The sequence below is a fragment of the Mus musculus genome, chromosome 1 (assembly GCF_000001635.26).
Source record: "Mus musculus strain C57BL/6J chromosome 1, GRCm38.p6 C57BL/6J".
Classification (NCBI taxonomy): domain Eukaryota; kingdom Metazoa; phylum Chordata; class Mammalia; order Rodentia; family Muridae; genus Mus; species Mus musculus.
In genome coordinates this window covers 76,410,134-76,482,222 of record NC_000067.6, presented here as the reverse complement: position 1 = coordinate 76,482,222, position 72,089 = coordinate 76,410,134, and positions in this window count along the sequence as shown.

Below are 72,089 nucleotides of genomic sequence, written 5' to 3'. Positions count from 1 at the left end.
AGTGTGCTTCTATTTTCTGTCTCTCCACAAACTGTGAAAAGCTGACAAAAATTCCCAGAGTGAAATCACCAAAGGAAAATGAGAGTGGAGTTAATGCATTTAATCCTTTTATTAATGTGAATATGATGGAGATGCTGGAGGTCTACAAATATACAGAAAAGAACGCTAACAATGTTTAAAATGTAGGACCTGAGGAGAAGACCTGAGTTATCATCCCCAGCAGGTATATAAAAGCATAATGTTGGTAAAGCCTCAGTGTTGTGGGGCAGCAGTAAGCAGATACCGGCAGATAATAGGCTAGCCTGCTTAGATGGATCAAGGAGCTCTGGGTTCAATGAGAGACCCTGTCTCAAAAGATAGAAAACAACAGAGGAAGACATCCAGTGTCAACCTTTAACCCCCCTCTCCCCACACACATTTCACATTTTTCAAAGTTAAAAATTAACTGAGGTGTTGGAAACATGACTCAGTGGTTAAGAGTACATGCTACTCTTGCAGGGACCCAAGTTCTGTTTCCATGTTAGGTGGGTCACAACTGTCTATAACTCCATCTCTGGAGAATTGATGCCTTATTCTGATGCCTAAACACAAGTGGCATGAAACACACATATACACACACATGAACACACACAGAGAGAGTCACAGAGAGAGGGAGAGAGAGAAATAAAAACAATGCTAAAGTAATTTTGAAACTTCAGGAACAAAATCAGAGGGGGGTTAAATAAGAAAATATGGCCTAGTCAAGGATAGTTAAGTCGGCAGTGAAAATCATGCAATGCATAAGAACTTTGACGTAGCAAAGGTCATGGACTTCACCCATGCACATAAGAACTGGGATGTAGCAGTGCAGCAGGAAGCACCAAACAGGAGGCAGACTGAGTGCTTGAGCTGAGGGAGACAGGAGACAGGAATTTGCAGTTTCCATTTGCCATGGTCAGAAATCAATATCTAAACAACTATCCACTTTTAGAACTAAACAGACCTTCTCTTCCCACACTCTTCAGAAACCAAGGCCACAGTTGCCCTCCACAATCCAAAACTGCTACCAGAAGTGTAGCATTTGTTCACTGGCCTCTTCCTCATAGGGTACCAATCTCCAGACTCTGTTGCACATTTCTTTCTTTCTTTCTTTCTTTCTTTCTTTCTTTCTTTCTTTCTTTCTTTCTTTCTTTCTTTCTTTCTTTCTTTCTTTCTCTCTCTCTCTCTTTCTTCTTTCTTTCTTTCTTTCTTTCTTTTTTTTTTTTAGATATTTTCTTTATTTACATTTCAAATGCTATCCTGAAAGTTTCCTGTACCCTCCCCTCACCCTGCTCCCCTACCCACCCACTCTCACTTCCTGGCCCTGGCGTTCTCCTGTACTGGGGCATATAAAGTTTGCAAGACCAAGGGGCCTCTCTTCCCAATGATGGCCTACTAGGCCATCTTCTGATACATATGCAGGTAGAGACATGAGCTCCGGGGGTACTGGTTAGTTCATATTGTTGTTCCACCTATAGGGTTGCAGACCCCTTCAGCTCCTTAGGTACTTTCTCTAGCTCCTCCATTGGGGGCCCTGTGATCCATCCAATAGCTGACTGTGAGCATCCACTTCTGTTTTTGCCAGGCACTGGCATAGCCTCACACGAGACAGCTATATCAGGGTCCTTTCAGCGAAATCTTGCTGGCATATGCAATAGAGTCTGGGTTTGGTGGCTAATTATGGGATGGATCCCCGGGTGGGGCAGTCTCTGCATAGTCCATCCTTCATCTTAGCTCCAAACTTTGTCTCTGTAAGTCCTTCCATGGGTGTTTTGTTCCCTATTCTAAGGAGAAATGAAGTATCCACAGGTTGGTCTTCCTTCTTCTTGATTTTCTTGTGTTTTGCAAATTGTACCTTGAGTATTTTAAGTTTCTGGGCTAATATCCACTTATCAGTAAGTGCATATCAAGTGACTTCTTTTGTGAGTGGGTTACCTCACTCAGGATGATATCCTCCAGATACATCCATTTGACCAAGAATTTCATAAATTCATTGTTTTTCATAGCTGAGTAGTACTCCATTGTGTAAATGTACCACATTTTCTGTATCCATTCCTCTGTTGAGGGACATCTGGGTTCTTTCCAACTTCTGGCTATTATGAACAAAGCTGCTATGAACGTAGTAGAACATGTGTTCCTAATACCAGTTGGAACTTCTTCTGGATATATGCCCAGGAGTGGTATTGCTGGATCTTCCAGTAGTACTATGTCCAGTTTTCTGAGAAAGCACCAGACTGACTTCCAGAGTGGTTGTACAAGCTTGCAATCTCACCAGCAATGGAGGAGTGTTCTTCTTTCTCCACATCCTCGCCAGCATCTGCTGTCTGCTGAATTTCTGGTCTTAGCCATTCTGACTAGTGTGAGGTGGAATCTCAGGGTTGTTTTGATTTGCATTTCCCTGATGATTAAGGCTGTTGAACATTTTTTCAGGTGCTTCTCAGCCCTTCGGTATTCCTCAGCTGAGAACTCTTGTTTAGCTTTGTACCCCATTTTAATGGGGTTATTTGAATTTCTGGAGTCCAGCTTCTTGAGCTCTTTGTATATATTGGATATTAGTTCCCTATCAGATTTAGGATTGGTAAAAATCCTTTCCCAGTCTGTTGGTGGCCTTTTTGTCTTATTGACAGTATCTTTTGCCTTACAGAAGCTTTGCAATTTTATGAGGTCCCATTTGTCAATTCTTGATCTTACAGCACAAGCCATTGCTGTTCTGTTAGGAATTTTTCCCCTGTGCCCATATCTTCAAGGTTTTTCCCAACTTTCTCCTCTATAAATTTCAGTGTCTCTGGTTTTTTGTGGAGTTCTTTGATCCACTTAGACTTAAACTATGTACAAGAAGATAAGAATGGATCAATTCAAATTCTTCTACATGATAACCACCAATTGTACCAGCACCATTTGTTGAAAATGCTGCCCCCCCCCCACACACACACTGGATGGTTTTTGCTCCCTTGTTAAAGATCAAGTGACCATAGGTGTATGGATTAATTTCTGGCACTCCTGCCTCAGCAAGTCCTGGATACCCTAACACACTTGAAAAGCAAGATTCAGATTTAAAGTCATATCTCTCTCATGATGCTGATAGAGGACTTTAAGAAGGGCATTAATAAATCACTTAAAGAAATACAGGAGAATACTGTTAAACAGATAGAAGTTCTTAAAGAGGAAACACAAAAATCCCTTAAAGAATTACAAGAAAACACAACCAAACAGGGGATGGAATTGAACAAAACCATCCAAGGCCTAAAAAGGGAAGTAGAAACAATAAAGAAAACCCAAAGTGAGACAACTCTGGAGATAGAAACCTTAGGAAAGAAATCAAGAACCATAGATGTGAGCATCAGCAATAGAATATAAAAGATGGAAGAGAGAATCTCAGATGCAGAAGATTCCATAGAGAACATGGGCACAACAATCAAAGAAAATGCAAAATACACATTTCTATTTGATGATTGTCCCTCACCCCAATTCCTTACATCGAGCACAACTTTTATCTGAACTCTACACTCTCCTCTGTCCTCAACCTACTTAGCCACACATCCAACAGGAACACAACAGCAATGTAGCATCCAAATAGGTTCACACAGAGAGCAGAAAAGGATGCTCTGACAATCGGTAAGACAAAATAATATCAAGATATTAAGACATGAGATCATGAAAAAAAGCATGACCATAAATGTCCTAGGCTGGTCAAGTGACGGTCACCTTACACATGAGGCATTTCAAAGTTCATTAGCCTCTACAACCTAAACAGTGGTTCTTCCCTCATGTGCTTGTTTTCCCTAAACTCTTTCTTACTTTTGTAGAAACCCACTCCTTTCAATTCCTCAGGCCCAAAAGCCTGGGGTCACCCCTAGTCCCTCTTTATAACCATACACTTTCAATCAGTCAGCTAAGCTTAGCAACTTTTACTTTCAAAACAAGTTTGTCCTCTATCCTGGCCTACATCACCTCTTGGTTGTCTGGAAGTGACATCCTTATCAGTGCTTTCAGCCTCCTGTTCTTACTCTAGGAGCCAAGCAGGCAGAAAGATCTTGTTCGGGGACCCTCTCACTTCCTTGCTTCTAACAGCACACAGGCTTTCCTATGGCAACAATTTTGGCATTTTGACTTCTTTAAAACATGCAGAAATATTATAAGGATATGTTTTTGTTTTATTCCCAGATATAGGACATAGGGCTGCATCAGATTGTCTACAGCAGCTGACTATGATTTGCCTCATGCAGGGGCATGATTTTGCCAGAGCCAGATAGTGTCTGCAACATTTGGAATTCTGGGGAGTTTTTAGAGTGTATAAATGCTACAGCCTCAATAGGCACAATTGCTGTTGTTGGATTGTTGTTTGTGAGTTGGTTGGTTAGTTGGTTGGTTGGTTGGTTGGTTGGTTGGTTGGTTGGTGGTTGTTTGTGGTTGTGGTTTGTTAAGTAGTCATGCACAAAAAGAAAGAAGAAATTAGCTATTCTGATGGTGAAGATCAAACTTGCCCCCAAGGATATAATGATAACATCACCTCCAGTCCCCTCTATCTTTTTATCTCTCTTATCTAGTGTTAAGGAGTTAAAAGGGTAGAAAAGAGGTAGAGAAGGGTGATAGAAAAAGGAACCCACAAAGTAGCCAATGTCCAGTTACATTCCCCTCTCACTCAAAGAGAAAGCTGGAGAACCTGACCTTGAAAAGTTCCTGCATGCTCTGGTAGCAAATTCCCAAATCCTCTCTGATGCTGTTGCCAGCCATTCATGTCTGCTCACTCCCCTCCAGCCTCTTTCTGAACTTCCTAGATGCTTTTGTTTCCAGACTACATTTCATATATTTATTAAATATTTTCTTTATTTATATTTCAAATGTTATCCTCTTTCCTTGTTTCCCCTCTGAAAATCCCCTACCCCTACCCCCTACCCCTGCTCACCAACCCACCCACTCCAGCTTCCCTGTCTTGGCATTCCCCTACACTGGGGCATAGAACCTCCACAGGACCAAGGGCCTCTCCTTCCATTGATGACCAACTAAGCCATCCTCTGCTACATATGCAACTACAGCCATGAGTTCCAACATGTGTTTTCTTTGGTTAGTGGCTTAGTCCCAGGGAGCTCTGGAGATACTGGTTAGTTCATATTGTTGTTCATCCTATGAGGCTGCAAACCCCTTCAGCTCCTTGGGTACTTTCTCTAGCTCCTTCACTGGGGACCCTGTGCTCCGTCAAATGGATGGCTGTGAGCATCCACTTCTGTATTTGTCAGGCACTGGCAGAGCCTCTCAGGGGACAGCTATATTAGGCTCCTATCAGAAAACTCTTGTTGGCATCCACAATAGTGTCTGGTTTTAATGGTTGTCCAGACTACATTTCATATACTCTCACACATATACACATAGGACATCTCTCTCTCTCTCTCTCTCTCTCTCTCTCTCTCTCTCTCTCTGTGTATGTGTGTGTGTGTGTTTGTATGTGTATGTGTATGTGTGTGTGTGTTTGTGTGTGTGTGTGTGTTTCTCAATCTTTGATTTTTCTTTGTCTGTAAATTTCGTGTTCAAATAGCCCTGTTAGTCACTCCTTCCAGGTTTTTGCTTGCTGATTTGAACTGTCATCTCTCCCATATCCATTGAGAATCACACCCTTGTTTTCTTTATTTCTCTTCAGTACTACCAAATGCTATGCATTTTGCCACTCTACTTTGCTTATTTTCCCCTCCAATGGAGATGTCAACTCCCAAAGGACTGTGACTTTTACTATCTTCTTCACCTATCTAAACTTCTTATAATTTCTTGTTAAACAAATCAAGCAAGAATGCAAGCATCTTCTTAAATACACAGGTAACAGAGACATGCAGAAGACCTAAACATGATCACTACTGCAAGACAATACTATAATTGGAAATGTTGATTTTATAATGAATGTCTTAGTACTAGCTGGCTCCTAAAAAGGCAAGTCTGATTGAAACTTCAATGGTTAGTCTTGTGCAAAAAGTCCTTCACAATCTCTAACTGCTGGGTTTTGTGTCCATTAACCATCAGTGATCTGACTAGCTCATAGTCTCTCAGTTCTGCAGAGGAAATACAAAGGCTCTACCTGTATCACTGGTACCTGCATTACTGTGTGCATCACCAAGGAAGGTTGACCTAGATGGACAGGTTATCTCCTAAAAGCAACCTAAGAATGCCCTGCAGGTCAGCAATGACAGAGGAAAAGAAATGGAGGAAGGCTGGGACACTTATTCAAGATGCAACTTGCTTGTCAGAGCCTTTAACAAAGTGGGCGAAGGGAAACGGAGTACAGCAGAGAAATAGAACCTTCACCTAACATGTCTAAGGCCATGAGTTCAGTTGCCACTAACACAAAGCCAAACACTACACACAAACAAAACAAAACAACTCAAGAAAGAAAACAGAAATGTGAAGGGAAAGTTGACGAGATTATGAGGCCAAAGCTCATCTGGGGCAAGGAAGCACCCTTTCCATGAAAATGTCTAATCTGGACATGAAAATAAACACATGAGCAAGCATCAGTGATTTGTGGTGATTTGACAAAAGGAATTCGAAGGTTGAAAGGATCATCACTCATTCTACTTTGCCATTATTAGTGATATGGCAAGATAGCCAGATGCCAACTGAGTATCCAAATTTGACTTTAATATAACAGTGTTGGTGGCACTTCACAATGTGACATCTTCTATGTTTCCCTTTCACAACTAACCACTGCCATGACTAATAATAGGCTCCCAAATAATTTTCACAGGGGACAGGGCATTTAATTTTTCTTCCCTTCCCTTTTGTTACCTCTGATTCTTTCCTTCGGGTTCTTTGGTTACCTGCAGAATTGGGGAGAGCCAGCAGTGAGAAACCTCCTTGCAGAAAACTGACAGAGCTAGGGTTGGGGAATAATGGAAATCAAACTTGGCAAAAAAAAAATGGCTTTTCAGTATATTGAAAAGAGGATTGAATCCACCACGGACCAAGAAATCCCCTCATCAAATCCAATCTTGATTTTTACCTATGAACTGATTAGTCCCGCCTGTCACTCAGCCATTTTATCTCCCAGGTTCAGTATAGCAGCAATTTTGCTGTGGTTTGTCAATTTGCTGTCAGTCCACAGAGAACAGAATATTGTTCAATGTGTTGAGGAGAGAGAGAGAGAGAGAGAGAGAGAGAGAGAGAGAGACCCTTAAACACATTCTGGATTGCTAGTTGCAGATACTTAAATCATGTTTCAAAAGCTTCAACTTTGCGGGGAAGCAAACCTTGCACATTACAATAACAATTCAAAGATAATTATGAGGTCCCAGTGTTGGCACTAAAGGAGAAGATTTTATTTTTATAGATCTCTGGCAAGGTAAAACTTGATTTGAAAATATAGCTAACTGGAAGTGTTCTGTGCCAGAACATGAACCTATCTCTGTAGTCCTCAAGAACACTTCAAGAGGGACCAATTTAGAAAGATTCTACATAAGCAAATAAGTTACCTTGAGGGAACAATTAATGGTTTTGTTTCTTGTTAGCATTGTGCCTTTGAACATATTATTTCATGTCTCGCTTACATTTTATCACAATATTTTCTCTTGTTTGTTCTGCTGATAATGATCATCTTGATTTGTGAACACAGCTAAAAATGTTAGACAAGCCAAATACCTTTCCATATTAAAGACATATTAAAGTGTGTAAAACCACTGGGTGAGAAAGATAGATGTGCCCAACCCAAAGCATTGATTCCAACCTTGGTTTCAGAAAACAGTAAGGGATCTAATGATTTCTTGGCTATTCTCTGTCAATGATATACACACAACATTTTCTTTTCTCACTTTTTTCCTGAATTCTGTAGAGCATTTCTAAATAGTCATTCTATTTATAATAAGTTATTATAAAATGAGAAATATTTGTAGAAAATAAGAGTCATGCTCATAACATTGACATTTGGTTTCCTTCACATCTCACAGAAATCTCTCCAACTCAGTTTCTTTTCTACTTAGCTTCCTGTTGCTAGGATAAATGCCATGATTGAAATCAGCTTTGGGAAGGAAAGGATGGATTTGGCTTAAACATCCACATCCTAGTTTATCAAGGGGAGACAAGGTAGGATCTGAAGCAGAGACCAGTGAAGAATGCTGCTTACCAGCTTGCTCTCCATGGTTTGCTCAGCTTATATCCTTGTACAACCCAAGGTCACATCTTAGAGATGGTGCATTCCACAGTTGGATGGTCTCTCTCACATCAGTAATTAGTCAAGAAAGTGCTCTACAGGCTTGACTACAGACCAGAATGAAGAAGAAAATGCCTCCTGTGGCAATTCCGCTCTCTGAGGGACTCTGGTTTGTGTCAGATTTACAAATCTAACCAGTGCGGCCTCTTCTCCATGTCTTTGAAACACCTTTAAATTTCCCACATCGATCTCTGTATTACACTTCTTTTAATTTTATTCACCAATGCTAACTGAATATCACTAGACATGAACTAATTTAACCAAATGTCCAACTTGAATTTACAAGAGTAGATTCTATTGGCATCACTTTTCCATCTGGAAGAGGCATTGGAAAGAGAAACTTGACTTTAAAGATATCAATAATTAATCATATGATTTACCATCAATCTCTGGCATGTGACTACTATTCTCTAAGCAACCTGCATAGACTGTACATACCAAATTTTGTAGCTCATTTCACAGATGAATATTTATATATACATATATGCATACATACATACATACATACACACACACACATTGATGCCGGGTTGAGCTGAAAGCTGATACAGCATCCCAATGGTATCATCTAAGAACTATTTGCCTCTTGCCTCAGCATCTTCCTCAGGTTGGAAAATTCTGTAGTTTTTAAGCACAATGGGGACTTCTAGTGTATGATACTCAGGGCTTATAAACTAATTGGAGACAAGTCAGGAGGAACACATGACTACATAGGCGGCCACTGGTGCTTATACCTGATTTTGAGGCTTCAGAAAGGCACAGGACCACAGAAAATGACTGATCATCATTTAATCACCTGGAACAAAAGTAAGTGCTTGTAAAAAGAAAGGTCTAGCCACCACTGTAAAGGGCTCTCTCTGGGACTGGCGGGCTACTGGGAAAGGCTAGTAAAATAGTTTTGCTTTTCATATCACACACAAAGGGCCCTAATGTATGTTCTATGAAGACAGGCTCCAGGCTTCCAGACTATGGGGCAGAGATGGGCAGATGAAGATGAAAATGTATTTATTTTTGATCCAACACAATGTTTCAAGGATCAAGAAGACCCTGAAAAAAACACTAATGGCCTTTGTTCTCTTTTCCAAAAAACAAAAGTCTTTATGTGTATCTCATTTCCCAGAACTAGGTCACCATGTACCCTTTGGCTGCAAAGAAAACAGGGAGAATTCAACTTTCCTTTTCTGAAATATGGTCAAAGTCCATAACATATGACATTATGATAATATCCAAAGGAACCTATTATAATATATGCTAATAAAAAGATTTTAAAAGAACCTCCTGGCACTCTTAAAAGGATATAAGATAGATTGAGAAAACTATGTTCATGTTTTAATTCTTAATAGTAATTATTTTTAAATAATTTTAAAAAGTAAACAAAAAGCAAAAACTAGGAACTTCTATTGAAAAGTGGGTAAATATATTCATATGAAGTTTTAGGAAAGAATAACTTACAAGGAGCACAAAACCATGTAAATGGAATCCTTGATAATCCTGGTAACTAAAGTGTGAATTTAAAATAATAGATGATATGTTGGCTTGGGGATAAATAGGTATATAATTAGTTTGGGGCCAGCTGACAGTACTTATTTGAATTTGTATGACCTTCCTATTTGATCTAACCATCCCCCCCACCCCCAAGTACATAGCAAAGAAATTACCAAGTTCAACCTCAAGTGAAAAGGTTTGGCAGCATTGTTTATGGAAAGGTATGTGTGGTGATGAACCCTTTGATGGATGACGAAGCAATTAATATAACATGGGTGTATCCAAGAAACTCAGAGTGCAATGTAAAAAATACAAGCTAGGGAGTACAGTCTATATGCAAACATTTGGTAAGAGTTACAAGATTTTGTGTGCAAAACATAGTAAAAAATTTGGATAACTTATTAGAGTCAGTGTCCATGGCAAAGAATATAGGCACCATAATGAAAATAAGACATAAAGCAGTAAGAGGATGTTACTTAGACCAGTGATGATACTGTTCTATGGATGGAGAATAACAAGATTAATATTGCTTGAATCAGCGATTATACTGTCCCATTGATGTAGAATAATAGAATTAATTTAACCTTCAGGAAAATTTAGACAATGAAAAAAAATGTCCCCTGATTCAGAGAAAGTAATTTCTTTTATTAGTTATAAGTACCCATGCCACTAGAAATGTGTCACCCAAGAAGATCCACAGTATGTGGTTACTATGACAGATGAAGATGGACAGATGAAGATGAAAATGGTATTTATTTTTAATCCAACACAATGTTTCAAGGATCAAGAAGACCCTGAAAAAAACCGCAAATGGCCTTTGTTCTCTTTTCCAAAAAACAAAAGCCTTTATGTGTATCTCATTTCACAAAACTAGGTCACCATGTACCCTTTGGCTGCGAAGAAAACAGGGAGAATTGAACACAGTTAGCCAGCCCCCCACATTCATGATAGTAATCATGGGGAGGCAGTTGCAATACACCTTGTGATAAACTAAAAGGACCATAGGGACAGACTGATAGAATGAAAGTTCAATTGACTAGGATTCAGAATACCTGTGTACCTCAAGAGCAACCTTTTCCTCTCTGATGAACATAACTTAGTGTTTTTAGTCAAGCCATTTGGAACTCCAGTGGGCAGCTACCAGGCAAAAGGTGTTTCCTACAAAGCCCCATTTTTTTTTTTGTAAGAACTTATCCAGAAATAATGAGCTACTATCTTCATGGGTGTCTCAGTCCTCTCCTTATGCATTTCCATTTTGTTTGTTTGTTTGTGTGTTTGTTTGTTTGTGTTTCAAATGCCTAGAGAGAGAAGGTTTCCATTTCTGTCAATTTGGAGAGAACAGAAGATACTCATCAAGCTGGAAAACCTACCAGTTCCCTGGTGGACAAAGAAAATGACTCCCTCTTCTATTTCATTGGTAACTGGAAGTAGTATCAACAAAAATCAATGAGTTCTTTTTCAGAATGAATTTATGAAATTCCTAGGCAAATGGATGGACCTGGAGGGCATCATCCTGAGTGAGGTAGCCCAATCGCAAAGGAACTCACACAACATGTACTCACTGATAAGTGGATATTAGCCCAGAAACTTAGGATACCCAAGATATAAGATACAATTTGCTAAACGCATGAAACTCAAGAACGAAGACCAAAGTGTGGACACTTTGCCCCTTCTTAGAATTGGGAACAAAACACCCATGGAAGGAGTTACAGAGACAAAGTTTGGAGCTGAGATGAAAGGATGGACCATGTAGAGACTGCCTTATCCAGGGATCCACCCCATAATCAGCATCCAAACACTGACACCATTGCATACACTAGCAAGATTTTGCTGAAAGGACCCACATATAGCTGTCTCTTGTGAGACTATGCCGGGGCCTAGCAAACACAGAAGTGGATGCTCACAGTCAGCTATTGGATGGATCACAGGGCCCCCAATGGAGGAGCTAGAGAAAGTACCCAAGGAGCTAAAGGGAACTGCAACCCTATAGGTGGAACAACAATATGAACTAAGCAGTACCCCAGAGCTCTTGACTCTAGCTGCATATGTATCAAAAGATGGCCTAGTTGGCCATCACTGGAAAGAGAGGCCCATTGGACTTGCAAACTTTATATGCCCCAGTACAGGGGAACGCCAGGGCCAAAAAGGGGGAGTGGGGGGGTAGAGGAGTGGGGAGGTGGGTATGGGGGACTTTTGGGATAGCATTGGGAAGTGTAAATGAGGAAAATACCTACTTAAAAAAATAAAAAAATTAAAAATGATTGAAGCTGAAAAAAAAATCAATGAGTTCTTTTTCAATTTGGACAGTGAAAAAGAACTGCCATCCTGTCTTCTCAAACAGAAGGATTCAGTGTAGCTGACATGTATAATAATAATAATAATAATAATAATAATAATAATAATATGCTCAGGTATGTTTGCTGAGCATTTCCTGTCTTCACCTTGCTAGTTCATGGAAGCTAGCTCTAGGGAATCATAGTTCAAGCTTGGAAGCACTGCTCAGATAGTAACTCTTTATCAAGCCCACCACAGTTTGCAAAGGAAAGGATAATCTCTGTCTACTGGAATGGTTTCATCCAAGGCTTCAAAGGCTTTCTAACAGCCTCCTAAAATGCAATACCTGTGTGACTTCAGGGGAGTCACTGTCCATCTTTCAATGTCCCCTTCCTCTAAAACCTTGAAATATTGGCAAAGCACACAGAGATGCTGTGAACATCCAATAAAGCACTTAGAGAAAAGGGAGATGGAAACAGACTGTGCTGCTTGTATTCCCAGAAGCCTCCTAGTCAGCCACCAAGAGCCTCGGATTACATTCTTCATTGAACTAGCATGAAAATGCATTTTCTGAGGGGGGAAAAAGAGGTGGAAATCTACCCAAAAGCAATGGATATAGCCTGAAAACTTGGTAAATACTAGCAAGTCAACTGCCACTGACAATGTTGTCTTGTCCCTCCTATTGTGACTCACTAACAACCAACAATAGATGTATTACATTGAGTACTAGAAATGCCACATTCAAAACAATTTCTCTTGAAGCACTTGGGCATTGTATTGGAAAACATCACTGTTACTTCAGAAGAGAACCTCAAGAAGAGTAAAACCCTCTTTGTGTCCTCATTTTCCCTTTGATGTGTCACAGATTTTTTTTTTTTTCTTAAATGAGCCAACGGTCTTAAAATGTAAAGACACCATATTGTTGCCACCCTGCATCCAGGAACATCTGAGCTCTATTCTTTCTGTTTGAGCTCTGAAACACTGTGAATTTAGTGAATGTCCCTAGCTTGTCTTTGAATATTGATAATGAAGACACAGTGTGACAAATTAAAATAGATGTGTCTCCTAGTAACTTCACATCCTTCCCAGGAGACAGCAATGAAGAAGGGGGGGGGGCGATGAAGGAAGAGGAAGAGGAGGAGGGAGGAGAGAAAATATAGCTCAGAGTTCCAATCACAAATCAGGTGGTTCTGCCTTTCAATAGGAAAAGACCAGGCATTTTCATATCACAATTCAGTCCAGTCTTGTATCCCTAAATCAATTTTCCCTCTTCTCCTTATAATCGATGCTATTGGAATTTCTTTTCCTTAAGACAAATTTTTCGTATAAGAAAAGAACATGAATATCATTAATGTTTTTATCATTTATCTTCTTGTGTGTGTGTATTGGGAGTGGGGGAAAGGCTGTCCTTTTATGCCATTCCTCTTTATCCAAGCCATTGTTGTATTATAAATTTAAAACAGGCTGTGATTCTGAGGCTCCTTTCAAATCTGAGTAGAGAACATGTGGGCTATAAAGGTTTATTAGTATAAATGGATAAATAATGACTGTTGAGTCTCAGGAACCTTGTGTTCTATCTAGTTGGCTCCAGTAACTTGTCATAATATTCTTTTTGAAATCCAACTAGGCAATGTCATCACCAAGATAAATTGATCTAAACGTTAACTGGAAAGGCATAGAAAGCATATTGCCATGTTTGTTTCTTTACAATAAATAATTTGGGTCTATGGATTCAACAACGATTTATTTGTAAGTATATCACAATCATTGAAGTGGATGACAGACATTTTTGGAAATTCACTGTTGAACATATTCAGAATTAAAAACTGTTAACTCCGGAGTTCTTATCTGAATGTTATCTTAAATAAATAGTTGCCTGCTGTTCTCCTTCTGGATTCTGACTTTTCTCTTTCTGCTGCTGTATCACGGAAATGGAAGGAGTCCTCATCAATTGCACCGTGCTGTGAAATGACTCTGCATGGTCTCTAAGGCTATGGAGGAATCTATCTTGACAAATGAATGTGAATCACACCTCTTGTTTTCAAAAAGAGTTTTTCAACTATGTCAAGATTGCACTTTTCAAATTCTCAGACTATGGGAAGATGGACCAGTTGTTAAAGTCACAGGGGAGGCTGATTTTTAAAGCAAGTGTAAGACAATCACAGGAAAAGTTTCTAAAGGAATCAGTTGTCACCAGAATAACCTGTACAAACCTTTGATAAGCAAAAGGGAACACGGGAATTTTAAACCATTCATCCTCTCATTTTGCTCATTTAACCAAGAAGGCAGGGGTGGAGGCACAGAGGATACCACGTGGGAAGTGCTAAGCCCTTGGGAGTCAAGTAGATGCAGACAAAAGCTGTGATTTCACATGTGGTCTTACTAGCTTGTGTGTCATGTAATACTTGACTGTGTTTAATCATGAAAGCGAGATGATTGAAGAATTCCAGATCTTAAATGGATTCCAGATCTTCTTATTTGGGAAAGGAAGAAATGTGAAGAAAGGGCTGTGTTGGAATACCTCAGGCCAGAATAGTTAGACTTCAGGGGTAGGGTATAGGCTGTCTTCAAAACAGGTTATCAGGCTACTTCTAAGGTGCATCTACATTTACTTTTGTGTCTCATCTAATGTGGCCATACCCTCTCACTGTTTATCACTATAATTAAATACATGGATGTGTTTATGTATTTATATGGGTTATATGTCCTTATGGCACATTTGCAATTCCATTAGAAGTTCTCAGCAAGCCTCCAAGTGGGTATTGTGATTTTTATATCTCATTGTGAATGACCTGAGGACAGAAGAGGTACACAATGGGTTTCAGTGGCAGAAGCTAATTGCTATCTCATACATTGAGCTCCATATATTTAGATCACATACCTGTGAGAGGGGTTGTGAGTAGAGATACTTGCTTTTGTGAGAGGAACACTGGGAGGTTGGAGACAGAAGATGATATGATTAATTTAATATTTTCTTGCACAGTTCTTAGTACATTCCAGGTTATAAGATTTTGTAAATATTGATTCACTGATGCTCATAACAACCATGAAAGGCAAGTGCTATCCACAGCACCATAGTGAAACAATTGAAATCCAGTGATACTTTAGAAGATTCATAAGGAAGTGAACACTTTGCTAAGTCTATACCATCAGCAGAAGGAGAATGTTGACTCTCCAGGTAAGCCTTGGTTGTTTACCAGGTTAATGGTTCGCAGAAAGTACTTGGAAAACACTATATAAAAGAAAAATAAAACTTATGTCTAACGTCAGTATAGCCCAACAGACTTCTCTAGCTTGAGGTACAACTACCTCTGACAGTCCCCTATATTAGGAAAAAGTTGAAAGAGGAATGATGAGCAATTTAAAGATATGATTGACAAGTCCATCCCCCAAACAAGAAGGATTCTGCATGGATTAGCCTCCATCAGAGATTTTTCCTACACAGACTTCAGCCATCTGTGTATCTTGGCACAGCTCATCCTGAGATAGATTGCCGAAGCAGTTTCCCCTCAGTTCCCAGTTCATCTTTCCTTTAATCCAAATCTAGAACTAGTTTGTTCGGTGTCTTAAAATACAGTTGTCTCTCAGTATCCACAGTGGATTTGTTCCAGGAACCCCAGAGAAACTGAGCTCTGGGGATACTGGAGTTCTTTATGTAAAATGGCATGATATTCACAAAGATCCTTGTATATCTTTCCCTTGCTGTAAACCATCTTTAGAACACTTACAATAGCTGTCAATGTGCAAATACTACGTAATGATTTGTTATAATCAATGATTTTGGAATGTTGACAAAAGAAAGAAGTCTCCATACGTTCTGTAATTTTTTTTTTTTTTTTTTTTTTCCATTTTTTATTAGGTATTTAGCTCATTTACATTTCCAATGCTATACCAAAAGTCCCCCTTACCCACCCACCCCCACTCCCCTACCCACCCACTCCCCCCCTTTGGCCCTGGCGTTCCCCTGTACCGGGGCACACAAAGTCTGCGTGTCCAATGGGCCTCTCTTTCCAGTGATGGCCGACTAGGCCATCTTTTGATACATATGCAGCTAGAGTCAAGAGCTCAGGGGTACTGGTTAGTTCATAATGTTGTTCCACCTATAGGGTTGAAGATCCCTTTAGCTCCTTGGGTACTTTCTCTAGCTCCTCCATTGGGAGCCCTGTGATCCATCCATTAGCTGACTGTGAGCATCCACTTCTGTGTTTGCTAGGCCCCGGCATAGTCTCACAAGAGACAGCTACATCTGGGTCCTTTCGATAAAATCTTGCTAGTATATGCAATGGTGTCAGCGTTTGGATGCTGATTATGGGGTGGATCCCTGGATATGGCAGTCTCTACATGGTCCATCCTTTCATCTCAGCTCCAAACTTTGTTTCTGTAACTCCTTCCATGGGTGTTTTGTTCCCACTTCTAAGGAGGGGCATAGTGTCCACACTTCAGTCTTCATTTTTCTTGAGTTTCATGTGTTTAGGAAATTGTATCTTATATCGTGGGTATCCTAGGTTTTGGGCTAGTATCCACTTATCAGTGAGTACATATTGTGTGAGTTCCTTTGGGATTGTGTTACCTCACTCAGGATGATGCTCTCCAGGTCCATCCATTTGGCTAGGAATTTCATAAATTCATTCTTTTTAATAGCTGAGTAGTACTCCATTGTGTAGATGTACCACATTTTCTGTATCCATTCCTCTGTTGAGGGGCATCTGGGTTCTTTCCAGTTTCTGGCTATTATAAATAAGGCTGCTATGAACATAGTGGAGCATGTGTCCTTCTTACCAGTTGGGGCTTCTTCTGGATATATGCCCAGGAGAGGTATTGCTGGATCCTCCGGTAGTACTATGTCCAATTTTCTGAGGAACCGCCAGACTGATTTCCAGAGTGGTTGTACAAGCCTGCAATTCCACCAACAATGGAGGAGTGTTCCTCTTTCTCCACATCCTCGCCAGCATCTGCTGTCACCTGAATTTTTGATCTTAGCCATTCTCACTGGTGTGAGGTGGAATCTCAGGGTTGTTTTGATTTGCATTTCCCTGATGATTAAGGATGTTGAACATTTTTTCAGGTGCTTCTCTGCCATTCGGTATTCCTCAGGTGAGAATTCTTTGTTCAGTTCTGAGCCCCATTTTTTAAGGGGGTTATTTGATTTTCTGAGGTCCACCTTCTTGAGTTCTTTATATATGTTGGATATTAGTCCCCTATCTGATTTAGGATAGGTAAAGATCCTTTCCCAGTCTGTTGGTGGTCTTTTTGTCTTATAGACAGTGTCTTTTGCCTTGCAGAAACTTTGGAGTTTCATTAGGTCCCATTTGTCAATTCTCGATCTTACAGCACAAGCCATTGCTGTTCTGTTCAGGAATTTTTCCCCTGTGCCCATATCTTCAAGGCTTTTCCCCACTTTCTCCTCTATAAGTTTCAGTGTCTCTGGTTTTATGTGAAGTTCCTTGATCCACTTAGATTTGACCTTAGTACAAGGAGATAAGTATGGATCGATTCGCATTCTTCTACATGATAACAACCAGTTGTGCCAGCACCAATTGTTGAAAATGCTGTCTTTCTTCCACTGGATGGTTTTGGCTCCCTTGTCGAAGATCAAGTGACCATAGGTGTGTGGGTTCATTTCTGGGTCTTCAATTCTATTCCATTGGTCCACTTGTCTGTCTCTATACCAGTACCATGCAGTTTTTATCACAATTGCTCTGTAGTAAAGCTTTAGGTCAGGCATGGTGATTCCACCAGAGGTTCTTTTATCCTTGAGAAGAGTTTTTGCTATCCTCGGTTTTTTGTTATTCCAGATGAATTTGCAAATTGCTCCTTCTAATTCGTTGAAGAATTGAGTTGGAATTTTAATGGGGATTGCATTGAATCTGTAGATTGCTTTTGGCAAGATAGCCATTTTTACAATGTTGGTCCTGCCAATCCATGAGCATGGGAGATCTTTCCATCTTCTGAGATCTTCTTTAATTTCTTTCTTCAGGGACTTGAAGTTTTTATCATACAGATCTTTCACTTCCTTCGTTAGAGTCACGCCGAGATATTTTATATTATTTGTGGCTATTGAGAAGGGTGTTGTTTCCCTAATTTCTTTCTCAGCCTGTTTATTCTTTGTGTAGAGAAAGGCCATTGACTTGTTTGAGTTAATTTTATATCCAGCTACTTCACCGAAGCTGTTTATCAGGTTTAGGAGTTCTCTGGTGGAATTTTTAGGGTCACTTATATATACTATCATATCATCTGCAAAAAGTGATATTTTGACTTCCTCTTTTCCAATTTGTATCCCCTTGATCTCCTTTTGTTGTCGAATTGCTCTGGCTAATACTTCAAGTACTATGTTGAAAAGGTAGGGAGAAAGTGGGCAGCCTTGTCTAGTCCCTGATTTTAGTGGGATTGCTTCCAGCTTCTCTCCATTTACTTTGATGTTGGCTACTGGTTTGCTGTAGATTGCTTTTATCATGTTTAGGTATTGGCCTTGAATTCCTGATCTTTCCAGAACTTTTATCATGAATGGGTGTTGGATCTTGTCAAATGCTTTTTCTGCATCTAACGAGATGATCATGTGGTTTTTGTCTTTGAGTTTGTTTATATAATGGATTACATTGATGGATTTTCGTATATTAAACCATCCCTGCATCCCTGGAATAAAACCTACTTGGTCAGGATGGATGATTGCTTTAATGTGTTCTTGGATTCGGTTAGCGAGAATTTTATTAAGGATTTTTGCATCGATGTTCATAAGAGAAATTGGTCTGAAGTTCTCTATCTTTGTTGGATCTTTCTGTGGTTTAGGTATCAGAGTAATAGTGGCTTCATAAAATGAGTTGGGTAGAATACCTTCTACTTCTATCTTGTGAAAAAGTTTGTGCAGAACTGGAGTTAGATCTTCTTTGAAGGTCTGATAGAACTCTGCACTAAACCCGTCTGGTCCTGGGCTTTTTTTGGCTGGGAGACTATTAATAACTGCTTCTATTTCTTTAGGGGATATGGGACTGTTTAGAAGGTCAACTTGATCCTGAATCAACTTTGGTACCTGGTATCTGTCCAGAAATTTGTCCATATCGTCCAGGTTTTCCAGTTTTGTTGAGTATAGCCTTTTGTAGAAGGATCTGATGGTGTTTTGGATTTCTTCAGGATCTGTTGTTATGTCTCCCTTTTCATTTCTGATTTTGTTAATTAGGATTTTGTCCCTGTGCCCTTTAGTGAGTCTAGCTAAGGGTTTATCTATCTTGTTGATTTTCTCAAAGAACCAACTCCTCGTTTGGTTAATTCTTTGAATAGTTCTTCTTGTTTCCACTTGGTTGATTTCACCTCTGAGTTTGATTATTTCCTGCCGTCTACTCCTCTTGGGTGAATTTGCTTCCTTTTTTTCTAGAGCTTTTAGATGTGTTGTCAAGCTGCTAGTATGTGCTCTCTCCCGTTTTTTCTTGAAGGCACTCATAGCTATGAGTTTCCCTCTTAGAAATGCTTTCATTGTGTCCCAAAGGTTTGGGTACGTTGTGGCTTCATTTTCATTAAACTCTAAAAAGTCTTTAATTTCTTTCTTTATTCCTTCCTTGACCAAGGTATCATTGAGAAGAGTGTTGTTCAGTTTCCATGTGAATGTTGGCTTTCTGTTATTTATTTTGTTATTGAAGATCAGCCTTAGTGCATGGTGATCTGATAGGATACATGGGACAATTTCAATATTTTTGAATCTGTTGAGGCCTGATTTGTGACCTATTATGTGGTCAATTTTGGAGAAGGTACCATGAGGTGCTGAGAAGAAGGTATATCCTTTTGTTTTAGGGAAAAATGTTCTGTAGATATCTGTCAGATCCATTTGTTTCATCACTTCTGTTAGTTTCAGTGTGTCCCTGTTTAGTTTCTGTTTCCATGATCTGTCCATTGGTGAAAGTGGTGTGTTGAAGTCTCCCACTATTATTGTGTGAGGCGCAATGTGTGCTTTGAGCTTTACTAAAGTTTCTTTAGTGAATGTGGCTGCTCTTGTATTTGGAGCATAGATATTCAGAATTGAGAGTTCCTCTTGGAGGATTTTACCTTTGATGAGAATGAAGTGTCCCTCTTTGTCTTTTTTGATGACTTTGGGTTGGAAGTCAATCTTATCAGATATTAGGATGGCTACTCCTGCTTGTTTCTTCATACCATTTGCTTGGAAAATTGTTTTCCAGCCTTTCATTCTGAGGTAGTGTCTATCTTTTTCTCTGAGATGAGTTTCCTGTAAGCAGCAAAATGTTGGGTCTTGTTTGTGTAGCCAGTTTGTTAGTCTATGTCTTTTTATTGGCGAGTTGAGACCATTGATGTTAAGAGATATTAAGGAAAAGTAATTGTTGCTTCCTGTTATTTTAGTTGTTAAAGGTGGCATTCTGTTCTTGTAGCTGTCTTCTTTTAGGTTTGTTGAGGGATTACCTTCTTGTTTTTTCTAGGGCGTTGTTCCCGTTCTTGTATTGGTTTTTTTCTGTTATTATCCTTTGAAGGGCTGGATTCGTGGAGAGATAATGCGTGAATTTGGTTTTGTCGTGGAATACTTTGGTTTCTCCCTCTATGATAATTGAGAGTTTGGCTGGGTATAGTAGCCTGGGCTGCAGTTTGTGTTCTCTTAGTGTCTGTATAACATCTGTCCAGGCTCTTCTTGCTTTCATAGTCTCTGGTGAAAAATCTGGTGTAATTCTGATAGGCTTGCCTTTATATGTTACTTGACCTTTTTCCCTTACTGCTTTTAGTATTCTATCTTTATTTAATGCATTTGATGTTCTGATTATTATGTGTCGGGAGGAATTTCTTTTCTGGTCCAGTCTATTTGGAGTTCTGTAGGCTTCTTGTATGTTCATATGCATCTCATTCTTTAGATTTGGGAAGTTTTCTTCAATAATTTTGTTGAAGATGTTTGCTGGACCTTTGAGTTGAAAATCTTCATTCTCATCCACTCCTATTATCCGTACGTTTGGTCTTCTTATTGTGTCCTGGATTTCCTGGATATTTTGAGTTAGGATCTTTTTGCATTTTCCATTTTCTTTGATTGTTGTGCCGATGTTCTCTATGGAATCTTCTGCACCTGAGATTCTCTCTTCCATCTCTTGTATTCTGTTGCTGATGCTCAAATCTATGGTTCCAGATTTCTTTCCTAGGGTTTCTATCTCTAGTGTTGCCTCGCTTTGAGTTTTCTTTATTGTGTCTACTTCCCTTTTTAGGTCTAGTATGGTTTTGTTCATTTCCATCACCTGTTTGTATGTTTTTTCCTCTTTTTCTGTAAGGACTTCTACCTGTTTGATTGTGTTTTCCTGTTTTTCTTTAAGGACTTGTAACTCTTTAGCAGTGTTCTCCTGTATTTCTTTAAGTGATTTATTAAAGTCCTTCTTGATGTCCTCTACCATCATCATGAGATATGCTTTTAAATCTAGGTCTAGGTTCTCAGGTGTGTTGGGGTTCCCTGGACTGGGCGAAGTGGGTGTGCTGGGTTCTGGTGATGGTGAGTGGACTTGGTTCCTGTTAGTAAGATTCCTCCGTTTACCTTTCGCCATCTGGTAATCTCTGGAGTTAGTAGTTATAGTTGACTCTGTTTAGAGATTGTTCTTCTGATGATTCTGTTACCGTCTATCAGCAGACCTGGGAGACAGATTCTCTCCTCTGAGTTTCAGTGCTCAGAGCACTCTCTGCTGGCAAGCTCTCTTACAGGGAAGGTGCGCAGATATCTTGTATTTGGACCTCCTCCTGGCCGAAGAAGAAGGCCCAAAACAGGACCTTTCTCAGACACTGTGTTGCTTTGGCAGTTCCCAGGTAGTACAGACTCTCACCTAAGCAGACTAAATTCCTAAGTTCCTTGGAGTCCCGGGACCAAGATGGCGACCGCTGCTGCTGTGGCTTAGGTCGCCTCCCCAGCCGGGCGGGCACCTGTCCTCTGGTCCGGAAGGTGGCCGGCTGTCCCCGGCCCACACAGGGTGCTGCCTCAGCGCCTCTGTGCTTCTGCCTGTTCCAGAAGCTGTCAGGTTCTCTGGCGCACCCTCTCACCTGTTCAGACTAATTTCCTAAGTTCGGCGGGTCCCGGACCAAGATGGCGACCGCTGCTGCTGTGGCTTAGGCCGCCTCCCCAGCCGGGTGGGCACCTGTCCTCTGGTCCGGAAGGTGGCCGGCTGTCCCCGGCCCACGCAGGGTGCTGCCTCAGCGCCTCTGTGCTTCCGCCTGTTCCAGAAGCTGTCAGGTTCTCTGGCGCACCCTCTCACCTGTTCAGACTAATTTCCTAAGTTCGGCGGGTCCCGGACCAAGATCACGTTCTGTAATTTTTTTGCCAATATTTTTTTGCTCAGGGTTGTAGAGAGGGAGTGCTGACTGTAATTCCATGATTCGAACATTACCAAGTTGTCAGGCTCTGCAGATGCAATGATAAAAAGACTATGACCTCATTGCTTAAGTAACTGGCTTCCTAGAAAGTTGTTATAGCCATACAACGCAGTCATGAGCATGCTTAAACTAAAGAAAAAAAAATACGTTTGCTGAAGGGCCAGGGGGAACACACAAAATGAAGCTTGGTTTGTCCCTTGGGGCAGATTTCTTCAAGAAAATGCTGCTTAGCTGGGTTTGGAAGGTCAGAAAAACAAGGCATGTCTATAGATATATAGAAGATATCTCCAAGCAAATCATATACATTTGCAAAAGTGTGACATTATAGGAAACATAGTGATTTGTAATTGCTTGAAAATTAAAGGGCCAACAAAAAACATAGGAGAAGAAAGAAAGTTACCAGAGAGCTATGCTGTCCAGAAGAGATGCAGAGCTCTTTCTCCTGAAAGACTGACAAATACAAAGAGTACTAAGTTAGATGTGGGAGACTCTTTCCAGGTGAGAAAAGCCTATAGCTTAACCAAAGACAACTTTAGTTAGTAGGTGAAGGAGAAAATGATTGTATTAACTATATGAGATGACAGATTAAAAAGAAATTAGGATCTAAGAGTGACTCTCTAATTCCTGGCATGATATTAGTACATGCATACATAGCAAATTCAGGAGACAGAAAGGTTTGAGGATAAAGGGCTGAATTTTAAGTATGTATAAAATATTCACACATAATAAGCAGCAGAAGATAGTAGCACATATTGGGAATTAGAAAACATGTTTGTTTATGTTTTTATGTTTTTCTTGATATAACAGTTGATTGAGATGTATTCATTATATAGGGACCCACAAGATCTGGGAAATGTATATATTTGAGAGATGAGGAAGAGAGATAGAGATAGAGAGAGAGAGAGAGAGAGAGAGAGAGAGAGAGAGAGAGAGAGAGATACATAGTAGATGGACAGATGATAGGTAGATGGGTGGGTAGGTGGGTTGACAGACAGATGGACGGACGGACAGACAGACAGACAGCTATTCTACCCTTCAGTATTTGCCCTACATCTAATAGTTACAGGACTGCCTCTGTATGTCATCAAATCCATACCAACCAGCACATCATCCTTCAACTTCCCTCTGAAGACATCTAGTCCTTCAGCCCTGACTCCTTACCCTGCTTCAGGTCTACCATCATTTCAAATGAGCTTTTTCATATGGACACAATACCTTCAGCTTTAGCCTTTTCCCTTTCAATCTTCACTTAGAAATCTCAACATTTCTCCCATCAAATATGGGTTGCTGATGATGGCCATATCTATCATCCAGCGGTTCATGCCTCAATCCTAGTGATTCCTCTTGACTGCCTACTATGGTGACAAATGCAGCAGCTCACAGTGTCAAGGTTACCTGCATTAAATCTCCTTCGTCTTCCATGCAGTGGTACCCATTAAGTGCCTGTCATTCCATTCTTTCTCCAACCAAGGAGAAAGGCAAAACTCTAAACAGTCAGTCACTCATTCTGACATTTAAGCTACTTCTTCATGCCCCAATGAGACCCAACCTTTCTTGTGCTCCACAGCCAGTCCCACATATCGTTTGGCCTCTGTCTAGTTGCCACCATTCTTTGCTCTCTCTCCCCTGTACTTTGGCCGTGTTCCTGACTATTTCAGTAGCCACTGACCACATGTTCCCACTGAGAACCTGAAGTTCAGGGAATGAGTTTAAAAGAACTGAGTTCCTCATATCATTTAACTTCCTTTATTTTGAATTTTGAAGTAGGACTTATTTAATTTTCAGGAACCTTTTTAGTAAGCTTAGACAACATGGATTTATGAATCTATTTAAGTACTTGTAAATTTTGTGACATTAAAATACAGCCCAATTACTTAGAAAGAAAACTTTACTTCTGAATCGAGACACACAATAAGTATAAAATTTACAATTTTGAAACAATAACAGAGAATGCATAATATTTTATTTGTAATTTTATGTAAGTTCTATGTTCAAGGGAAATATCTAATTCATTTTTCCTTTCGTGTTTTCCTTTTCAATTAGTGATGTTGCTAGCAAAGTGTAAATCGCATACTTGGTTCTCATATTTCTACAGGCCAGCCTTGATCTAGGAAATTCAACTCAGCCCCATCTCCAGGATTTCTATGTTTATTTTCCCATGTCCAGGATGCTCTTAGATTTCTAGCTCTGGGTTATAATCACTCACCAGTGCAGCTATCACCTGCAATTACAGAAATAAATAAATAAATAAATAAACAAGTAAATAAATAAATAAATAAATGAATAAATAAATTTAAAAAAAGTTTCTCTCTAAACACGCTGTCTAAAGCAACCCCCGCTCCCCACTTACCTGTTGAATTTTCCCACTTGGTACCGATCGCTGCAGCTCCATCCTGACTCCAGGATGTGACAACTGTTACATGGGATGGATAATTGCTGTGTGTCTACAATGTGCTATGACACCTTCCTTTCAGATCAAAAGGCTTTTTATTTGGAAATGGAAATAAAGATAAAATCTATCCTAAACTATTTTGGATATTAAAGTTTACTTTTATATTCTTTATTTTATATTCTATAGTCTCTAGCTACAAATTGCTTCAATGATGATTTGTCATGATTATCTTTTCTTGTCCTAGCAGGCCCTCAGCTGGGATGTATACCTTGCATACGTCCTGATATATTGGTGGTTAAATATAACAACACTTGCTGCCTTCAAGATGATATTCATAACTGTTTCCTGTGCTGACAATTCATTTGGTTTTTGATCTCACATAGATTTAACTTTACACCTCTGGCTGTCAAAATGCATGTGCTGGCCTTCTATATTTAAAATCCAGTCAGGAATGAAGGAGATAACACCTCTTTTATTACAGTTTGGGGAAACAATACAAATCATCTTGGATATTGAGATATCCCATGAAGCACTTGGGCATATTTTATTTCGTGCTTGGAAAATTGCAGATAATATATTCAAAGAAACAGACATCCAGTGCCTCTATCGTTAAGGCTGTGATGTTCCCTGGCCATCTGCAAGTTTACAGATACTAAATTGAATCAGTGAACCACGAATAAATAAGCAGAGAGGAAACTAGAAAAAGGATATTGTACATGCTTAGCTGTTGGTTATTTGAATCTTGCCTCAAGTACAAGGCATCACTAATCCGAGTTCTTTGACAGAGATTCAGTTGTACACTAAGGGCATTTGACCCACCTTAAGTGTTACAGTGAACATCAGCAATGCTATGTAGTTTGTTTCAGAGAGTTTCTTTAACACACATTTAATTTGAGGGCATGTGAGTGTTAATATATAAGTGTATAGTTGGGACCTTGACAGAGCACAGCTATGAAAGGATAAGCATTCAGGGCAATGTTATGCTGATAGCTCTGACACAAACATTATGTATAATATACAAGTATTGACAAAGAACTTTCACATGGTACTCCATTAATATATACAATAACTATGTGCCATTCAAAATATATATAATACATATATAAGATTGCATATATTATAAATAATTTATCTGTGTGTGATGCGATGTTGATTCCGTATTTCTGGGAACAGTCTGAAGTTCTAAATTTCTAAATAGATCTAGACACAGGCTGCTGGTTTAAGAGCCCCATTGTAATAGTGGCATTAACTTTATACGACTGTTTGAATCTATTGCCAGAGGTCATGTGTTTAAAACGTAATCCTCAAAGTAGCAGTACTAGATTTAAAGTTATCATGCTGTGTTAGAAATATGTAAGATATTTGAAGAATTAAGAATTTAGAGTCTGAAAGAAAATCAACAAACAGAACCACAAATAAGAGCAGCAAGACCACATAAAGAATTAGCAAACAATGCACGAAACAAAGTACCTGTGGTAGTTTGAATGAGAATGGCCTCTGAAGGCAAATATATTTAAATACTTTATTAGCAGTTCATGGATGATTTGGGAAGGGCTAGAAAGTGGGGTCTTGAAAGGAGGTTGTATCAAAGAGGGTGAACTTTGAGATTTCAAAACCCTATGTCATTTCCTGTTAGCGAGGTCCCTCTGTGTCTCTGTTTCTCTCTGTGTGTCTCTGTCTGTGCCTCTCTGTGTCTCTGTGTCTTTGTCTGTCTGTCTGTCTGTCTGTCTGTCTGTCTGTCTCTCTCTCTCTCTCTCTCTCTCTGTGTTTGTGTGTGTGTGTGTGTTAGATTAGATCAGATTAAAGTCTAAGCCACTGTTCTACCACCATACCTGCCTACTGACATATCCTAGCCATGGTGGGCATAGACTCACCCTCTGAAGCAGTAAGCAAGCTCCAATCAAATGCTTTTTTTAAATTTAATTTTGTTTTGTTTTATTTTGTTTATCATTAAATGTCTTCTATATGGCCAATTTTCCTATTCTTTTTTTTTTTCTCAGATATTTTCTTTATTTACATTTCAAATTTTTTCTCCTTTCCAGGTCTCCCTTTTGGAAATCCCCTATCCTATTCCCCTCCCCCTGTCTCTATGAGGGTACTGTCACACACACCCACTCCCATCCTCCCACCCTGGTATTCCCCTACACTGGGGCATTCAACACAGTCAGGTCCAAGGACCTCTCCTCCCACTGATGTCCAACAAAGTCATCTTCTGCCACATATGTGGCCAGCACCATGGGTCGCTCCATGTGTATTCTTTGGTTGGTGGTCCATTCCCCAGGAGCTCCAGAGGGTTGGCATGGTCATAGTCTTCTTAGCAACAGAACAGCGGCTAAGACCATGCCTACTAAATATTAGCTGAAGGAAATTCAGAAATGTAGTATAATGGATCACATGATATTAGTATATCTTTTAATGCTAGAACAGTGATGAATACAACATTTACAAAATGCAGTGTGTGTACTTATGTGTCTGTGTGTGAGACTGTGTGTGTGTGTGTGTGTGTGTGTGTGTGTGTGTGTGTAAGAGTGGAGAGAAACTACACTTAGATTTTAAAGAAAAGAAAACTTTTGGATGACACACAAAAATTCCCTAAATATAAATAAATTAAATAAATAAATAAATAAATAATAAATAAATAAATAAATAAAATCACTACTTTCCCCCTCAAAAAGATGGTTATTTTTCAGCATAACTTTTTCTTAGATTATTGATATTTTGAAGTATCTGAAATGGGCATGATTTGCACATCTTCCAGTAAGACATACTCTGCCTTCCATTCACTGACATAAGATGAAATCCAGTTACAAAGAGTTTGCAAATGCATATGAGGTTACTATGGAGAATCTCTACACTGGGCTCTTCCATAAGGATGCTCTGTCTTCTTCCATCCAAATGTTCCTTAGTACAATATTTGATTTATGTCATTTTGACAGAAATGATACTTGGTTAACTTAAAAAGAAGAATGGTGTCTTTCGGGCACTGGCTCAAATAGCTTAAGCCCAAGGTCTTGAATAAGCTTCAGTGCTTTGGGGGCTATGGCTCAGCAGTGCATCACTGAAGGGGATATACGGTAGGCCAAATTTGTGCATCTGACAGCAGCCAGGAATCAAGGAAATGATGAATGGGCTGAGGCTCCACACTCCTCTTCAAAGGAAGGCTCTGAGTCGTCTGTCTTAAGCCCTGCCCATTAATGATAGATGCAGACTTCTCTCATGGGTACTCCAGACCTTTGGAGGGCCTTTCGAGGGAAATTTTGCTACCACGGGGACACTTGCAAGTACAAATGGCAGAAAAAAATGGAGAAAAACATATTGTCTTTATATTTCACTAACTAAACTGCACTGCATGAGCAAAGATGGGGAATCCTTTTTTTTTTCTGGTGGAATCCCAACTTCTCAAACTTTCCTGAGGTTGAATTTGCTAATTATGAACTTTTAGGAATCTGTGATCTAGCTCTTTCAGACTTGTGAATTCTCATGCTCTCTCACTGTTCCCACAAGAGCATGTCAGCAGACATTTGCCTCGAGGGAGTACCTTTTCAAAAGATAGAAACCTTCTACCATTATGGTTGTGAAAGTGACCATTTTTAGCCACCAAAGTCTAATCCTCTCCCTGAGCCTTCCCAGGGCCACGGGCATCACTGGCATCCTCCAGATAACAGCACTATCTACAAAAGACAAGCATCACCTGCAAATCACATCAGAGGCTGTATTTGACATGCAATTGACAAGTCTACTCACTTATGGATAGAAACACAGGGTCCTGTTTCAATGGTTTTTACCCAGAAAGCACTGCTAAAAGTCCTCACAACACAAATGGTTGGAGGGCATGGTGGGGCGATGTAGTGTTATTCACAGATAAAGGCATCAGACCTCGCAGAATAACCCAGCCCTGTAAATTTACCAAGATTTCACTCGAGATTCTTTTGCAGTATTCACAAGCTTTTATCTCTCTGACAACCAAACCCCAGAGGTTTGCCAAAATAGAATTCCAGTGTAGAGAAAGAGAAAGCAAAAGAATTATGCATTAATAACACCTTTACCCACAGGCTGAACATATTTTCATCTCTACAGATCATGTACAGAAGATCTTAGGTTATTAAAGGTGAACGAGGCTAATAGGCTTTGCGATGGCTCTCTTGGGACACTTATTTGCATAATGGAGCTAAACAGGGCATCCCAGCTCAGCAGTTCTTACCGCTCTGCTACTTGTAGCCACACACGGTACTTTTAATTCACTAACTAAATGACTTTGTGGAAGACTTGCTACTAGCTAGTCTCAAAACTACATCTATAAACAATTCATGACCATATTTGCCAATGAGGAAAAGCCTAATTGGTAAAGATGCATGGCTTAATTAATCTGTCTTTTGGAAAATCCCAAATTAATGCCTGCATAAAGATCACCATCGATAAAGATTTAGACACTGCTGAAGTCCTCTGAATAATTCAAGCGCAGGGTGGGGACCTCTGCCTTGCTCTTCGGGCCCGAAGATGTAAGAGCCTCTAGCAGGAAACATTTCAGAGGCAGCTTCTCAAAGAGGAGCAACTCAAAGCGTCTGCCTGTGATCTCCTTCCACAGAGCACTACTGCAGTGGCATTTTGTTTAAGAGAATGTAAATCACAGAAACCTAAACTGTAGGAAGCATTTAGCTTAAGAGTTAAGAGTACGTGAATGATTGTGTTCTAGGAGGGAGAGAGGGGGTTTATTTATTAGAGGGAAACTACTTAATATTCTGTAGTTAATCTGTGGGGTTAATTTCTCTGGAGTTTGTATTGTGAAGTGCTTTCGCTTTATTAAACAATCTGTGGATTGATCTACATCTAAGCTAGCATGAATGATAATATTGACAGAATATTTATATGCTAGATGCTCTGCTCTATCGGGTGCTTTACATGGGTTAATGCATGCACTCTTTACCTCTCTGAGTTATTGTTCCCACGGTATATCTGTTTTACAGCTGAGCACCGAGAGGGCATTCATTTTCCTATGACCACACAGGTAATATACAGCTGATCTGAATTTACCTAGACATTGAATTAGCATATCTATTGAGTATTCTTGCTTCAAATCTTTGCTTTCTGCCATGTTATATCCTTTCTAAAAAATCCAAGTGTTCCTGATCTAGTTCCTCCCAAACATGTCTGCATGATGTAGGCTTAGGGCGACTCTGAATCACTCTTGCTCTCCTTTGGTAAACTTGGAAATTTGCAGAGGCCATCAGTGATAGCCATTGGGACCCTAGCTTCATGATTTTAATCTTTCTATCAATTTTCCAGAGTTGAACCATCGCTCACACCTTATTCTTCTCACCTTATTCTTCTCTGTGTGCTCTTAATCATTTTCAAATTCTGGGTCTGAAACTGACCTCCTTCCTGCGGTCTGGCTTCCATAGTATTAAAAAGTTCTGTGTAAGTTGCCAAGGGAGAGAAACAGTGACTAGTCCTTCCCAGCTGTAACATCTATGAGTCACAACAATGACTAGCCTGACAAGATGTACATAAAGGTACAATTGTAGCTCTCACATGTTGTCCATAACCAACAGCTGTCTAATTGTACTTAAGGACCAGTGAATAGGAGGAAAATCATCTCTGGTACAAGAAACGTAGCCAAATACCCAGGCTAGGAAAGTCATGGACTCCAGAAAGTGTCTACCACTGCCACTTTACCAGGTCAGCATAAAGCCTTATATTGTTCAAAATCTTATCTTCATACCCACATATAAATATAGTTATCACCCCTCTTCAATGAAATTCTCTTTACAACCATTGCAGAAATCCAGAACTGGACACAATGCAGAAATCAATGAATCACAGAGAGTTCTGACACAATGAATACATCTATACCATAGCTCCACATCTAGGTCTCAGGGCACATTGCAGAAGAGGGGCCACAAAAATTATAAGAGAATACCCGAAAGTCTGCTGTGAGAATGTCTCTCATAGAAATGGCTACATAAAGATGGCCTGAAGAGTGATAGTATTAATAGACATACTAATGTAGAAGGTCCTACCCCTAGATAAAGAACTACAGGCAACTAATGACTGTGGAGAGAGGGAGAATTTGCCTCTCTCAGGGATGAGCACCCTAATTTCTTAGTATGAAGTGGTCAGCCCTGAAACTATATATACAAACAATAAAAGTAGACTCAGCAGGTTTATTTACATATTTATGAGTGTTTATGTATATATGTGTATGCATGTGTGTATGTGTGTGTACATGTAACAATAGAAATCAAATAATACCAATTTAAGAGTCAGGGAACATGGAAGAGATTATTAGGAGTGGATACGGGAGGAGATAAAGGAGAGAAGGAAAAGGAAGAAGTGACATGATTATATTTTAATTAAAATTAAACTAAAAATACAGATCCTGTTGCATCCTACTGAGTTCTCTGCCAGGCCCGACATTAGTGACGTGCAGATGACCTTGAGACTATTTACAGGATGCTTTGGAACTTCGGTTGCGATTGCTCTCAGTCAGCCAATGCCATGGGAGGCTGCCAAGAGAAGCTGTGCCTGCTGAGCTCACGCAGCAGCAGTGTCATGTTCAAAACAGAAAGGAAGGTGTTCCTGTAGAGCCAGTCCTCTCAGCTCAGCCATTGTCTTACTGGGTTTGGGTGACTGCAACAACTCGTCACAGACTTGGGCTTAGAAGCCACCAAAATATTTTTGTATTTCTGACCGTCCTGGAGGCAGAGACATGTAAGATGAAGCACCTGACGTCTCTGCGTCTGCTGAAGCTCATTTCCTGTTTCACAAGTGCATGTTCTTGCCTGTGATGTCACAGTGCAGAAAGGGTGGGGGGATTCCCTGGGCACCCCAAGAGTCCTCCCTCTATTCTGAGAATGAGCATACGAATGTTCAATGGACACAAACATCCAGTCAATAGCCAATAGTATCCCTTGCCACTTACTTTAGAAACTCTGCCTAACCAGAGGTTATCCAGAGATGTCTGGAAAAAAGGCTGCTGAGGTAATTATTACCACAAAGGAAAATGCTACAACTAGAGACAGGTTATGGTAAAATATGATAATTATTTTCAAATATTTGACATTATATTCCTAAATAGAGCCACTGAATTATCCCTCAGTGTTTCCTAAAGTAATATCAAGAGTTTGAAGATTTGAATATGCAAATTTCAACCCAGTACAAGAAAGAATTTGGTAATTATAGCTTTTGAAACAAAAGATTGAAGTATCATTATTTCCAAGTATATGAAGATGTAGGGTAAATGGGAAAGAAAATAAGATTATTTTTTTCTGAAAAAGCAATTTGACAGTATAGTCCAAAAAACTAAACAGCATACATCCTTTAACCCAGAAATCCCACCTATGAATATTTATCTGAATAATTAGAGCAATACAAAATGTTTATAAGAAAATTAATTGTAATTTTAGTATTTTTGGAGCAGTGAACATTTTAAAATAATCTATAGCGCTATCAATAGATGCCCACTGCATTCATAAAATGTAACACTATTCAGATATTTGAAAACACATAGGAGAAAGACATTTCATAAATGGAATTTATTTTACTAGTTGAAGGAAGGATCTTAGCAGGGAATAATGGCACATATCTGTAAATCCCAGCACTGAGCACTCAAGAAAGGGAAAGAGTTGGGAATGAAATTCTTGGAGAGAAGCTATGTTCACAAGGGCTGATTTCAGCTTTGTCTACAATGATGATTGACCTATAAGAACTTCAGCCATGGATTGATGTTGGAATGTTGCAGGTCCAGAACCCAATTACAGTTCTTCTTGGGCTATCTGTAGCCCCCTAAACAGCCATTCCACACCCACTTCTGTGTTGGATGGGACTAACAGATGCAAACTTTTTGGAGTGTGTTAACAAAACTCCACTTTTCACCAACCAAGAAGCTGAGTCATCAAAGAGCTCCTGGGCCTCCAGCTGAAATTTCTCCACTGTGCTGTCACGACCTTCATAATGTTCCCACTAGTGTATTCGAAAGGAGGCCTTGATGTATGGTTTTTTTTTGTTTGTTTGTTTTTTTGTTTTTTTCAAATCTGTTATTACAAAGCCTTCATGAAACTTCTTCCACACTGGGACACAGAAATTGGGATATCTTAAATCTGTCTTCCAGCCTGGCAGTGAGGGCCATGCTGTTAATCCCAGCATTAGGGAGGCAGAGAGAGGCAGATCTCTGTGAGTTCAAGGCTACCCTCAGGCTACAGAGTGAGTTTCCAGGACAGGCAGGGCTACATGAGAAACCCTGTCTTGAAAGGAGAAATCTGTCTTTCTGGGGCATGGTCACTCATATTTGTCCCCACAATAAACTATCTTGTTTATCCTTTTGAGGGGACAGTTCTGTGTCTATGTCAACATAGGAAATGGAGGGAGGAAAATAGCCGTGGGGGGAGAGAGAAGGAAGGGGGGAAGGAGTAGAGGGAGGGAGGGATCTTATCTCTTTAATTGTAGAGAAGTAAGTAAATATATAAATAATAAAATACACCAAATATTAATATTTCTACCTATAGAAAAAAGCACAATTGTCCCTATGTGCCTTTTATTTTTTTCCCAGACTGCTTAAGGTGAAAAATATACTTTTTTGCATCCAGAAAGCAAAAAAACAAAACAACGAAAGCAAAACAGAGAACACACGTCCTTGCATCTCTAGTACCTGACTCACAGTGGGAGGCTACCCATTTTTTGTTGAATAAATGAATAAATTAATTAAATGTTATAAATATTTTATGGAGTGAACTCTCCAAAAGAGTTAATAGCGTCTCATTACTGGAAGTGTTTAAGCCGAGGTTGAATGACTCTCAGCGTATTTGGAGGGCATTCTTATTTTGATTTAGATCAGTGATTCCCCAACAGAGGCACCTGGGAAACCCAAGATGTTCCAGCTTACTCCAAAAAGCAAATTCCTGGCCACACCTTGGGTAGCAGAGTTTAATGAAATTTAGGGGAAATATACCACCACTATTTGCCTGGAAAAGTGAAAATATGTTCAAGATGATTTTCAACTTGAAAAGCCCAACTGAAGTCTTGAGTTGATCTCGAGGGTGACAGTGTCCGCAGGCTCCCAGGGCTTCTGCCTTTGCTCTTCCTGGGACCGAGAAGGTCTTCTCTCATATCCAGAGAGCTTCACTATTCAGCGACTATGTCCTTTTACATTAAGGCTCCCTTAACTGCAAGACATGGCAGCCTCTTCCTACGACTTCCCACACATGTATCCTTACTATGTTACCATTTTATCCAATATCATATAATTAACTTCATTATTAATAATACCGATCTTATAGTTTGAATGTGGAACATCCCCACGGGTTCCTGCATCTGAGTATTTTGTCCCTAACAAGAAACAGACTTTGAAGTGGGGCCTAGCCGAAAGAAGTAAGTCGCTGAAGGTGGGCCTTGATTGTTCTTAGCTTTTGTCCACTACTTTTTCTATTCTTTACTTCCTGATTATTATGTGGCAATGTGGCTAGCTGCCTCACTCTCCTGCTACCATGCTATTCCAGCCAAGATGGGCTTGTCTCCCCTCCAACTGTAAGTAGCAAAGAACCGCTTTCTACATAAACAGACCGTAAGCAATCAGGTTCGTAACCTTTCTCATTGTTGTGACCAGCTACCTGATAAACGACTACTTAGAAAATTCCGTGAAAAACACAGGAATCTTTATTCAACTTCTTTGTCCTTAAGCATCTTAGAAACAGAGCCTGACATGCAGGAGAAGCTCAGAAAATGCTTGCAAATGAACATCAACAGCCATAAAAATGCACAGATTAAATGTCTATAGTTCTAGTTGCAGGAGCCTGGCTGCTGCTTCCTCCTCTAAGTGACATTCCGGTTAGTCTGTCCCAGGAGTTGGCAAACTTTTACTGTAAAGGGCCAAATAGAAGCATCTTCAGTTTTATGAATCATAAGGTCTCTGTCACAACTATTCAACTGTGCCATTGAAACACAAAGGCAGCCATGGGCAATATATAAATATGCGTGCAGCTATTTTCCCGGAAAGCTCTAAGATGAGTTTGGGCCACTGGCTATTGTCTGCTGACCTTGTTCCCTTCACGTTGATGGAAACTTCATTAAGAAAGAATTCAAGCTGCTCCAGGTCATGTGTATGGCTTGCTTTCTTTGTCAGGGCTTAGGCACATAGCTTTTGGCTTTAGAGACACAGATGTCTTGCCTCTAACGCATGGGATCTTCGGAGCAATATCTCTTAACTAACACTAGAAGTGTTTTCTAACTCAGTCTTCATAAAGACATCAAAGTGGTCACTGATATTGACCAAAGCCAGCTGCAATGGGTAGGCCAGACATGAGTGTTTTATCATTAACTCGGGAGTCCATAGTTGGTCTTGGTAGGCATCTTCAGCTCCACATCATTCATTTTAGAGGACTTAAGCCGTGACTCATCTTCCACAGCACCACTAGCTTCCAGAGAAGATGCATTTTGCTACATGGCCATGACATTTTTACATTACCACCACAATGTCTTAAATCAATTTTTGAAAAGGGAATCTGCCTTGGTAGATTTCTGCAATATTTCCTGCTTCCTACCATCTTTTGCTGAATATATCTAGGGCTACACAGGGTAAAAAGCTGGAGCTATGGTCTCAGGATAGGGCAGAATTCAAATCACTATAATGAAGGGATTATTTGTAAGAAACACTGTTGTCTGCAAGCATAGCTCTAGATAACAGCTGCTATGTAGGCTGTAGGTAACAGGGTGCACAGCCTCTCAGTCACACTATCCTCAACATCAAGTTGCTTATGCCGTTTGTAAGTAAAGACTAAAGAATACAGACAGGCTTGTATCTTTCTTATGGAGTCATTCTATTCCTCTGCTTGAACATATTACTACAGTATTCTACATTGTGAAACATAAAATGTATGGCTTTTGCTTAAGACCCATATTAAGGGTGAACACTGCATTTTTGATAAGCACCAATTCTCTATATAAATCTTGTATACAAAGTACACACACACACACATGTGTGTATATATATGTACACACACGTGTGTGTGTGTGTGTGTGTGTGTGTGTGTGTGTGTGTGTGTGTTAAACACAAAGAGAAAGGTAAAACTTACAGGGAGAAATTCTAATAAGTAAGAAGTGGGAGCACATGCCTGTAATCCCAGCACTGTGAGCAGAGCAAGGAGATCTTGCAAATTTGAAAAGGGTTGAACACGGTGGAAGGAAGGAAGAAAAAGACAAAAGAATTTTTTTCGTCTAAGCAAGAACTCATATCGAATATGACTTGTTATTATAAGAACATATCTACTAATTTTGTCATAGAAACTATTGTTCTTATCAAACCAAATGGACTGAAAATGGAAACAGACCTAGGGACAATATTCATCTTTTCTCTAAAACATCAGCTTTGCCTACTCAGAATATTCCCATTTTAATTAACTCTCTGTTGCTTTAGTTAAAAAAAAAAAAAAAAAAAAAAAAAAAAAAACCTTGGGAAGGAGTTTATTTGGTTGACAAGCTCTAGGCATCATGCGGGGAACAAACCAAACCAGGAACACAGAGGGCAGGAGTTGAGGCAGAGTCCATGGAGCAATGCTGTTCACTGGCTTGCTCTCCCTGGCTCACTCAGCTGCTATTCTTACACAACCTAGGCCCACCTGTCCAGGAATAGCACCATTCACAGACTGTTTAGCCCTCCTACCCCAACTAGCAATTAAGAAAATGCCCCACAGACATGCCACTGGCCAATTCTATGGAGGCATTTCTTCACTTGAGATTCCCATCTTCCCAGGTGACTCAAATTTGTGTGAAGTTGACAAAAACTACCCAGTATATTTCCCAATCCCTTTGAGGACTTTGGTTGAGTAACATACTTCTTGGGTGTTAATTTTGAGAATCTATAGGAATTTACTGACTTCATTCTGGGTAGAAAACAAACTTATTATGTTTAATTCTATAGTTCTATAGGCCTTGGAATAAGGCCTGCTTTCTTGGGCTGATCTGTATTGCCCTAAGTGTACTGCCTCAACTGCAGAGTCTCTGACAACACATCCTCCAACTGTGCAAAGGCCCAAGCTACCACCGTATCTCTGCCTCTCCACTCCTCGCCCCTCACATCCCGAGTGAAAGGCAGTTAATCCCACTATGTTGGTCTATCTGTTGCTGAGCCACTTCACTGGTGTTCTAGACTCCACACAGGCCCTTTGCTCCTTGTCCACTGAGGACAAGCCTACTGACGGGCATCTGCTCCTTCATTCTATTTTCTCCCTGGTGATGAGGTGGGTAAGAAGGAGAAATCACTGGTACAGATCTCAGTCCTAGAGTACACATTAGGCAGAAAGTGGGTCTCCTTGCCTGCAGATTCTCTCTATGCTTGTCTGTCTGATCAGCATCCTGAAGAACCCCCACCCCCGGCCGGCATCAAATTATCAACTCCACTGGGTAAATGAATGTTTCACTTGCCTGAATTCCTGTCTCCTACTTTGTTGCCTGAAAGCATTCTACGATAAATACTGCACAGTTGGAGCTAGGCTGGGTAGGGTTGCTATCAATTCAATGCAATCAAACCCATCTTCCTTTCTTTCTTTGTTCATATAAGAATCAATTCAAATCTCTAGATAAGAATAGACATTAATGTGTCCAAGAGTTGTAGTCAAATGCTGACGTGTCCTCTCCGATTGTTCAACTGAAGTTGTATATTAATTTTGAAAGACACTATATGTATTTCTACAGTGATAAATTGAGAGACATTCATATCTAATCTTTTTCTCCTTTTGTAATCTCCAGGTAAGACATACATGAAAATAGACCTTGTCTCTAGCAGATAGTGAAACTCCCTACCTATTAGAGAAGAACTAAAAATATCTCCAGATATTCCTAGCAATGGCAGACAAAGAACTCTTAGTTCACGTTTCTCATACATACACAATACAAAAATTGCAAGTGCCCATGATCAAATAGGTGCTCATGCTACTGCTGACATCAAAATCTCCAATTACCCCAGGATTTGAGCGCTGACTGGGTCCTGATTTATTTGGGGGCAAATTAGGCAGCATAATGAGTAAAACAAATACTTCAAGGATCAAATTTAAATGAACACATGTAAAGCAATTCAGGTGTAAGTCTGACGGCCACAGTTATTCCTTCAATTGTGGTCAAGACTTGGCAGCGACAAACTTCAATTAATTGGCTGGAGTTCCAACAATAACAAGTGTATTGCTAAGAATGGATTTACAGAAAACTTGGCCAGTTGAATCCAAAGCTACCAAACTGGCAAATTGACTAGAAGTAGATGGAAGAGATTATACTTCAGAAGACAGTGGTGGAAAAAAAAATCTCATGTATGGAAAATTACTGTCTTTGGGGATTCTGGAAAGAAAAATAACTTTGTTGGTCATTACTTGTGCAACTGGTTCTAATACCCAACATGTGCGTTGTGTTTAACCATTTAAAATATGCTCACTCTGGAAAACACCATCTCCTAATGTCTCCCTATAACCCAGAAGTCAATGAAACACACTGATAGTGAAGGAGAGGCTCTGGCTATGTAAATAACATCCCTAATGTCATACAGATGTGCGACACAAAAGCAGCTGTATCTGTAAAATAAACAAATACAAAACGTTCTTCCTTAGAAAGTGCCAGATTGTGGTGCTACCTCTCGCTCTGGGAGCACCATGGGAAATTTCATCCATTGGCAGGACTTTTCTTTCAGTTGGGGAGGACTGCTAGGTGACCTGTGGACTGTGGCCAACCAGAGGTGGTGAAGGGCACTGTCAGAGGAAGACACTCTGAGATAACAAATGCTGACACAGACCTCCTTGTATCCTGTCTTGCATTCATCTGAAGCCAGTTCTGAAGTGTGTGTAGGACTTTCCTCTATGGGATTCCAGGGACTGAGGGATAAAGCTTTCAACAAAGCAACATAATATACAAATTAGTCCTCAAGTTGAATTCCTCATTTTGTTCCCATCTAGTCTCTCTTTGCTTCAGAACAGAGAAACAAGCCTAAGTCTGAAAACTCTCTCATTTTTTTTTATGCTTGAAAAATGCTATTTGGAATTTGTATAGAATGATCCAATATATTTGTAGAGTGCACAATGCCATGTTGTCCCAACTCATCACAACTGTTTTCCTATGCACCATATCAACGGTGCTTCTAGAATCATAAATGTTCAAGTGGGAAGAAAATTTAGAGTGAATCCAACACTCTGGCTTTCCAAAAGAAGAAGCCCTAATGACAAACAAGAATATCTGGGCATCTGATTCAATCACTTGATGTAGGAAGACCCACCCTTAAACTGGGCCACATCTGCTGGCAGCCCATAAAAAGGACATGGAAGAAGGAAGTTTCACTTTACATCTGCTTGTCCAGGTTGTTGGGAAATTTATCAGTTCTACTGTGTTGCACATAGTTTTAAAAACTACCACCTTTGCCCAGGATCAGACTATGCTCTGGCCCCTTCCAGCTTCCCCTTTGCCCTACCTAGCTTAGTTCCAGGAGGTGACCAAGTTTTTCCTAAGACCCTTGAAAAGACACACACTCAGCTTTGTTACTTTATAACTTGCCTACTAGACACAATTGCTGGGCACAGATATCTCCTGCCCGGAAAAGCATGCCCTTCCCAATTTATTATGTCCACCTCTCCTCCCTCCCTAAACTTAGTAGCTTATTCCATCTAGCACCTGCCAAACATCCTTGGCCACCCATATGTAGCCAAAGCCACAGGCCCTAGCTCCCCACAAAGCCTTATGTGATTATTTTATTCTACTTCCTCCAAAGCATGGCAGAAAAATAAAAAAATAAAATAAAATAAAAATCTTCCACCTTCCACCTCGACATTAGCCCCTGGCCTTCTTTATAAGCCAGCTGGGGAAAGGACATTAGAGAGAGAACTTCCCATTACACTGCTCCTCAAGAATTCTTTCTCTTGTACCAAAAGCTGCTTGTTCAGGATTCCAGTATAGACTGAAGACCAGCAGTTTTATATGAATTCCTTGACACTCAAGCACCAGATCAAGACTGCTGAGATATCCATTCTTACGGGCTGAACAACTACCAGATCCTTGGCATTTCTGTCCAGAGGCAGCCAATGATGGACTGCTCCAATGTTGTACATCCCATAGGCCACTTTAATGAATGAATGAATATATATACATATACATATACATATACATATACATATACATATACATATACATATACATATACATATACATATACATATATACACATTCTATCAGTTCTGTTCCTCTGAAGAACCCTAACTAATACACCTAACACTAAAAAGATACAGGTTTTGGCCATACCTTCATTGTACATAGAACAATCCTTCTCACCTCTACTTCCTTCTCTTCCCTCTCAAACCCCTCCACTATCCTTACAAATATTATTTGGCCAATCGCAGCCTATTCAGAATGTTCTCACTTCCTGTCATGAATAAAACTCAGTTGTCCTATGAGGGCTACTTGGAAGTACTGTCCACACAGACAAGGTTTTAGCCTACACATGGATCAGGTTGGCCTTATTCCTTTTTTTATTTTTAATTTTAAATACGTATTTTTATTTCTTTTTTTCCTTAGATAGTTTCTTTATTTACATTTCAAATGTTATCACCTTTCTTGGTTTCCCTTCCGAAAACTCCCTATCCCTTTCCCCCTCCCCCTGCTTACCAACCCACCCACTCCCAGTCCTGGCCCTGGCATTCCCCCATACTGGTGTATAGAACCTCCACCGGACCAAGGGCCTCTCCTCCCATTGATGACTACATGCAGCTAGAGCCATGAGTTCCACCATGTGTTTTCTTTGATTGGTGGTTTAGTTCCAGGGAGCTCAGGGGATACTGGTTAGTTCATATTGTTGTTTCTCCTATAGGGCTGCAAACCCCTTCAGTTCCTTGGGTCCTTTGTCTAGCTCCTTCATTGGGGATCCAATGTTCAGTGCAATGGATAGCTGTGTGCATCCACTTTTGTATTTGTGAGGCATTGGCAGAACCTCTCAGGAGACAACTATATCAGGCTCCTGTCAGCAAGCTCTTGTTGGCACCCACAATATAGTCTGGTTTCGGTGATTGTCTATGGGTTGGATCCCCAGGAGGGGACAGTTTCTGGATGGTCGTTCCTTCAGTCTCTGCTTTACACTTTGTCTCTGTAACTTCTTCCATGAGTATTTTGTTCCCCCTTCAAAGAAGGATCAAAGTATCCACACTTTGGTCTTCCTTCTTCTTCAGTTTCATGTTTTTTTGTAAATTTTATCTTGGGTATTCTGTGCTTCTGGGTTAATATCTACTTATCAGTGAGTGCATATCATGTGTGTTCTTTTGTGATTGGGTTACCTCACTCAGAATAATATCTTCCAGATCTATTCATTTGTCTAAAAATTTCATGAATTCCTTGTTTTTAATAGATGCATAGTATTCCATTGTATAAATGTCCCACATTTTCTGTATCCATTCCTCTGTTGAGGGACATCTTGGTTCTTTCCAGTTTCTGGCCATTATAAATGAGGCTGCTATGAACATAGTGGGGCATGTGTCCTTGTTAAATGTTGGAGCATTTTCTGGGTATATAGGACAGCCTTATTCCTATCATGGCTTATGATGGAGCATCTCTGCCTACCTGCTGCAAAACACTTTCTGCTGAGCCTCACATCCTGTGAATGTCAAATGGTTATGCTTACCTATCCACGAAATTTCCTGGCCTGTTATTCATGGAGGCTTTAACATTTACTCCAGTCTTCCTCCTCTATAATACAGCCCTGTCACTGGTCTTGTACCTTAACATAATAATGAAGGAAACATCAAGTATCCTAGTCTCTTGGATCGCAGACCCTCTAACTGGGACGGGCTGTCAGTCCTGAATGATCAGCTGTACTAGTGGTCTGTAATGTATTAAGGGCAATAGCAGAAGACTAGAGAGTACTACCAAGCACAGCTAAGGGGTATTGTTAATTCTGTCTTGAGTTGAGAAAACATGTATGGGAATGATGTGCATGTATGTGTGACAAAACCAGAAACACTAGCACCATTAATAGTATGATAGTAGCAGAAGGGGGAGGGGGCAGTAAAGGCATTACATGATGTGAAGGTTTAAAGTGAGAGTAACTTGAAAGGGCTAAGAATGACGTACACTGGAAACCACGAAAGGAGATGCAGAAGTACTAGACTAGGCCAATCAGGAAGACTACTCAACAGAAGAAGAAATACTAAACAGTTGCATATCTATTTTGAAATGAACAAAGGCAAACTGCAATCAATAGTTCATAAATTTAAAAGGTGTTCTTTCATTGGATAATTTCATTCAGGAATTTCCTAAGTATTAGAAGACTTAAAGATTTCCATTATATGAGCTGGGCGTGGTGCTGCACACCTTTAATCCCAGCACTTGGGAGGCAGGCAGATTTCTGAGTTCGAGGCCAGCCTGGTCTACAGAGTGAGTTCCAGGACAGCGAGGGCTACACAGAGAAACCCTGTCTTGAATCCCCCCCCCCAAAAAAAAAGATTTCCATTATAGATGCTATCTGTGGACTGAATGGTTGCATCCTTCCATTCACCCACTCATTTGGTGTTATTGAGCCCTTGGAAGCATCATGATGGAGGAACTCTCATAATGAGTTTAATGTCTTCTTTATAGGAGAGGACACATCATAAGAGGACACAATGAGAAGGCAACTGTCTTTGAAGAAGAAAGATATCCCTCACCAGAAGTTATGCCATGCAAGCCTTTAGAGAGGTGAACAAGAAATATTTGTTGTTTAAACCCTGAAATCTCCAACTGACACAGACCATGGGCAAGAGAGTGGTTAAACCCAACTTAGTTTTTAATTCCTTACAGAAATGAAAGCCAAAATTTGACTGAAAAAAAGAAACCCAATCTTACTGGTCATAAAATCATTGGAACTCGGTAAGCTCTTGATCCCAAAATTCTATGGCAGGTCATTGAGGTTATGACCCAGACTAACAGCGAGTATTTTCTGAGGAACTTCCTGGTAGCATTTGCCTATAGGTTCCCATGGCTCTTACACAGGTTCTTGGAAGTCTCAGACCTAAATAGACCAGGAATTCCCTAAGCGCCAGAGAACTCTGATGTTTTCCAGAAGGGCTAATTCTGAGTCAACAGATTTGGTTTTTTTTCCCACTGTACAGACAGGTTTAGCCCTCTCTCAATACCCAAGTGGATCCCCAGTGACAAGGTCAAGGCTTCAGAGGATCTAGGAACAGAATATATTGGGAAGTATGACTATCTGTGTTGCTATGACATCAGAGATCACCAATGTGTGACCAGTACTGCTAGTGGTTCCCTACTGTATTGTGTGACAATAGGGTGGAGCATTCCCTCAGTGTCAGAAACTAAACTCAGTCTAATTTTATTTTTACCTTTTACAGCCAAAAAACACAACTGCCCACTTTTATGGTTTGTGTATAAAAATATAAGCCCATGTCACTGAAATAATTTTGACCAAAAAAATATTTAATACTGTTTTTTTTTTCTCCTTCACTGAAGTGATAGATCTAACTAATAGGCAAAATAAACATTTACGCTGAACAGCACCTACTTTTGTCTTTAAGGGTTTCCGTAGTTGGTCAGTCATCTCATATAGCTCAGTGCTTATAGTCCGAAGTGAAATACACTTGCATTACAATTCATTTTTTTAGTGGATTGAACTTTTCTGTCAGGATTTTTTTTCCTTCCCTGTTCTCATGGCTTCAAGTGTTAACGTTTAACTTTTGCTAGAAAATTGCATTAGAAAGCTTCTCTCCAGAGTCTCTCATCTTTACCTGAAATGACCCTGTGGATCACTGAGAACCAATTTTTAACTCTACAGTACAAATAGGATCACACCTAGTTAATACAAATACTTATTTTGCTGTGCTCCATAGGAGATACAAAATGGCTTCTGAAGCAATATTTCCATGTCTGGTCAATGACATCACTGATGAGGTCAATCTTAGAACAGTTTAGTGTGTAAAAAGTCTACTGTGCATATTTCTTTAGCTAAAATAATCACTTCAGGGTACATAGATGCATGCATTTATTTAAATCGACATTGTTTCAATGAAACCTATAAAGGAATGTGCACATTTTCATATTATGAACCTCTCAAAAAATAACCTCTTCCGAATGAGTTGCAATTATGTACATTGCAAATTACTTCTAATTGCATCTTGGCATTAGATTACAGGGGAAGAAACAGCACATGTAACCTGGTGTTTCCTTGGGGACTTCCCTATTTGCTTTCAGGCCTCAGGGTCTATCAATTTGAAAATGTGGACAACTTAGATTTGAAAATCCTTTGGATCATTTATAGCATGTCTTACAGAAAAACTGAATAAATTCCTATGCCTACTGGTCTACAGGAAACCTGGAAGCATGTGCTCCCATCAAGCTATGGGGAGGTTCTCCAGTTATCACAATGTGATATGGTCAGGTCATCATTGTCTGACTGAAGTACCAACTCATGCCTGCTTTATCACAATCTTTCTCAGTATAAATGAATGCATACAGGACCGCCTTCTGACCATCCAAATCATGTCGGGCAGAATAATAATCGATCTTGTAGCCGCAGCGAGGCTATTTCATGGCCATACTGGATTTGCAGGAAAGTGAATCAATTTTCAAAAGAGAGTATGCAGCATGAGATAAAGCTAGAGTTCCCCAGGACTAATCTGATGGTTTAGTTTGTTTTTCCAAAGTGAGGGATCCAAGGGTATTGGAGTTCTATTTTAGGCAGACAAGGAGTTTGGTAGGAGAGTGCTAACAAGGGGCTGAAAGGTCATCAGTAGACCATACTGTGCACCCAACTGAACTGAAAGCTTGCTTCCTACCACTGAAAATAGTGCAAGTAACATTTGTGTGTCAGCAGGCTCCAGCATAGCTACAAGCCTCCCCAACATTACGGACTTATTTTGATGAAGAAACTGAGAGACATCCAAATCTTTTCTTGTTTTGTCACCAACCCCCATTCCTACACACAGCTTTTATGATAAAAATACAGTGTGGCCATTAGAATGAGACACTAACCTGAGAATATTTAACATAAACGAAGAGATTATGGCCACAGTCAGCAGCTATAGGAGTCAGGCCTTATAAATAAAGCATGAAATAATCTATTTTGTTTCTGAATATATTCCTGGAGGTCAGATGAACCCAAGTAGGCCTAGATTGAGGGAAGAAAACTAGAAAGTTCAGGGAGAGTGTCCTCAATGATTGTCAATGGAAGGTCATTAAAAACTCTGATCATGTTAAAGGAAACTAAACCAGAGAAAAAGAAACAGAATAAATGGTGGGATTTATTTTCTTAATTTGTCTCTCTGCTCCAATTCCTCCACCATCTCACAATGCTCAAAGTCAGCTCCCCAAAACACAAAGCTGTATGCATTACTAGGGTGTTATAAATTTCCAGTCAGGACTTGGGGAGGAAGCTCCATTACAGGGCGCTTAGACAGCAGGTGAGATGCCCTGAACTCCGTGACTCCAGTGAAGCCAGCCCTTCCAGTCACTCCCTCCATTTATCTATGCTGCTTCTTCTAACTCAATTCTGCTTTCCTTCTAATTCCTCCCGTGCTTCTTCTCAGGATGATGAGAATCAAAAAGTAGACAATGCACCTTAGTGACATAGTCTCTGAACTTTATTGATTCACAACACTTTAACTAGTGATGGGGAAATATTCAGGCTATGAAGTTGCCTGCTGTCAAGCCTGGTGACTTGGGTTCAATCCCAGAGAGCCACTCACATAATAGAAACAGAGAATTGACTCTTGAAAGTTGTTTGTTCTCTGACCTTCACGTGCATGTCGTCATTTATGCACACACATGTAGGCACACAAAATAAAATATATATCTAAAAATTGCTAAAATTGTAGGCAGCTTCTGTATTTCATGTTGGTAATAACTCTAGGATGTGATCCATCTTATACAGAAAAAATTAAGGAAGCATATTTTAAGTTACTTGCCTAAATTCATGAATTTTGATGGAGGTGAAGGTGTTTATCTTCCATCAGGAGCCTGCATGCTGAAACTCTTCAACAACCTGCCTTACGCTGAAATTTATTTGTAACCATCTCTCCACCATCAGGCACAATTTTCAATTAAAATATTAAATAATGATCAATAAGATGTTGTTAAATCCAAGTCTCTGTACATAATATAAAATACAAAGTAAAGAATGAGTTACCAGAGGCTGGATGGAAGCAGGCCTGAGGAGTGGATAGAGACTCTGGTCAACTAGTACAAAGTTACAGTCAGAAAGAACAAGTTCTAGTGGTCTATTGCACAGTGGGGAGAATGCGCAGTAGTTACAAATGATATAGGACATATTTAAAATAGCTAGAGCAGGTTTTGAATGATCTCACTACAAACCAGCAAAAAAACATTTGAGATGATGGATATGTTAATTACTCTGATTTGAACACTACACACAGTGTAAATATATCAAAATGTCGCATTGTGCCTCACAAATATGTACAAATTATTATGTGACAACTTAAAATGTTTTAAGGAATAAAGTTGTTTTATAAAAGTTAAAAAGATATTACTAAGAAACAACAAAATATTGAGTATAAAAGGAATATATATATATAAACACAGTCTGTAGATGCTACCCCAGTGGTTAGCAAAAACATCAAAGGATGCTTATGACAAACGGATGAAAGAATAAGTAGCCTCAAGACTGTAGTGAGAATACAGATAAGTAAGCTTCACTTTACCTGAACTCCAAATCAAGACCCAGTGTCAGTTTCAGACTGACACTCTATCAGCTGCTGAGAGAAGCACATGATGCTTAATGATGCCTGGAGATGACTTGTGAAGATTTGCTTTGCAAATAAAATCAGAGAAGTCAAGTTCAATTGACAAACAAACAAACAAACAAAACAACAAAAAAACAAAACAAAACAAAAAAACTACCAAAAAAGGTGATAACAAGACCAAATGTCTAAGACTTGGTAAAAAAGATATAAGCCAACTTAGCTGAAAAAAATGGCTTAAGTAACAGGGTTATCTGGAGGAGGAGTGACCAGAATTGGGCTGAAAGGAACAAAGAGAGTTGAAAAAGAAGAAGAGAGAAGAAGAGAGAGAGGTTTTATTTCTCTGTCAAGTATTAAGGGAGATGTGTCCATCCATTTCCAAGTAAGAAGATTTGGGACTAAATAAGCTTTCAACACGATGAACTATGCAGTCTCTTCCACCAGCTCATAGCCCTCCATAAGATATTTCAAAGCCAATTTAGGAAGCCTTCAGTGGCCACTGATGGCACAAGCAGCAGATGACACTCATCAGATCTCACTGTTTGTCAGCCCTTTGGATAAATATTTTGCATGGACTGATGGCATGCACAGTCCTTAATCTCTTGTCCTCATGTGACAGAGAAGGAAACCAAGATTTAAATAATGTATCATTCACCTCATGCTTGACCCTAGAAAGGGGTCGAACTTATATTCCAAAGCTAGTCCTTGGACGCCTCCCTGCCAATGAGTGCTATTTAACTCACCTAAAAGCAGGGCACATTTACCCTCCCTCCCACTGTTTCCCAAAACTTCTCTTTGACCTAATGAACCTTATCTGCAAGCTCAGCACCATCCCCTAGGACCATGGAGGGAGAAGGTGTGTTCTCTGACTGCTTATATTTGACTGACTTGAATCTTGTACGAAAGTCATACCATCCTCATGTACAAAATGTCCCACATATTAGGAAATACCATTCTGGAGAATAGCCTGATTTATGTCACAAAGCAAAATATCAGAATTAAACTTATCTCTGAATCCCCAACACTTCACCTATTCATGCCAACCTCCTTCTTCACTGATACAAGCTAAAATGCAGACTAGTCCTTGGTTGACATTCTTACTTAATCCTCCTGTCAGAAAGCTCCTTGAATCACATAAGAAACCATCTTTTAATAGTATGTTCTATTTCACAATTAAGCCAAGTTCATAAAATTTATCTATAGTACCAAAGTATCCCCTGTGCTAACAAGAGAAGAATGCTTTTAAAATACCATTCAGGAGATGCTAAAACTCGAGTGGTTTAATACCAAGCTGATGCTATTGGGAGGTTATTGAGCAAAGGCCTTGTGAAGTACAAGATGGATTACGACTATGCTTGAAAGAATATCTATATCATATCACAGAGCACAGGTTTGGCTTCCTTGCCTTCATCTCTGAAATTAATGGTGATTCATAGAAAGTTCTCCTAGGAATAGACAAAGGGCAAGGGCAAGACAGAAGCAGGGAGTAAATTTACATAACAGTTCTGTCTGTGACCCTATCTAGTAATGCTCTGGGGAAAATGTCAGTACCAGTCACAGGAAGATGAGGTTGTTTTGGAATGGAGAGAGGAGCAGATGGGGAGAGGAATCCCATCAACAAATAGTCTGTGGAGAGAAGAGACTTAAGGCCTCTGGTGACTTCACAGAGTGTTTCTCCATCATCTCACTATGGTCTGCCCCTTTAGTGAAGGTCAGAGGCTCCTGTCTTCCTATACCTCTCAATCTGTCGAAGTAATTTAAAAAACAAACAAACATTCCTATCTGTCTATTGATTGAGCCTCCGTTGATGGAAAGTTTCTGCTGTGGCTGCTTTTCCCCCGTTTGCCCAACATTTAACTAAGAAATCCAAGCAGCAAATTTCTCAGGGGCTGCCAAAGGGCTGATGAAGTTGGTGAGCCCTCTGAGTTTCATTGCTGTTGACAGCCGGTTTTCTTATACAAGTTGGTACCTGCTGAGATGGGCTGGGCTTTATCTGAGCCACTGGAGCCCACGCTTTGGAAAACCACACACAGCAGCCCACACTTTGCTTATTTGTAAACCACCATCATAGAGCTAAATAGATGCTTCCTGACTAAATAAAGGAAGGCATTGTCATTCTGTTCAGGGACCATGAAATGCAGCTTGCTAAGTTGCAGTCTATTTTTCTCAGGCAAGGCACCACAGGGTAATTTTTTTCCCCTTTTGATTACATGATGTCAGCATATATTCCATTGCCCTCCGTATAAATTGACACTTGACAGGCCTGTTTCAATGTGTTTTGTGCTGCATGGCTCAGCTATCGTTTCCAAATATCTAGGCACAGCCATGGCAACAGGAGGATATTCCGCCGGATTTCCCAGCTGGGGAACCATAGACGTAACTAGAACCCATTCTCCCTCAGAAAGAATCTTCAACTCTAAGACCTTTACACATGGTTTCTTTGGGGAAGTAAACTAGTGGTGCTTTGAAATGTTTTTGCAATGTTTTAGGTAATGCATTTGAAAAGAAGTATGTATTCCATTACCATGAATCCAGAGCAAAACTGGTATCTACTAGGCTCAGTCAGAACACAGCACACTTCCAAACATAAATGTATAAGGATTAATTTGTGAGAAAAAAAAGGATGCCCCTCCTGAACGGGGTTGAATAGGCTGTTAGGAAACAATTGTTTATAATTGGTACAACGCTATTGGGTCCTAGTAAACCTTTTACTGTTACCAATAAGTGAGTGTATGAAGGAATGGGGAGGGAGTATAGAAGAATCAAGAATTGATGGAGAAGGAGGATGTTTCCATACAAATGCCTGCTGCTGTTTATTTCTGTTGCTGGGAAAAAACACCCTGACAAGCCACTTAATTGAGGAAGAAATTTATTTGACTTACAGTTCTAGCTTCTAGCCCATCATTGAGGTGAGGTCAAGCAGGTAACCTCATATCTACAGTCAAGAGCAGACAGAAGCAAATGCGTGTATCGTCAGTTGCTTGTCTGCTTGCTTTCTTGCTCTCATACAGTCTTCTCTTATTTTATACTGCTCAGGAGCCCTGCCTAGAGAATAGTGTGTTATACAGTGGGCTGGGTCTTCCCATATCCATTTTCAAGACTGCCCCACCTGGGGATTCATCCCATAGACAACCACCAAACCCAGACACTATTGTGGAGGCCAACAAGAGCTTGCTAACAGGAAACTGATATACCTGACTCCTGAGAGGCTCTGCCAGTGCCTGACAAATACAGAAGTGGATGCTCACAGCCATCCATTGGACTGAGCACAGGGTCCCCAGTGAAGGAGCTAGAGAAAGTACCCAAGGAACTGAAGGGGTTTGCAGTCCAACAATATGAACTAACCAGTACCCTCAGAGCTCCCTGATACTAAACCACCAACCAAAGAAGACACATGGTAGGACTCATGGCTCTAGCTGAATATGTAGTAGAGGATGGCCTAGTTGGTCATCAATGGGAGGAGAGGCCCTTGGTCCTGTGAAGGTTCTACACCCCAGTAAAGGGTAATTCCAGGGCCAGGAAGCAGGAGTGAGTGAGGAAGCAGGGTTGTTGAGCAGGGGGAGAGGGAAAAGGATAGGGGGTTTTAGAGGGGAAACCAGGAAAGGGAATAACATTTGGAATATAAATAAAAAAATATCTAATAAAAAAAATTTTAAAAAGAAATGCCCAGAGACCAACCTGATCTAGAGAATTTTTCATAAGACACTCCCCATTGATTCTAGATTGTGTCAACTTGACAATTAAATCTATCCAGTGAAGAGCCCAAGTCTGGCTCATTATCTCCTATCTCTGGAAGTACACCTTATTTCTTTCCACCCAGCTCCCATGCCCCTGTGGTCCTGCACTAATAATCACCATTCAGAGAATTCTACCTATTTGAAATTCCATGAAATGAACTCTTAATAAATAGTTTCACAAAGAAGGGATATTTAGAATCTATCCCTGCCTAGGGATGTTATTTTACCTAAAATACATTATAACTGTTCACAGTCATTTACCATCCTGTGGAACACAAAAGTCTCGCTCATCAACATACTTCCAGCACAGAATTTCCATGGGCCCAAGGCACAGTCAATGGTTCTTCACTCTACTGACTAAGAAGGGAGAATACAATCCTCCATTTTGTAACTTTGCCTGGGTTATTGTCCCAAGAGGTGGGTGTCACTTTGGAACAATAACTTGTCAACAAAGACATTCAGAGAGGACAGATCACCTTCAGAAAGCATCAGCAAGCATGAGGATGCAAAGAATAACTTTGATGTCAACAGATGCATGCTGAACTCCACCATCCAGCCCTGAGATACCGACCTGGTCACTTGGCTTCTTGGTACAGCAGTTTCCACATCAACAATGTGAGACAGGAACTCCTCACAGTGTTCCTATGGGAACCATGTGATAAAGCAAAGGACAGTGTACCACAAGAGACCAAACACACAATTATCCTCATGTAAAGACTGTGGTCCTATATGAGCTCATGTTTGTAAACTAGGGGAGGCCTAGCCATTAAGACTAAGGCTATGAAGATAAACGTCCTGCAAACAGACTTCCCTGGTCAACAGACAGTCATCTTGGTCACTTCTGAGAGCTCAGAGAAGAACTTCCCAGTGTCCTTTGAAAGCCTGTTTACCAAGAAGGACAATGCTTATGAATTTGAGGGTAGGGCAGCAACCAATGAATGTCATCTTTCCTTTATGTCATTGATAATAACCTATTAGAGGTACAGTTCTCTTTAATAAAGAATATACTTCACAGCTCCTCACATTCCCATTTCTGCACATCATACCAAATAAAAAGTCATGGCATTTGTGTCCTCCCCCCCCCCCCGATTGACTGAGTCCTAAACCCCAGATACATATATCTTCCCCAGGCTCATTGCAATTGTAGCCTTTGCTATTTTTCAACAAAAGACCATAACATCTATGCAGGGACCAGGAGTAAGGTCTAGGGTTCTTTACCCAGATTCAATTTTCCACTTCTATTCATATCAAAAGCCTTACACAGGTACCATCCGTAGCCTGGGCTGCATTGCTTTATCCTAGCCACCCCCAGACTAAGTCCTAATTAGGAAAAGGCAAAGTGGAGATCCTGTAACCTCACACACTCTTAAGAACCACAAATAAGGAGCTCATATTTTTGTCAGTATAAGTGGTAGATAATTTTCATTTAAGTATAAATATCAGATTTTTGTCCCAGACTAAAGCAAACCCTGATAATTATACAGTTGCAAATTATTGCGTTACAAAAAAGGTCTAAATTATCTCCTTCCAACATTTAATGAATTCATCCACTTAATGAATTCCCAAAATGCACTGCTTCCCTCCATTTCACGTTCCTTGAAATAGCAGATTTGTATGGCCGCTGGAAAGAAGAGTGATTCCCATGTCATCCTTCCAGAATACGATTTATTTGCCAAAAAGAAAAACAAGGGGTTGGGGGAAGAGAGAGAGACTAAATTGTCTTTGATCAGTGGGAATTAGTTACAAATGCTCAATAAAAATAAAAGCTGGATTGAACTCTTAATATGTTTAGGACTTGGATGATGCAATCACCCGAATTTAGAATTTACAAGGTTGCTTTGTTCGGCTCCTTCAGCTCAGTTCCCATGTAATGTTTGCTCTGGGGGCAAAAACATGAGGCATCTGGATGGAATCTATTCTGGCTTCAGGAAGACAGAAATGCCTACCCTATAGGAAAACTGTCCATCTTTAAATTAAATTCAATTCTAAGCAGCTTGCACCCTAACCAAAGCCTGCTTCTCCATATCTTTCTAAACTGTATGATTTAAATCATCTGTGTGGTGATTCTTCCCCCCCCCCCTATTTTTCCTGATCTTTTTGGAATAAATGTGGTGCTTGTTAACATGAGGAATTGATAGTCTGTTGCCATTTTCCATGGTCTTGACATTTGAGGACATTTGTAATCAATAAAGGCAGACACAAGGAAACAAATTTGATAACTGTTCTTAAGGAATAAAGATGGTCAAATATTAAAACAGGATTCAAAAGGAGTGTCCCAGCCAACATATATACATACATACATACATACATACATACATATATATATGTATGTATGTATGTGTATATATATATATATATATATATATATATATATATATATATATATATATATATATATACACACACATATATCTGTGGGTCAAAAATCCTGGTTGCCTATCTACATGCCAGCCAACCTTTGTATTTCTAATTTCCTCTCACTAATTTTTACTCATGTGACACATAGGACTAGGCCAAAATGCCATCAGAGACATGGATTTCCTAAGGCCCATTAATTTCATTCAGCACTTGGACATCACAACCAGCCAGTCCTGGGTAAAATCTGACACAGAGTCTGATCTATGGGCCACCATCTTTGTTTCTTCTAGTAATTGTGTTACTTTTCTTTCTGGTGGGAGTGTTTGTTTCTTCCTCTGCCCTTCATTTCCTTCTGATGAACTATGATTGCACACAACATTGCCTAAGACATATCTTCCGTGTAAACAGCTTCCTTCTGCCTCTTCCCACACTAACACCTCTCTGTCCAGCTTCTGACCTCCCAGAGACATCACCCACCTACAGAAGGCTTTACCTGTAGAACTGGTTTGTGTCAACTCTGGAACATGGTGGCAGCATCCCTACTTGGCATGTAAGGACAGATTCAATTGGAATATGTATGGCGCTCCCTTCAGATATGGCTTGATATTGTTTTTCTAATAGAGGCCTGTAATGATAACAATAATACTGTCTTGACCCCAAGAAAAAGTTCCAGAGTCAAAATAAAGAGGATTAAAGGAAGGAAGGTTCTTGCCACGACTCAGCAGAAAATCTTGGGCTCTTTTCAAGTCATTCATCCCAGGGGGTTTTCTCAGTCTCAACTTTTCACAGAATGAAGCTATTAGCACTTGAGCATGTGATATTAGTGCTTAATTAGAGAAGATAGGAAAATATTTTTCAGAGTATTCAGTGCTCTACAGTTATCAGAAATGTTGAGGTACCTGCCTGAAAAACTACCTGGGAGAAGGAAGAAGGTGAGAGCTATCACAATCACCCAGCAGGTCTGCCTGCTAGGGCTCTGCAGAACTTCATGTGTACATGCTGCTGGTATGTCAGCAGATCATCCTACCTAGTGGGAGTAACCAAACTCGGGAATAGTAAAGAGAAAAGCTAAGTCCATCGCTCCACTGCTATTTCTCTGGGTGTAATGATCCTGCACTGATTCTGTCTCTCTCTCCCTCTCTCTCTCCCCCTCCCTCTCCCCCTCTCCTCCCCCTCCCCTTCCCCTCCCCCTCCCCCCTCTCTCTCATATACACATACAGAGACACACAGACTGCTGTTTCTCGGCTTATCATGATTCTGTACTGATTCTGTGTGTGTCTCTTTGTCTCTGTCTCTCTGACTGTCTCTCTGACTGTCTCTCTCTCTGTCTCTCTGTCTCTCTGTCTCTCTCTCTCTCTCTCACACACACACACACACACACACCACACACACACACACACTTCTGTTTCTCCAGTTGTCATTATCCTGCAGTGATTCTAAGCCTGATTTTACTAGGGAATCAGACTTCCTTGTGCAGCTGAAGGTGACGAGGCCCAGAACTGTCTTTCCCTCTGTAGAACCCCTGTTTGTCTTTGGGCCAGCCAAATGCATACATTAATTACAGTAACATCAAAACTGAATTATTATAGACCTAAAAGACCCCCAGTCACTTCATAGTATAAGTCACCAGAAAGAGTATCTCAAGAATCCAGAAAAATCTTACTTCCATATTTTGAAACAATCCTGGTGAAGACCCTGTGATTCATTTCACTGTTTCTCCTGATATCCAAAAACACAAATACTTCCCACACTGGAACACTAGAGCTCACACAGAAAAGCACGGAACAGAAACCACCTAGAGTAAGTTGACTCTCTTTATCCCCTGTTTACTTAGGATAGTGTTAAATATCAAGACTGAAGAAGGAAGAAAGTCCTTTGACCGTATTCCTCTCTGGAGTCCTTAGGCCATATGCTAGCAGTGAGTTGAAAATAGCCTGAAAATATTTGATCTGCACTAGGAAGACTGTGCCCTGTTTTCTCACTTGTAAAACTTGAAGTAAGGAGGTGGGAAGAAGTCGGGGCTCTGTGAGAGCAGCCTGTCGGGTACAGAGCTCTTCTTTCCATCCCAGTTTGTGTGGGTGAAACATATTCGGGAACGTGTTTCTCCGCACATCCCGCCCACTCTCCATCCTTGCAGGCCTGGTTAGGGAACAGACTCTTTCAGTGGCCTCTGAAGTGAGGAAAACATGGGCTTGACTTATTCTCGTGAATAGGTAACAAATGAAGAAAAATGTAGAAAATGTTTGAACAGAGCTGGGGCATCTTCAAACACAAAATAAGATCCAGTGAATTACCATTCAGCCAGCTTGCAAACAATTACAAAAAACACACAAGCCAAAAGCATTTCTGCACATTTTGCATTTCTTTAGGAGAAAGAGACAAACAAGCTGTCATCAGAGAAGCATTCAACATCTAGAACATGCCTAAGGCTCCAGGACAATTGGGCCCAATCTCCTTAGCCACCTGAGTTCCTCATTACTCAGGAAAGAGGCTATGTCCTTATTTTCTTCTAGACTCCATACTCGATATATGTAAGACATGTTTGCTATCTTTTTGTTTAACATTCAAAAATGCACACATATGAGCACAGGTAAGCATCGGTTCTCAAGTGCTGCACTTGGTGTTTTGCTTCTTCTTCTACATAGTATAGGGCTGTGGCTATAGTGGGCTATAATGGGTATAGTGGCTATAGTGGGAGACAGGTCATGGGAAAGGCTCTGTTCTTATGGTAGCTCTACCGGGCTGCTGGGTAATTGAGTCAATACAAATATTCATGAGCAAGAAATCTGATTTCTGATCATCTCAAATATACATATTGTGGCTCCAGTCCTGGGGCACTGATGCTTTTTTCTGGCTTCCAAGAATACCAGGTACCAACATGGTGCACAGACATACATGATGGCAAAACCTACATACATATATTATTTTAATTTAAATCCCATATTAATTATAAGCCCCTTGGAGTCACAGATACATGATGGACGTATAAGAACCGGACATGGAAAGCCAGCAAGAAATAAGGCAGACTATGTTGCATCTCTTGGGAATAGGTACCACTGACACAATAATCCACTTTTTATCCTTACAGATGGTAATCTGAATTCCTCTTGGCCCCACTGCCTCCTTTTATGCACTCTCCAGCTTCAAAATCCCAGAAGAAAATAGGTTTGGACAAGGCAGGATGTATGTCTACCCAGGTGCACTGAGTAGACACAGGGATGAGCTGGCACCCAGGGCTGGGAGTGGAGCTGGGAGGTGGGCACTCTGAGCCTTTTCTTCCCAAAACAAATGCCCAGGGGAAGATGAACACTTTTTACATGAGGACATCTGGGGGTTTGCGGCAAGGCTGCTACTCAAGCTCTGAGTTCCATAGGACTACAGAATCACCATCAATATCCTCCTGGGATTTCTTTCTCTGTACTACGTTCCTAGGTTCATAAACTACCCCTCTGGTCAAACTGAGTCTTGTGACTGACCCAGGCAGGATTGTTTTTGTGTTCTTCTAGTTCAACATCATTTAACAGCCAGCTTTTATTTATTTTTTTAAGGAAAAAATTTACAGTCTAATAATTACACGTTTTGATTTTTTTTTAAAGACATGAATTTGGGAGGGTTGGGGAAGAGGAGGTAAATCTGGAAAGAGACAGGGTGGATATGATCAAAACATTGTATGAAATTCTTAAGGAACTAATAAAATAGTATATTAAAATCATAGTCTCCTTTATTTGTGATCCAATAAAAGGCTTTTAGTGAGACTAGCATATCATCTTAATGGTATTTGGAGCTATGTTTCATTCCAATTCAGATATTCCTCTATTCATGACTAGATAATATCAGTCACACTCACTTGAGGATAGGGATAACTATTCTGTATATACTTATAAATGACACCACATCTTTCAAATATGTAAACGTTGCTTTTAGTAGCCATCATAACTTGGGTTCCCTAGGAAAGACTCAACAATAAGACTGATGGGTGAAGAAAGTGTGACCAATCAGGGCTCAGATAATGAAAAATGTCATAATCTGTGAATGATTGGCAGAAGAGACTTCAGCCAATCCTCCAATGAGCTCTGGATCAGAAAGAGTGTTCCACCCAGGGCAAGATCCAAGACTCTGTCCTGGCACATGAACCATTTGATAGGCATAGGCTGCCATAATGTAGTGGCTGGAAGCTTAAACAGAGCAAGTCCTCTCAAGCTGAAGATTTTTCTGCAGAGAGACTCAGAAGGCAGTGTAGTGGAGCATAAGAAGAGTTGGAAGGAGGAGAGGGAAAGTGATGTAACCACATTTTAATTAAAAGATTTTTTTCTTTATAAGTCATGAGAAAATGGAGTAGGACATATGTTTAGATGGTTGGTGTTTTTGACAGATGCTTGGCTTATCTTGTCCACACTAGCCTGAATCTGGATTCTACTTGGGCAGTAGGTGCCTTCTGAGCTCATTCATGTGTCCTGTCCAGTCTTCCTTATTCTTTCATTCTCCTATAGATCTCAAGAAAGTCACAAGCAGAGGGCTCAGTATAGGTTTTTCCCACCTTGAGAAATTTACAAACATTAGGACTAGTTTGGGGCATATCTTTTTTTATTTTTGATGTGTTCCTAAATAAGCACAAAATGTCCTTAGTGTTCCTTACAATTATCTTGTTCCTTCTTGAAAGTGTTTCTGGGGAAATGCAATCTTCACTTCTAATACTTGATTGTATTCTGTTCTTAATACACCATACCCCCACTGGACATAAAATAATAGAAAAACTCACACCCACAGCTGAATAAATGGCACAGACAATAAGACAATAAGACAATAAGACAATAAGAGTACTTGCTGCGCTGGACCTGAGTTCAGTTGCCAGCATCTGCTTCAGGCTGTTCAAACCATCTATGAATTCAGTTTCAGGGAATCCAATGTCTGAAGGCACCCGCACTTACACGCACACGATCAAATGTACACACACATATACATGTACTTAAAAATAATAAAACAAAATTTAAAATCCTAGCATACAGTGATTGTCTTGGGATCTCAACATCTGTTAGACCTTGACATCAGTTAGGTTTTTTAACTCATTCACTTTGCTTCTAGTAAGCAAAGTGTTAAATCTGCCTCCAAAAAAAAAAAAAAAAAAAAATCTCAATTATTCTGAAGATGTAGAATCATAAAATTCATTGTACTAAGGAAAAATTCCCATAAATGCTTGCAGTGGATTGTTAGACCTTAAAAGGAAGGTCAGGTTTTGTAATTTATGTGGTAACAATAAGCTGATATGATTTTGTTTTAATATGCTAAAAGATAATCTATTCTAATGCTACAAAATTATGTCATTATTTTTTGGTGCTTCAAATAGCATATATGCAATTTCAGCTTTCATGGAAGATGTGAAAAAGTACAAAACATTTCTTATATATATCTGACACTATTAGGTCTAGATATTACCAGGCAAAAAGTTTCTGTTAATGTTGGAAGCAAAAAAATGTTCTTAAATGTCTTATCAAAACATTTTTCTTTGTAAAGTATCTTGACGGCATGTTTGATGCTGAGACCAATGTAAGATAAAATTGCATTGAGCATAACAACATGCGCTCAGTTGTTTCTTCCCAAATATCCAATAAACAAAGACAGCATAGCAAGTACTGAGCAGACCAAGCACAAAAAATAATACCCATTATCCATTTCTCATTCATTGAAGTTCACCTTTTGATTGTCAATAATACTGCCTTGTGAACATTCTAGAAGAGTCCAGCAAGGTGTTAGGGTCTCATATATGACCCCCCAATATCTTGGAGTAAATAGGGGTTTGACTTTGAGTTTAACTAAGCTTCTTTGGCTATAAAGAGACTTGTGCTCAACTCTCTCCAAAATCTCTGATCTATGTAGAATATCGGGGGTTGGCAAACCACAACCTCTATATGAACAAAATGTCTGTCTGCTGCCTATTTTTGTAAATTAAGTTTTATTGAAATAAAGCCCCACTCATTCATGTACATGATTCAGTATCAAAATTGAATATCTACACACAGTCAATATGTTACACAATAATGAACAATTATTATATGACCCTCAGCAGAAAATGGTTTATCTTTTTATCTGATTCTTTTGTTTGTTTGTTTGTTTTTGTTTTATTGAGACAGGGTTTCTCTGTATAGCGCTGGCTGTCCTGGAACTCACTCTGTAGACCCAGGCTGGCCTTGAACTCAGAAACCCGCCTGCTTCTGCTTCCCAAGTGCTGGGATTAAAGGCATGTGCCACCACTGCCAGGCTTTTTCTCTGATTCTTACAAAATGCCATTACACAGTGGGTTTTCGACTATAGGACGATTTTGCTCACCCCATGTCTTCCAAATATCTAGAGACATTTTTGTTTTTCTTAACTCAGGGGTGTATAAGGGACACATGGGTGGGTAGAGCCAGGATGCTGAAAAATATCCAATGATGCACAAGACAATCTTTACAACAAGATTCATCCAAATTAGAACACTTGAAGTGCTGAGGCTGAAGAGATCATGGCAACACTCTGACTGCTGGAAAACTGATGGGTCAGCAGCAAAATCAGCACAAACACAGACAACCAGATCCTTAGACATCAGTGGTGCACACTGGGAACTAAGCAAAATTTCACCAAGAATTGCTTCCAACCTCAGACATCAGTAAAGCAAGCTCATATAAGGTAAGAGTTGACCAGTGTCTGGTAAAGCGGGAAAAGGCTCAAACCATTCCATTACTGTGAGCAAAATAATCGCTCTCTCCCATTCTGCCGAAAAGTAAACACAGAGGTTCCCTAGAGTGCAACAGAACAGATCATGACAGGTGAGAACATGTAACAAGAATAGTAGGACTCAGGGGACCAATGCATACCAAGAACCTTTGTCTTAGCAAATAGAAAAGTTAGAGATAGAAATACACACACACACACACACACACACACACACACACACACACACACACACCATATATATTAAAATAAACCCAATTACTTCATATACTTCCTCCAGCTGTCATCTTACTTTACCTGACCCATACCAAAAGATTTAAATCAATAATATCTTTTCTGTCTTTCAGAAAAACAAAACTTCAAAAAGATAGCATTGCCAGTGCAACAGATGGTGGACCTACAAAAATACCAAGTCATACATTTCGTCTAGAGGTAAAGAGATGACCCAAAAGGTTTCTTGCCCAGGAAAATCAGAAATAGCTTTTTTACTTCTTGATAGGTGGAGAACAGAAAGTCAATGCTCTCCGGATTTGGGGCAGACAGCAACTAACCCTGAGTTCCCTTAAAAGCCAAGCTCACGTCAATTGTTAGAGTAAAATAATGACAGTTTCACGCACCGACACCAGAAAAGAAATACCTTCCCCTGCCCATGTCTTGTCTTAGAACAGACCTTTTCTCCAGTGCAGCAAGGTAAAAGACAAAGGAGGAAGAAGACAGGGTGGTTTAGCCCATAGTCATCTAGAATACACAGGATGCATTTCTAAGAGGTGTTATCTAGAGACTGGAGAGATGGCCCAGTGGTTAAGAGTACTTGCTGCTCTTGTGGAGGACCCAGGTTCAATCCTTAGCACCCACATAGTGGCTCATAACTCTCTACTGGAACCAGATATGCATATAGTACACAAACAAATATACACAGAGACAAATTCCTCATAACACATAACTTAAAAAATTTAATAATAAAAATTAAATCAAAAACCTTTCTAAAAGGAAAAACGGCATTATATTGAGAACAACAGTGGCAGCAAAGAAACTCCAGGGAAACGTGGAGGGTTTTGTAGGAGATCTACCCATGGAAATAAATCACGGGCCAATAACCCTTTAGTGCCTGTTTAATATCAGTCAATTGTTTCACAGGAGCAATTATCCTGCCCTTCCAGGGGTCACATTATGAACACCAGGTGGGTTCCAGAACTATCTACCCTTGAGATGCCATGCACACTTGAGATCAGCAGAAGTCAGAGCTGGGGTGGTCCAAGGGTTACTCCGCAAAACTTTTTGCTACAGCACATCTGAATTAGGCAAGAATTCAGGCTTGTAGTAACAACACTACCCGTTTAATCTTCTCCATTGTCCTCTATTTATACACACACACACACACACACACACACACACACACACATTGTTTCCTATGCTTTTAAACAGGACTATGGTATTTAATTTAGCTAGTGATGTGGCTTATTGAATGAGGTAAATAAAAGTAGGTGCACCCTTCTCTATGTTTTCCCCAGATTCTGCACTATTAAATGCATGTCATTGTGGTGACATCACTATCAGAGTCACCCAGTGCTACTCCAGAAACACTATCTTCCATACTGGTCCAGAATACTCCAGACACAAAGTGAACTTTGTGCTACCAAAGGTGACTTCTGCCATGTTAAGATACTTAGAGATTTGTGCTAGCCTGATATGCATTAGAGAAGAAAATACCACAAGAAAGACACGATGTCCTGGATTGATAGTTTGGAAGCAAATAAAAGCGTATCTTGCACACATGGAAGCATACCACAGAGTTGTAAGACAAAATTGTTCAAGGAAAAACTGGGGTTTGCAGGGTTCATTCAGAGGTTAAGAACACTGGCTACTCTCGCAGGAGACCCACACAACGACTCACAAATGCCCATAACTCTAGTTCCGTAGGATCCAATACCCTCATCTGATCTCCACAAGCACCAGGCATGCACATGGCACACACACTTGCATGCAGGCAAAATACCCATAAGTGGAAAATAAAATCAATAAATCTAAAAGCAAAAGGAAAACTTGAGAGAGAACATCCGATGGGACTAAATACTGCACACAATTTAATTAGCAGCTATATGGAGGTTAAATGCCTCACACATACATAGGAAATTAACAGACATCAAAGCAAGACGATTCTCTACAAGAACCGCTTTACAGTAACAGCTATAATTTGCAACGAAATTCCCTTCCACACATCACTTATTTAGTCATAAATATGTAAATTTGCATATTGGTCTAAGAAAAGCACAACTCACACAGCTAGAAGGCATCACAGATGCTGGCACCCTGCGCTCAGGCTCCCCAAGCTCCATAACTACGAGTTATATACACTCCTCCTATTTGAAAAGAAGGAAAGGGAGAGAAAACGAAGAGCATAGCCTGACGAGGGAGCCAACGGAAGAGCATATGCCTGGCGGAAGAAGTTAGAAAAGGCTTCTTGTTTTCTTCCCAAAAGTTTTCCAAAATGAGAGGTTAGTATAAAAGGATTAAGATTTGAAAAAAAAATCAATTCAAGAGTTTGGAGACATACATGTAAATACTGGGCTAAAATAAATCACTCAGCAAAGTTGAACACAGGTGTCTCTGAGATGAGATGTGGGCGATGAAGACAAGGTATGCTGTTATCCCTGAGCAATATTGAGAACACGTTTCTTGCAACTTAGAATGGTAAAATGAATATCAACCCCTGTGGGTTTGCTGCAACTGTTATTGAAGTGTCTTCTCACTTCTCCCATTCATGACATATGTTCAGAGAGTAACTACTAATTCTTACAGTGATATTATCTATTTATATTTTTATTTCACCGTCTCGAAAATCTCATATAATGGTGAGTGACATGGTAACTACTTACAAGTCCCAGACTTCAAATTAGAGATCTTGCACTGTTCACCCAGTGAATTATTTTGACCCTGCCCAAAACTAAATGACTTTGATTAGTCTGAGAGTTATGTCTTTGGGGTTAAACATTCTTCAAGAAAAATTAAAGAGCTATTAATTTATAATCAGGCCATTGAAATTGAGAAAAATCTTCAAAGAATTCTTTTGGATAGGCACAGAGTAGATCAAATGGAATACTTTGGTATTGTGGCTAAAGCTTTCTCTGATAAGTCCCCAAGGCCTTTGAAGGACTTACTAGGCACTGAGCAGCATAGGAGACACTGAAGATCAAAGATCAATGTGTCATCATCTTTGGACCTTTTGTATTCTCTCTTAGAAAAATTATGACTTTTCACATTTGTCAATACAACCTTTTATTTGCTAACAGGAAAATTATACTTTAATTCCCAGTATCTACTAAGGTAGGTTCTATATAGTGATGGTCCATACATGTTAGTGTAATGAGTGAACAGGTAAGTACATGAATAAATAACAAGGCAAAAAAAGGGTCAGCTCTGAACTTGGGTCAGACTAACAGTAGGATCAGGAGTGTTTGCTCACATTGGTTTTCCTTCTTTCTACCCAACTCCCTTCTATGGTGGCTCTCTACTTCTTCATAAATGGTTTTACTTTTCCTAATACTAAATTACTTATCTCTAGAGATAGTGATCATGTGTCAATCTTCTGAATTATTCATAAAACTAGACATTAGCACAATAGGAAACAGTCAACTGGGCAAGTAAGTACAATAATTCACTGGCCCTTCCTAACAAGCCCTCTTTATCAGAGATGAAGACTAATCAACAATACATAGCTGGATAATCAAAGCAATTCCACTTATTCTCAACTATCTGGGTATCACAAGAAGCCTTGAATGGAACAGTATCTACACATGGATATTTTAGCTTCTTTTCTTGTGATAAAACAATCTAACAATCAAACAAAACCTAAGAGAGAGAGACATCATAATAGTAGTAGCTTGAAGCAACTGGCCATACTAAATTGTAAATCTATAGCTAGAAGAGAGCAATGAATGCATACTTGCTAGTACTTAGCTTTCTCCTTCCAGGAATTGTGCCTAGAGAATGGTGCCTCTCATAGTGGGGAGGTCTTCCCATCTCACTTATAATGATCAAGATAACCCTATTAAGAACAGGGTACAGAGCTAAACAAAGAATTCTCAAATGAGGAATACCAAACAGCTGAGAAGCACCTGAAGAAATGTTCAACAACCTTAATCATCAGGAAAATGCAAATCAAAACAACCCTGAGATTCCACCTCACACCAGTCAGATCAGCTAAGATAAAAAACTCAGGTGACAGGAGATGCTGGCAAGGATGTGGAGAAAGAGGAACACTCCTCTATTAATGGTGGGATTGCAAGTTGGTACAACCACTCTGGAAATCAGTCTGGCAGTTCCTTAAAAAATTGGACATAGTACTACCTGAGGACCCACCTATACCATTCCTGGGCATATACCCAAAAGATTCTCTAACATATAACAAGGACACATGCTCTACTATGTTCATAGCAGCCTTATTTATAATAGCCAGAAGCTGAAAACAACCCAGATTTTCTTCAACTGAGGAATGGATATAGAAAATGTACATTTACACAGTGGAGTACTACTCAGCATGAAAAACAATGACTTCCTGAAATTCTTAGGCAAATGGAAGGAACTAGAAAATATCATCTTGAGTGAGGTAACCCAGTCCCAAAAGAAAACACATGGTAGCCAGGTGCATGGGAGGCAGAGGCAGACAGATTTCTGAGTTGGAGGCCAGCCTGGTCTACAAAATGAGTTCCAGGACAGCCAAGGCTATACAGAGAAACCCTGTCTCAGAAAAACAAAAACAAAAAACAAACAAAAAAAAACAAAACAAAACAAACAAACAAAAAAAGAATACACATGGCATGTACTCGCTGATAAGTGCATATTAGCCAAGAAGTTTGGAATACCCAAGATACAATTCACAGACCATATGAAGCTCAAGAAGAAAGAAGACCAAAATGTGGATACTTCTGTCATTCTTAGAAGGGGGAACAAAATACTCACAAGAGGTAGAAGGTAGGAGAGTCTTCTGAGGAAGAGAGAGGAGGGGAGAAAGGGGGCAGGATCAGGTATAGGAAGAAATGCAGAGGTTCAGGAGTTTGAACAGAGGTGTGTAGCAGTGGGGGTGGGGAACTGGGGATAGCCACCACCAAGTCCCAGATGCTAGGAAAGCAAGAGGCTCCCAGGACCCAGCAGGAATAAGATCAGCTGAAATGCCTAATAAAGGAGAGGGAGAATCTGAAGAGACCATATCCAGAGGTGAGGTAAGACCCCTGGTTGGGGGAAAGGGCCACCTACTTATCTACACATTTTTTATCCCAGAATGGCTCCTGTCTAAAGGAAATATGGGAGCAAAGTGTGGAACAGAGACTGAAGGAAAGACTGCCCCACCTATGGCTCCATCCCATACACAGACACCAGACCCAGACACTATCACAGATGCTAAGAAGTGCTTTCTAACAGGAGTCTGATAGAGCTATATCCTGAGAGGTTTTGCCAGAGCCTGACAAATGCAGAGGCAGATGGTTGAAGCCAACCATCAGACTGAGCATGGTGACCCCAAAGGAGGAGTTAGGGAAAGAACTGAAGGAGCTGAAGGGGTTTATAGCCCCATAGGAAGAACAATAATATCAATCAAACAACCCTCCCCCCAACCTCCCAGGGACTAAACCACCCGCCAAAAACTATACATGGAGGGACCCATGGCTCAAGCTGCATATGTAGCAGAAGATGGCTTTGTTGGACATTAATAGGGGGAGAGACCCTTGTTCCTGTGAAAGCTTGATTCCCCAGTGTAGGGGAAGGCCCGGGTGGTGAGGTGGGAGTGGGTGGGTGGGTGGGTAGGGAAGCACCCTCATAGAAGCAGTGGGGTGGGAAGGGGGTTAGGATAGGGGGTTCCCAGAGGGGAAACTGGGAAAGGGGATAACATTTGAAATGTAAATACATAAAAATTTCAGTAAAAAAATAGATAATCCTCAAAGACATGTCCTGAGGCCTATCTCCCAAGTGATTTTAGATTCTGTTAAGTTAATGTTAATGTTAGCCATTACAATAGTTCTAATATACTTGTTTAAAAAGGCTATAGAACTTCCCTAAAGTCACAGCCCATCTATCTGCATTTTTGTTGGCTCAATAGCTACCAATTCCACAAGTGTTTGTATCAATGAACATTAATTGATACCTATGGGATCAATAAAAACATGTATTTGACAACTCAATAAATATCTATTGAGTGAGTTAATATCTATATGAACTGAACATTATATTGTGAGATTGCTGGGATTGGTGTCATGCATATCACTACAGTTTTTTTGGAGAGCAAGCATATGGTTAGAGTTGTGCTTAGAAGAATGTTTATTAGAAATGAAAGAATCCATCAAAAAAGAATTTTCTCCCCTGGTTACTTTTTTTCCAAGAAAAATTATTTATTTATTTTTATTGCATAGCAGCATGTCACCAAGAAATATAAAGGTCCCTTGAGAAAGGTCATCATTGGAAGTTTCTTCTTTTGCTTTTAAGATTATCCAACATTAAACAACTGGTATGCCTTGGATGTAACTTGGCATCCATATGCAACCTGACTAGCATCTGTTGAACAACTGGCAGGGAGAGAAAAACAATCCATCCTCTTTTCTTCGATTATACAAAAGCAGAAATCATTGGAAAGGATTTTGTTTCTGCTGTGATTGGCATTCACAAAGGTTTCCTGAGCCAGCAGCATAACCAGATGTTTCCCCAGCAATAGGTTTGGATTCCAAGAGACAATTCTACTCTTTGTAATGCTCTAACATGCATTTCCTGAGACTCTCCTAAGAGCCAAGCATCATAAGAGAGGCTAGAGAGGCAAAAGCGAAAAGAGGGAAAGAGCATCTCCATTCAGCACCTTCCTCTCTAGGAAAAAGGGTCTACAAGTCAACGACTTTCATAACACTCACTGGAGCTGACAGATTTAGGGTTAAGTCCTGCACATGAGCAGCTACTTTAGTCTCAAGTGGTCACTGAAGAATAATCAGGACTTTCCAAGAAAGGAAAGGTTGTCGGGGAGAAGCATTTCAAATGATGAACATAGAGATGCAAACCATCCCTGAGAACCCTGAGCATCATCAAATAAATGTGAGAAGACAGCAAAAATGGAGTCCAAAATGCCAGGAAGGAAAGTTAAAGCCAAAGTGTGAAGAATAGCTTTGCTGTTGGAAGAAATTATGAAAGGGGTAAGTAGCCAACAAGAACTAACTGAAGATCTTATTTAAAAACAAACAACAAAATTCTGAAGTTTCTCAACTCTCAACAATTGCTATATCCTGTGTTACAATGTTTTTATAATTGTAATTTTAATTTTAAGTAAAAAAGGCTTCTGATGGGTTCCTTAATTACCCTCTAATATCAACTTTAAAAGCCACATAATTCAGACCTAGAAACACAAATTAAATGACCTATGGTTTTACTTCACGTGATCATGGTACTGCTGAGTGACTGAGGGAAACCCTGGAGGGGACATAAAATCTACACCCCATTGGGATTTAGTGTTACGCTGAGCAGCAACAGTCACCTTCAGCAAAAACCTTTTGTTCTTCCACGTATATAAAAATACAATGTGGCTTTGTGGAACTAACCAATAGAAGCAAGTAAGGAGAGAAACACAATGGCACTCTTCTTGAAGAGTCAAGGCCAATAGCATCCTCAATCCACTTAGAATCCTAGAATACAAATGACTTCTTAACCAAAGTTTAAATGTCTCTTCTACAAAATATATTATTTAGAGAATGCAAAGATAAACTACAAACCAGAGGAAATCAATTTGTAAAAGATACACATAACTTAAGGACACACACACACACACACACACACACACACACACACACATATATATATATATATCATATAAAATTGGCAAGATATATGAAGATATACATATGGAAGTTAGGTTCATGTAAAGATATCCTTATCATAATTTCCAGAAAAGGGAAAATCAATGAGGTGTCATCAGGATGATCTGAATAGGAATGGCCCTCATAGGCTTAAATATTTGAATGCTTGACCATAGGGCATGGCACTACTGAAGAGAAATTAGAAAGTGAGGCTAAGTTGAAGGAAGCATTTCACTGGAAATGTGCTTTAGGAATTCAGAAACCCAAGCCAAGCCCAGTGGCTCTCTCTTTTCCTGATTTTCCATCTGGATATATAACTCTCTGTTGCCTGTGTACCACCATGCTCCTCACCATGAGGATAATGAACTAAACCTCTGAAACTGTATGCAAGCCTCAGTGTAATGCTGTCTTTTATAACAGCTGCCTTAGTCATTGTGTCTCTTCACAGCAATAGAACAAAGACTAGGACACTACCTGTGTTAGAAGTAGTGTCATCAAATGCTGCCTAGCTGGGATACAGAACAATAGGCATGCTCAGCCTGGATCTGTGGTGATGCAAATGGTATGGGACATCTTATAAAACTAAGTATATTTTCACCACCTCTTCCAGTAACTACAGCCCTCCATTTTAACTCAGTTAAACTGAAATTTCATAATCACACAGAGACCTGCATATGAAGGAAGGCAGAGCCTTTCCTAAAATAATTGCCCCAGCTGAAGACATCCAAGATGTCTTTCACTAGATGAACAGATAAGTCATCTGTAGTATGTCTTTACAGTATTCTATTGCTAAGCAATAGAAATAGATGATCTATTTATTAAGCTGGGGCTAGGGGAGGCCGGAAAGGAAGAATAAGAAACCTTAAAGGGAGATTGCTGAGCAGATGATACCAGTCTGCAAACAAATACATATCACTCCAACTCTAGGCTTTTTGGGGAGAGATAATACTGTAAAAAGAATAGAAACATGTAGTTGTTTAGGACTATTAACATGGAAAGATGAATAAGTTCATAACAGAGGAGTTTTCATGCAGTGAACTTTGCCATGTATGATAGAATCCTTAGTAAGTCAGGAATAATAATAATAATGACCATATTAGAGCCGGAGAGATGACTCAGTGGTTAAGTGTTATTCCAAAGGACCAAGGATTGGTTTCTGAAACCACAGAGTAGCTCATAACTGTCTGTAACTCCAGTTCCAGGGAATCTGATACCCTCACACAGATGTACATACCAGTAAAAACATCAGTGCAAGTAGAAAATAAAACAAACATACAAATAAATGTATTAAAAATGGTGGCCAATACTGACTAGTGAAAAACAAAATACTATATTTTAATAGTACAGAAATTGTGAGTCTGTGCATATATGCATGCATGTGTGTGTTTATAAAAATGGTTATAATTGTTCTCCATAGTATCAGCTTGGTTCTTTTGTATATCTGGAACTATTTATTAAAAGGTAGAAGGACTGGAGAGTGATCTGATGTAAAACAAATAAACAAATAAACCAATCCACTTTAGTTCTAACCCAACCCCAAACTGATTCCTTATGGTGAGACAGAGGTAGAACATGACCTAGAGATAGTCTGAATTAACTTCTTCAAGTCACCTGTACAGTTCTCCAACAATCACAAAAGAAAGCTGAAATTTCAGGTTAAACTAGCAAAGGTTTTACAGTGCTGGGCCAGGGCCACACATAAGCCTTCCTCACATGCCAGTTGCACCCCCTCAGTTGTTTTCTGTGGCTGTGTAACAAACCCAGAGAATTACAGACAAACACATGCATTATATCAGAGGTCCGGAGTCTGGGCATGAATTACAAGGGTCTTCTCCAGAGGATCTCACAACTGATATCACCAGGATGTTGACTGGGCTGCATTTAATCTAAAGGCTAACCAAGAACGAAACCATCCCAAGAGTTTTAGTGGCATACTTTATTTCCTTATATCATGGTTTGAATGTAAAAATGTGCTCCATAGACTCAGGAGTTTGAAAAATTCATCCCAGTGGTTGGTGCTATTTGGAAAACAAAATGGAAAACCTTTAAGAAGCAGAGCCTTGCTGGAAGAAGTGGGTCATTATGGGTGGGTTTTCTGGTTTCATACCCAGCTCCACTTCTGTACTCTCTCTACTTTTTTACCTTGGGTGCAATGTGAGCAACAAGCCTCTGCTCTTCTACTCTGGTAGATTATATCCCTTCAATCTATAACCCCACATAAGCCCCTTCTCCTCTAGGTCATTTTTGTCCAGATCTCCTTGTCCCTGCCAAGAGAAATGTAGCTAATACACTTGTGTTGGCATTTTTCTGCCTGTTGGAAGTCTCAGGTCTTAGAGGTTGACAGTCCATCATTCTGTACCATACGGGCTGTTCAACATGGCCACTTACTTCATCAATTCAGTCTGGAGAACATCTCTGAATCTTCTGTAGAAAGATCAAGTGGCACAATGGAATCACTACAAGCGCAACATTACATCATCACCTTGGCCATATTCTATTGGATAAGAAGAAGCCGCAGGCTGCACGCATACTCAGGATCACCATAACAGGAGGAGAGAGATCACTAGAATTCACATTATAGTCTTCCCATGCCTCAAGAGAAAGAACAGCATGCTGATATGAAGTCCACTGGAACTCATACTCACTTGAAACAACTGCAGATCTGTGGGGAATGGTGTCAGTTATTTCATTAGCCAAAGCTTTGTCTGATTAATGGGGATTATCTTTCTTTTTTCAAATATTTTTATTAGGTATTTTTCTCATTTACATTTCCAATGCTATCCCAAAAGTCCCCCATACCCTCCCCCCCACACTCCCCTACCCACCCACTCCCACTTTTTGGCCCTGGCTTTCCCCTATACTGGGGCATATAAAGTTTGCATGTCCAATGGGCCTCTCTTTCCAGTGATGGCCGACTAGGCCATCTTTTGATACATATGCAGCTAGAGTCAAGAGCTCCGGGGTACTGGTTAGTTCATAATGCTGTTCCACCTATAGGGTTGCAGATACCTTTAGCTCCTTGGGTACTTTCTCTAGCTCCTCCATTGGGGGCCCTGTGATCCATCCACTAGCTGACTGTGAGCATCCACTTCTGTGTTTGCTAGGCCCCGGCATAGTCTCACAAGAGACAGCTATATCTGGGTTCTTTCAGCAAAATCTTGCTAGTGTATGCAATGGTGTCATCATTTGGAGGCTGATTATGAGATGGATCCCTGGATATGGCAGTCTCTAGATGGTCGTCCATTCTTTTGTCTCAGCTCCAAATTTTGTCTCTGTAACTCCTTCCATGGGTGTTTTGTTCCCAATTCTAAGAAGGAGCAAAGTGTCCACACTTTGGTCTTCGTTCTTCTTGAGTTTCATGTGTTTTGCAAATTGTATCTTATATCTTGGGTATCCTAGGTTTCTGGTCTAATAGGGGATTATCTTTCAATGTTTGAGAAAGACATATGAATATGCAAATATGCAGGTGTTTACTAAACATGAGCTTCTCATTTTTAATTCTCCCTTTATTTTACATATATGGCTGTTTAGCATGCATATATATATGTTCTATATATGTTTACCATGTACACACAGTGCTCTTGGAAGCCAGAACCAGACATCAGATCCCCTGGAACTGAAGTTATGTATGGTTATGAACCACCATATAGTTTCTAAAAATGAAACCAATCCTCTAGAAGAGCAGAGGACACTAAGCCATCTCTTCAGCCCCTTTATGAGAGAGAGAGAAAGAGAGAATCAGTTTTAAGAAATTAAATGAGGTAAGTCTGTCTTATTGTGGACCTAGGCTAGTCTCAAACTAGAAATCCTCCTGCTTCAGCCTCTTGAGTACTAAGATTATAGGCACATGTTATCACATTGAGAGTCTTCTTTTTATTAAAAGACTAGTTTAATAATCTCAAACACAAGGGTATTATCTATATGTCAGGAAGTGCCCTTTCTTAATAATTATTATTAAAGGATTTTTGCAAAGGGCAGTTTGAGGGATATTAAGTGACAGAGCCAGGACTTGAGCCCAAAGGCTGCTCATCCTTGTCATCATTTATGAATGGTATAAGATGGTAAAGCAAGGCAAGAAAAACAGTCTCTGAAAGGTCATAGCATTGGGAAAGAAAACTGCTGTTCCACCACCTCTAAGCATACTATCCATCCAGCACATACTTTGCCATCTGGTTTATTCACACATTTTAATGAATGTTACTAGATACAATTTTAGAGTGTTATAGTCCATCTGCTGTCAGTAGGGCTGCGGCAATGGAACCTTAGCATTCTACTAGTCAATAAGCAAGACGTGTTGTTCAGTTCCCGCTTATAATCTATAGTCATCATCATTGATGTCTCCATGACAACGAATCTAATTTTAGAGAGAGATTGGCAATCTGCAGATTTGTAGATAGTAGTTTTCCTACATGTGAATTCATTATGCAGTGAAATATGTACGACCCCATTGATGTGATGGGGAAGAAAAGTAATATAGATTTTTTTCAGCCAGTTAGAGAGGAGGGAATATAACAAATATAATAGAAGACAGAACAAACTGAACACTACTGATAGAAAAATAAGCAATATGGCAAGGGAGCCTAGAGGATATGGAGATGAATGTTTGGGGATGAATTAGATGCCAAACTATCTCCCAATTTTTAATTCATGGCAGCTCTCACTATGAGCTGGAAATGTCAAATTTTAAAAGTACTTTTGCCAGCTTAGAGTAGCAAAGGAGAAGGTATGTGTGCAGAGAGGGTCACAAAATGAGAGGCCACACAAACCTTCACCAGTCAACTGCTAGACATGACATCCATCTTCCACTGAATTTGCCCGTGTTTCACCCAGGAGGACAGAGTCTTTGAAACACTGACACCAAGAGGTTTCCATCCTCATGTTAAAACTGCATAGAAAATCCAAAAGAAATCAGGCAGTGTTCTCAAAGTAGTCAAACTGGTAATTGTGTCCTGAGCTATTCTGTGTTCCAATAGGAATGTCTACATATTAGATAATTAGAAATTGTGTTAAAATGAAGAGTCTCCTTCCATAGACCAGAGACTGGACGATTCTGAATTTGTCACAAGCTCCTCTGATATGCCT